The sequence below is a fragment of the Zingiber officinale genome, chromosome 2A, assembly GCF_018446385.1.
Source record: "Zingiber officinale cultivar Zhangliang chromosome 2A, Zo_v1.1, whole genome shotgun sequence".
Lineage (NCBI taxonomy): Eukaryota > Viridiplantae > Streptophyta > Magnoliopsida > Zingiberales > Zingiberaceae > Zingiber > Zingiber officinale.
The window spans coordinates 102,321,968-102,394,056 of record NC_055988.1 but is presented as its reverse complement, the minus strand read 5'-3'; the positions used below and the strand labels follow the sequence as shown (position 1 = coordinate 102,394,056).

Here is a 72,089-nt window from a genome sequence, read left to right as displayed (position 1 = left end):
TTGATTCGACATTCGGACAGGATCAATTTGGCGCCGTCTGTGGGAACGCTCCTGCATCCGATCGGAAGCAATGGACGAGGCTGGACGACCGCACACGGTGATGCTCTCCACGAAGGAGCTCGACGCTCTAATCAAGGCAAGAGCAGCTAAGCTCGTGGAGCAACAGAGAGAGAATGTGCAAGCCGAGCGGCTGAAGCAACAAACAACGTCAGCATCAGGTGGCCGAGCGGAGGCAATGATCCCCGAGCGGACGCCTCCCCCAAGACAATGATCCAACCGGCATTCAAAGGGGAGCACCACCGAGCGGATGAAGATGGATTGGGACTTGGATCAACCATGAAGCGTAAATTATCTCCAGCCTTTCCGGGGCAAGGTGAAAGGTGCACCAATATAATGTGTGCTGTATATTTTCCGTTTGGTTGTATATTTGAAATGCAGGAAGCAAAATGTCAAACGCAATTGGCATTATCTACCGAGCAGCCTATCTCCATGATGTATAAGATCCGAGGCACCGACTCAATGTCGAAGACCCCGGACCGATCGGCCGGGCGTAAAATTTATCCGAGCCAAGTCATCGAAGACGAAGACCCCTCGCCGCTCGGTAGGGCGTATGTCATTAGTGTTAAAATTAGCCTTAAAGGCCGTCAAGCTCCGACGTTAAATATCGAGAGACGAGCCGGCGTCTATAAACCTTCCGAGCGGAAGACCGTCGAGCTCCGACGTTAAATATCGAGAGACAAGCCGGCGTCTATAAACGTCCGAGCGGAAGACCGTCGAGCTCCGACGTTAAATATCGAGAGACGAGCCGGCGTCTATAAACGTCCGAGCGGAAGACCGTCGAGCTCCGACGTTAAATATCGAGAGACGAGCCGACGTCTATAAACGTCCGAGCGGAAGACCGTCGAGCTCCGACGTTAAATATCGAGAGACGAGCCGGCATCTATAAACGTCCGAGCGGAAGACCGTCGAGCTCCGACGTTAAATATCGAGAGACGAGCCGACGTCTATAAACGTCCGAGCGGAAGACCGTCAAGCTCCGACGTTAAATATCGAGAGACGAGCCAGCGTCTATAAACGTCCGAGCGACAGACCGTCGAGCTCCGACGTTAAATATCGAGAGACGAGCCGGCGTCTATAAACGTTCGAGTGGAAGTCTGTCGAGCTTCGACGTTAAATATCGAGAGACGAGCCGGCATCTATAAATGTCCGAGCGGAAGACCGTCGAGCTCCGACGTTAAATATCGAGAGACGAGCCGACGTCTATAAACCTTCCGAGCGGAAGACCGTCGAGCTCCGACGTTAAATATCGAGAGACAAGCCAGCGTCTATAAACGTCCGAGCGGATAGCCATCCACGTGATACATTCCGACGGTGAGAGCCGACCGACGACGGAGCCTGTTCTTTAAGGCCAACATACGGCCGAACGACTCACTTAGCAAAATTATATAGAAACCCCCTTTAAGGTAAGGTGCAAAGTAAAAGATAGTTAATAAGAATTAAAGATGTGAGCACGTGAACGAATGACGTTCGCGCGTCGAGCGACCATGCAGTCGAATGGTGAAAGACGTTTTTTGAAGACAATCGGCTTGAGCTCATATTAGAGTATGAAGCCGAGCAGAGGAGTTTTAAAGAACACTTTAAACATGACGAAAGAAAAATTTCTTGCCAAAACAAAAGTTGCAGGAACGGAAAGATTATCTATTTACGTCAAACGCTGGGCAAACAAAAGAAATTACAACAAAAATAAGTTTTGCCGAACGGTGATACAAAAAGGTTGATAAAAAACACGCCTCACGCGTCAAAATCAAAAAAGAGCATCAGGAATGGCGCCCATCAAGGTAGCCAGATCCTCTGGGGGGATGGTCAGCTCGGCGGAAAGATGACCTTTAGTCTTCAAGTAATCCACCGCCGCCTTAATCGCCTCTTCGAAAGTGAGGGAAATCTTGTCGGTGAATTTCTCTCCGAAGTCGTCCGAGCGGACAAATGCCCTCCTCACTTCGTCTGAGCGAGCCGACTCCCCATCCTGATACTCTTTGAGCGCGACTCGGGAAGCATCGTTGGCAGTCTCGAGATCCTTTAAATCACCTTCAAATTTAAGCCGATCGGCCGAACGGCTCTCCTTCTCGGTGGCAGAAGGGCATCCAGATCCTTGACGCGTTGCTCTAGCCCTCTGATCTCCACCTTCATTAGGTCCATGTCGTCGATGGCCTTGCGCTTCCGAGTGGTCGCCGTCTTGATTTCTTTATCCCGTTGTTTGACCACAGCTTCAAGCCGAGCGACCTCGCTCGCCAGATCGGAAGCACGTCTCCGTTCGGCTTCCAAAAGCTTTTTGCTCTTCTCCAAAGCAGCCGTGGATTGCCCTTGGTTTGCCTCCGAAAGTTTAAGTTTTTTCATTTCTTCCTCCAGCTCAGCCAGTCGATTGCTGACTGCGATATGCTCTACCCAACTCTGCGAATGAAGGCAGTTAAGTTAAAAACTCAAATAAAAAATATCAGTAAAGCAGAAAGGCATACCCCGGTCGCCTGCTGCAGGTTACTATCCCCTAGCTGACTGGGGGATATAAGCGCGACGCGTACGCGCGCGTCCTCCCAAACTTTGGCGAGCGGACCGGTGAGGGTGATCTGCTATTCGGGAATCGATGGCCGATCGGTGACCAGTAAGTATTCCTCCGAGGGAAATCTGAGGACAGTTTTAATCACCCTCGGGCCGCTCGAGTTATCTTGAGACACAGCAGCATGGCCAGAGGACTCGCCGATCGGGACCGGGCGGTCGCCCAGTCGCCTGAGATGATGTAGAGTCTGAGAGGTGGAAGGTTGCGCCTCAGTGATGGTCGGCGGCAAGTCAAGCTGAGTCGGAGTGTGCTCCGAGGAGACCGCCTCAAAAACCACATGAGCATCATCGCTCCGCTCGGAAAGCTGCTCTCCTGGTGGAGGTTGTTGAGCGGCTTGCTCTAGCCGACGGCGTTTACGAGTCACCAAAGGTGCCTCGTCAGCCGATTAGCCTTCCTCCTCGGCTGGGGCAGATGTTGTGATATTGGCCGCGACCTCATTAGTGGAGATGCGGGCGGCCGAAGCGTCGGGAGCAACTTGAGTTCCCTCGCTCCCTTCAGTTGTTGAGCCGGCCAGAACCAAACCCCGTTCGGCTGCCTCTTTGTCCTTCACCGCCTCAATATTGGCGGCTTTCAGCTTGAGCTTTTCGGTTGCCTTAACACGCCACATAACTTCAGCTGCAGAAACAAAGAATAAATCAGTTAGAACAAAAGAAAATGGGGAGATAAGAATCGCTTACTCATGCTAAAAGGCAGATCAGCTTGGATGGGAGACAAGCCGAATATATACATCACTCCAGGAAGGAGCAACTTGTCGATATCGTAACGTTGGCCGACCAGCTGGTTGGCCGCATGAAGATACGCCGGATGGCTCTTGAATTTTCCAAGACCTGGTTGATTCGGCACCGCCGTCTGCCATTTCGTTCGGAAGGCCGGCCGTTCGGGAAGACGCATAAAAAAGAAATGCTCCTTCCAATGCTTATTGGAGCTCGACATGTTGGTAAATAGGATGAAACCCGACCTAGATTGAAATATGAAGGTCCCCCACTCGGATTGTTTTGGGTAGAAAAAATAGTGGAAGATTTGGGGGTCCAAGGGGATATCATTCAACTTGAAAAGGACTATCACCCCGCTCAGCAACCTAATCGAGTTCGGGACTAATTGGCCGAGCGGGAGGCGAAAGTGGTTGCATATGTTGATGATGAACGGATGTGGAGGAAAACGCAGCCCGACCAAAAATTGATCACGGAAGAAGCAAATGGTGCCGGGCGGCGGGTCATTAGGCCGATCGGAAGGACTAGCCACAACTATCTCATGGTCAGCCAGAACTTCATACGTTTGAATAAGACGTAGTGCGTCTTCTTCATCGAATTGGCTCTCCATAGTCGTATACCAGAGACCAGGAGCGCCGACTGTAGGTGTAGAAGTACTCGCCATGGTCGAAACAGAAGAGATATTGACAGAAAAACTAGAAGAAAATGCCGACAGAATGGAAAAAAAAGAAATACCAGAGGAGGGGAGTTGAAAAGGAAGGCTTACGGGTACGAAAAAGATTGAGGAAATGAAGAAGATGGCAAGCGCACCAAACAGGTGGGGAATAAGGATCGCCGGAGCAGAAACAACAGCGGGGGGTCGGAGGTCGATGAAGAAGAAGGCGGCGGAGAGAGGGGGCCGCGAGATTTATATCGCCGCCCGAGAGCAGCCTCCATCGTCCGATCCAGGTCGTGAAGAACGAGGCCATCATCCAGCCGTTCATTTCAAACGACGGCCGTCCCATCAGAAGTGATGCCACCGCCATACACTGAAAAAAGCATGATCGCCACGTGTCAGCAGAACATAGGTCGCATTTAATGATCGCCCCTTACCGTGCGCAGCACACGTGATGGACAGTAGAGGAGAGGATGGGGCATGGATTCCAAGGGAATACAAGGCATGGGCAAAGTACCGTCGAACGGATGAGCATCCCTAAGCATGGCCGAGCGGATTAATGTATCAGTCGTTACTCTGTCAGATCGGCAGTCTAATCAGTCAGACTTCACCTCCTTCGACTATACTTGAGGGGGAGGCAAGTGATCCGGCGATTAGAACAGGGGACCCCCATTCTGAGGGGTCAATGCCATGCGGGAATCAAAAGGCCAGGTGGCCGACCGGGGAAGGATGGCCCGACCTCCCGGCCGGCCGACCGGTGAATAGCCGATGGCAAAAGTCGCCCCGACAGAAGTCGGGGTTCCGACGCTCGATTGAACAGTAACGAAGGGCCGAGCGGACGTCATGATCGTCCGAAGGCAATATAACACACTGCTAGTAGTCCCTACATAACATCTTACCGAAGATCTCCCCAGCATGACGATGGAGAGAGAAGGCCGGACGTGAAGTAAGTGCTAGCCGGACGGACGCCCTGTCTCGCCGGCCGGCCGGACGCCCCGGCCTGTGGTCTGTAAAGAAGGACAAACATCTTATGACAGCTGTCAAGTCCTATGGCTAGGCCATATTCCAAGTCTGACAACGAGGTGTTCTGTTGTCCCATCGAAGACGTGCTTGGACTGTAGCAGTATGGCGTCAGGTAAGCTTTCTGACAGACACATACCGAGGTATGGGCTACGGACACGTATGCGCCTCGGTGGACGTGCATGAGCTCTTTCACCGCTCTATATAAAGAGCCTCATCCTTCGGCGGAGGTACGGGGTGAGACATCTTTGGAGCAACTTTTTTCACTACTTGCTTGCCTGACTTGAGCGTCGGAGGGTCACCGCCGGGAACCCCTTCCCGACCCGACTTCTGTGCAGGTTCACCGGAGGTTCGTGCAACCAGTCGAAGATCCACGTCAGCAGCCGGGGAGTGCCACGTGCCCAGCGTCCGTTGATTCGGCATTCGGACAGGATCATCAACATCTTGAGTTTTGTTCATCATCTCACTTGTATCTAATATGCACTAAAACACATACAAGTTACCTTATGCATCTTTGTGAGATGTAAAGTTTGGTTTTGCCCTAATCTAGGGATCATGCATATCTATCGAGGCATTTTTGAATTATAGACATCCACCAAGAATGTTACTTGTTAATTAATGCCATTAGTCCTTAATAAATAAGGAATTAAAATGATGCATGATGATGTTATGGCATACATAAAAAAGAAATAATTTTCAAAAAAATTTCCTATAACTATATGATGTATGGATGACATGACATAGTATTTTTGTGTTTTTCATAATAAGGCATGAGTGCAAACACAAATAAATAAATATGATGTCATGGCGTTTGATGGGTAAGCAAAGCATGTCAAGTTAGCATAGATAAAATACCTAGATTACCTACCTAAGTATCCTTAACCCTTAGCTAACTTAAAAATTTAAACCCTAGATTGCCCACTATTTCCCAAGAAAATGTCAAAAACTAAATTTGACATTTCTTTTGCTTTTCCTAATTTGTGCCAATTTAAATTAAGCATATTCCTCAAATTTTGGCACAATTTACTCTTTTAAAGAGTGATCAATTGAGTTAAGGCATAAATTGCCTTTAATTTCCTAAGAACATACCAATATCCCAAGTTGGTAGTTCTTATGATTTTCTCAAATTGTGTCATTTAAAATTTCATCCAATTTCTCAAAATATGACACATTTTACTCTTTCCACGAGTAAACCCTTTATCCTTTTCATTTTCAAAGATTAATAATAATCTTGAAAATGCTCCTTGAGTGTCAACTTCATTATGATTGGGTTAACTACCCTTCCACTTAGAGTTGACACTCTCTAACCCATCTATAGGGTAGAGAAGATGCTCCTAGGAACCCAAAACCTATTGGTGCTTCTTGGATGCTCTAGGTACTCACTAGGGATAACTTCCCTAGATACCTTCCTAGTGACCTTGTTTGGCTTCTTAGAAGCCTTGGTCACATTTTCTAGGTCAACCCTAGGGATTGCTTCCCTTGTGACCTTCTTTGTGACTTTCTTGTACTCCTTAGAAGTCTTAGTCACATTTGTTACAAAAATACTCTTAGGAATAACCTCCCTAGTATTCTTGACTTGACCACTAGACCTAGGGTTTGTTTCATAACTATATGGAACTCTATGGTAAGTAGGTACATCCTTTTTGGTTTTAAGTTTGTATTCCAAACCTCTATGGCCCTTGGATGACCCTTGTTGTCTTAAACCTAGATTTTGCTCATTTTGCCCTTTAAGGATATTTTCCATCATTTTTAGAGTCTTTTCTAGTTTGTCAAGTCTTGACCTCAAGACTTGATTTTCCATCACTAAGTCCTTAGTTTTTGGTTTTCCATTAAGTCCATGAGCATTTTTGTTTCTAGGCTTGTAGCTAAAATCCTTAGAGTTCTTGTCTAAAATTTCATCTACCTTCCTAACCCTACGTGTGGTAGTTTTAGCATGGAGAGCCATGTGTTTTTCCTTAATGTTATCATGCTCTCTATTCTTATGGTAAATAGCATTAAAATGATAAAGACTTGACTTAGCATGCTTTTTACCATTGTTCAAGGGAGTAGGCTCAATAAATGATACCTTTCTTTTTACCTTGGAGACTCCCCCTTTAGGTGTGCTTCCTCCTTGAGCCTTGACCGCCTTCTTCCCCTTGGGACATTGACTTCGGTAATGTCCCTTTTGATTGCACAAAAAGTACACAATGTGCTCCTTGCTCCTTTTTGTTCCGGGAGCGGTCTCCTTGGGCTTCTCCTTGCCATTTTGTGCCACTTGACCCTTCTTCTTGGCCAATTTAGGGCATTTACTTTTGTAATGCCCTTTTTCCCTACACTCAAAGCAAATGATATAATTTTTGTTATTTTCTATTGAAATTGTTATACCTTTGCTTGTAGGGGTGACATCTTCTCCTTTTGATCCGGAGGTAGAAGCTTCCCCTTGATTCGAACTTGATACTCCTCCAATAGATTTGTCTTGACTTGTGGAGGTGGAAGCTTCTTTATCCTCTTCTTCTTTTGACCAGGATGTGGAGGATTCTTCTTGCTCTTGATTCGGTGTCAATGAAAATTGCTCCCCCTCAATCCTAGAGGTGGAGGCTTCCTCATTCTCATCTTGTACATGGAACAAGGAGTATGCTCCCTCCTTGCCTTCTTCATTGCATTCCTTTGAATATGAAGCTTCTTGGACTTCCTCTTCTTCGAAAGTTGAGCATCTTTCAACTTCAGAGTACTCTTGCTCTTTATTGTGATCTAATGAGTTGCCCTCTTTGGATTTTTTTTGGTCTGGTACAGTGGAGGAGATCATATTAATTGATGCCAATTTGCTCCAAAGCTCCTTGGCATCCTTGAACTCTCCAATTTTTCCAAGAATGTGGCTAGGTAATAGATTGACCAAAAGCTTGGTCACTTTATCATTGGCCTCACATCTTTGAATTTGTTCTTGGCTCCATTTGCTTTTCTTGAGAACTTTGCCCTTGGAATTTGTTGGAGCCTCGAAACCTTCCATGAGAGCAAACCATTGCTCTATCTCCACCATCAAGAAATTCTCGATCCTTGATCTCCAAAGATCGAAGCTTATCATGGTGAATGGTGGAGGAACCCTTGTGTCGAATCCGAGTCCATCTCGGAATTCTATTTGAAGTTGAGCTTCTTGTGATGAAGTCTTCGACTTGTAAAATTGCTCCAACTTCTTCACCCTCTAGATTTGCCCCTTCTGGCTATGATTCCGGTGAAGAGCGGCCTTGCTCTGATACCACTTGTTGGGACAAAAAATGTAGCTAGAGGGGGGGGGGGGGTGAATAGCTCGTCGCGTGCTAGGTGCTCGTCGTTGCTTGTTTCTTTAGAAATATGCAGCGGAAAATACAAAAACAAACTACCCAATACTAACAAGGAGGGTTTACTTGGTATCCACCTCACAAGAGGTGACTAGTCCAAGGATCCACACCCACTCACGCACCCTCCACTAAGAAATCACTCCTTTTCGGTAACTATCGAAGGCGGAGAAGCCCTACAAGCTCACAGTACAAGAAGAAAGAAAGGAAAACAAATACAAACAATAGCTTATAGGTTTTGCAACTGAAAACCTAACTCTAGCTTTCTTCTTTAGCTATAGATTCGCCTCTTGACTTGGAAGACCTCCAAGAACCTTCAAGAACTGGCGATCTAAACTTTGTGAAGAAGCTCTGGGAGCACAGAGAAGATCTGAGATGAATCAGTGCAAGTTCTGCTGAAGGAAACGCTCACCTGCAGCTAAATACGACGCCAACGGTCGGATCCCGATCGATTGGATTGCTCCCAATCGATCGGGGAGGCTTTGGATCGATCGATCCAGAGCGCCTCTGTGCTCTAGGGAATTGCCTGGATCAATTGGCTGATCTGTAACGACCCGCCTTCTACTGACTAGGCTGTGAGGCCAATCGCTACATTATGCTGTGCTAAATTACTATTGCGGAAATCTGGATTGATTAAAATTTTACTAAACTGATTACTGTAAAACCTGAACTTAATATTCTAGGTGTACCTAGGAGTTGTACACATGCTAGGGGAGATAATCTATGCCTCTCGGATGTCCTTCTAGCTGTAATCAAGCATTTTAATCGATCCATGAATCGATTGGGCTGTCGGATCGATCCAGTGATCGATCCAGCTTGATACTGGCACGGAGAAAAACTCTGGATCGGTCGGCTGACCGATCCATAAGTTTATGTTGCTTTTGTATGCGGCTGGATCGGTCTACCGACCGATCCAGGAGTACACTGATCGGTCGGTAGACCGATCCAGTGGCTCACTGATCGGTCGGCTGACCGATCAGTGAGCTTCTGTACTCTCTGTTCGCATCTGGATCGGTCAGCTGACCGATCCAATGGCACAACTCAATTCTGATCGATCTGTAGATCGATCTGGGTTTCTGATTTCGAATCAGAGCCCCTGATTTCAGCACTATTTCGTGCCCAACTCATACACGTCAAGTCTATAACAGCTAGAAACATTTTTAACATGTATTAGCTAACATTTTAAACATGATATCACGCATGGTTCACTAATTCATGGCATGCAAATGTACTATGTGTAGAATAATAAAGTTCTAACAGTTAACTAATTTTGCTGAAAGTTCTAATGCATAAATAAAGCTTGTTAGATCCCTAAGATCTTTTATTCTAAGTTCCTTCCACACACATCTTCATCGCATTGTCCTCCAGCCTCCGCTATTCCATTTTCCCTTTACCTTTACCTGCAGTATAAGGAAAAAGTATCTGTAAGCTTAAAGCTTAGTAACAAACCATCTACCTCACTAAAACATGCATTCGATGCAATATGCTTTTAAAACATGCTGTTTGAAAGTGCACTGATTAGACTGAAATATGGCATGTTATCATACATAGAAATCAAAGCTAGTCATGGCATTATCATCTAAACATGTGTAATAAAAGCTGAACATGAACACCAAAACATGGCATACAAAACTAACCATAACTATCATGTGTAACAACAAGGAAAACTGAGCTGAACATGAATTAAACTAGTCTGGAACTGAATTCAAACTCAACTAACATAACTGATCTTTGTGAGTTTTGAAAAAAACTATAATATAATAGATTAAAATACATAATCATACTGCTAATGGGCCCGGTAACTGTACATGCTATGCGCGCATCCTCAACTAAACCCGGGGTTGCAAATCCCGAATTTAACAGGGTTTACTAGGTTATCTAAACCTAGGGACCGACTATGGGTGCCCAGCCCAATGGATATCTAATCCTGTACAGTGCCACTACTGAAAATAAAATACTGAATCATAGCTAATTAATTTACCTTGCTTCTACTAGGTTATCTGAACCTAGAGGCGACTGTGGGTGCCCACCCATTGGACCATAGTCCCATATATGCTGTGGCAAGGCTAACTAAACTATTTAAATGCTTCTATTACATTTACTGAGCTATTAAAATGCCTAAGTTGCATTTTTCTGTGCTAAATAATTTAATCGAACACTTAGTATGCACTAATTGGCATCCTTGTGCCGAAAGTCTACATATTACTAAACTAAAACATGAAATTCACACGGAAGCTACTTATACTGTAGGTGAGGGGTTTCTTACCTCCTGTTCGTAATTTCTTACGATTCTAATCGCTAGGTTTCACGGAGGAGAGATCTCTTCGACGATCTTCTCGCGTCTATACGTTCCTCTCGCGGAGGGGAGCGTCCTCGTGCCCTTGGTGTTGCCGGGAGGTACTCCTAGAACCCATGGCTTGGTGCGCCGAGAGAGGGAGGGGAAGGAGGAGTGGGCGGCGGTGAGGGTTGAGGAGAAGAGAATCACGATTGAAAATAAAACCCTCACTTAATAATTTCTTATTTATATTAAGTGGTAATTCCGGCCCAACCTGAATATAAACTTAATTGTTTCCCTTTCTTTTCAGCACAACCCTGCTGGGTTCACCTGGTTACTAAGGTTCACCATAAGTCATAGAACCCAATAGGTCTCGGGTTCAATTCCCGCGTAGGCCGTTTTCGTTTTCTATTTATTTTTGCTACTTCCGCTACTCTAAAAATTCTGTAAAAATATCCTAAAATTCCAGAAAAATCATAGAATATTTCCAAAATAATTTTGAGAATTTTCGGGCGTTACAATCCCCCATACCTTATAAAAAGTTCATCCTCGAACTTAGAATAATTCTGGGTACTTTTGTCTCATGCTGGCTTCTGTCTCCCATGTTGCCTCTTCTGCTGTGTGACTGTGCCAAATGACTTTGACTAATGGTACTTCCTTGTTCCGCAATTTCTTAACTGCTCGGTCTATTTTCTGAATAGGCCGACTGTCATTGCTGAGGTCCTCGCGGATCTGTACCGACTGGGGCTCAATCACCTGGGTGGCATCTGGGATATGCTTCTTCAGCATAGAGACATGAAATACATTGTGGACAGCTGACATTTCCTGGGGTAGCTCTAGCTCATATGCTACCTTGCCCACTCTTCTGCTAATAAGGTATGGTCCCACATATCGGGGACTTAGCTTGCCCTTCATCCCAAAACGCATTACTCCCTTCATGGGAGTTACTCTGAGGAACACTGAATCCCCAACTGAAAACTCTAAAGGTCTGCGCTGTCTCTATCCTCTGGCGGATCTGCTGTATAGCTGCTGTGGTATCTGCCACTAGATCTGTCTGAAGTTCTAGTTCTTTCTGTTCACCACTCTCATACCAGCAGATTGGAGATCTACACCTCCGCCCATAGAGAGCCTCATAAGGTGCCATACCGATAGTGGCCTGATAGCTGTTGTTGTATGCAAATTCTGCTAGACTCAGATATTTGCACCAACTTCCTTTGAAATCTAGGGCACATGCTCAGAGCATATCTTCGAGTACCTGATTTACTCGCTCCGTCCGTCCGAAGGTTGTGCTAAACTTTAACTTCGTGCCCAAAGCTGACTGTACACACTCCCAGAAGTGTGATGTGAACCTACTGTCCCTGTCTGAGATAATGGTTTGTGGGACTCCATGTAATCTAACGATCTCCTTGAGATACAACTGAGCTAGCTGTTCCATGGAGTAGGATATCCTGATAGCTAAGAAGTGGGCTGATTTAGTCAATCTGTCGACTATTACCCAGATGGTATCAAAACCACTCGTGGTTCTGGGTAATCCCACTATGAAGTCCATAGAAATGTCTTTCCACTTCCATTCCGGAATCTGAATAGGCTGCAAGACTCCTCCTGGTCGCTGATGTTCTTCCTTAACCCTCTGACAGGTTAGGCAGGTGCTGACATATCGAGCAACGTCTCTCTTCATCCCAGGCCACCAAAAATGTTTCTTCAAGTCCTGATACATTTTGGTGGAACCTGGATGCATCGCATAAGGAGTCTTGTGAGCCTCATCTAGAATCTTCCTGCGTAGTTCCTCTTGATCCGGAACACATAATCTGTCACCGAAGTATAATACCCCGCTATCTGATATTCTGAACTCTCCACCTTCTGATTCTGCTATCCCTTGCTTGATTTTCTGAATTTCAGGATCCTGTTCCTGAGCTGTCTAAATGTCACCAAGCAAGGTAGACTCTAATGTCATGGTAGAGAGCTGTCCAACTATGAGTTCGAGACCGAAATCGGTGACCTCTTTCTGTAGGGGCGGTGACATGGCTGCTAGAGATAATAGGGTAGCGCTGGACTTTCTGCTGAGGGCGTCTGCTACCCTATTCGCTTTTCCTGGGTAGTAGAGGATATATATGTCATAGTTTTTGACCAGTTCTAGCCATCTGCGCTGTCACATGAAGTACTTCAGACTCTGATGATATGTATACACTCTGCACTGAGCTCCATACAAGTAATGTCTCCAAATCTTGAGAGCGAACACCACTGCTGCAATCTCAAGGTCATGAGTAGGATAGTTCTTCTCATAATCCTTAAGTTGTCTGGAGGCATAGGCGATCACCTTGCCATCTTACATCAGCACTGCTCCTAGTCCCAACTTCGAGGCATCACTATATATGTCAAAGCAATCTGCGTTCTCTGGTAGAGTTAGAATAGGTGCACTGGTCAATCTCCTTTTCAGCTCGCTGAAACTGTTCTCACATTTTCTTCTTTCCGGTAAGAGTCTGGGAGGCTATCTGGAGAAGTCCTCTACGAATTTCTGTAGTAACCTGCTAATCCAAAGCTTCGATCTCACCGGCGTTCTTGGGTCTTTTCTAGTTGCTCACATCTACTCGGGTCTACCATGATACCATCCTTTGAGATGATGTGACCCAGAAGGACACATGATCTAGCCAAAATTCACATTTGGTGAACTTGGCGTACAGCTGTGTCTGCAGTACTATCTTCAGTTGCTCTGCGTGTTCTTCCCGAGTTCGAATAGATAAGGATGTCATCAATGAACACGATAACGAACCTATCTAAATATTCTCTGAATACCCTGTTCATAAGGTCCATGAAAGTGGTGGAGCATTTGTCACGCCAAAGGGCATGACTACGAACTCGTAATGTCCGTATCTAGCCCTGAATCTTGTCTTGGGTATGTCCCCTTCTTTAACCTTTGATAACTGATCTCAGGTCTATTTTAGAGAACTCTATTACCCTTTTTAGCTGATCAAATCATCTATTCCGGGAAGAGGATACTGTTCTTGATTGTGACTTGGTTCGGTGCGGTAATCTACACAGGCGCATGCTCCGTCCTTCTTCTTCACGAACAATACAGTGCTCCCCATGGTGAGTAACTAGGACGGATGAAGCCCTTGTAATTGCTCATGAAGTTCTTTCAGTTCTGCTGGGGCCATGTGATAAGGCGCTTTGGAAATAGGATTTGTCGGAATGAGCTCTATCTCAAATTCTATCTCCATGCTGGTGCTAATCCTGGTAACTCTTCAGGGAAGACTGCTGGGTACTCAGACCTCTAGCTGTTGGTCCTTGTCCTGCCTAGTATTGACTACGTGTGCTAAGAATCCGTACATCCCGAATCCATCAATTTACGTGCCTTCATAGCTGAGAGAAAATTCTTGACTTTTCTCCCGGGTTCTCCGACGAATTCGAATCAGGTTGGAATATGACTTTTCATTTACGACACTCGATGGAGGCACTGTATTAGTTCATCCCCAAGATGACATCGTAGTCGGTCATATTAAGCACTATCGGATCGCAAAGAGCTCTCATGCTATAATGGACCATGGACGCCATGATTTCTCTGACGGTGGCGTTGTTAGAAACCGACTCATGGTACCTCCGGGGTATCGCTAATTTCTTTGCAAATGCCCTGGATATATAATGGGTTGCCTCGTATCGAATAAGACAGTTGTACTTTCTGTAAAATACTAATCGACCTGTAACAACTGTTGAGGCATTCTCTGCGTCTCTGGTGAGTGCGTAGATCCTCGCATTGGTCGTGGCTGGAGGGGCTTATGCCCTGGCTGATATGTGGACCTTCTAAAGCGGCTGCATCGATGTAATGGTGGCCTCCATCTTGAATTGGTGTGGTGAGGAAGGCGGTCTTGTTTAGAACCTTTGGCCATATGCCCTTCCATGCGCATTCAAAGCATCCTCGTGTGCCCTTACGACAAACTCGAGGATGGAATTTCCCACAAGTAGCACACTTTGGATAACTTCTGGTGGCCCTCCTTTGGGTAACTCACGGCTTGCGCTTGTTCGGAGTTCCCTTTCGATTAAACCATGGGGCGTGGCCTGCTTTCGAGTGCAGAGCCTCCTTGACCTTTAGCTTACGAGAGGACTTGCCGCTTGATGCTATTCGTAATGCTCGGTGATTGAAACCTGCTCACTAGCTCTTACGTGGTTTGTGGCCTATAGGCATACGGCTACATTCATTGCTATTTCGGCCTCGGCATCTTGAGCATCAACCGGATTCGTTCCCTGACTAGTTCAGGGCATAGACGAGCCAATCTATTGAATTTCTTCACGGCTTCCTCAACTGATAGGTTGCCGACGAAACTCAGTGAACTCGTCGTAGTGGCGGTTGGTGACCTGCATGTGAAAGAACTCCTCAAAGAATTCCTTCTCAAGTCAACCCATGTCATCTAGTTCAGGGCGTTTCGCTCGATTCTCTCCCACCACATGCGTGCATCTCCGGAAGGAGGCGACTTCACCTTCTCATGTTACGGCGGTCCGAGCTCCATCGTACTTTCAATGTTTTGAACCATGCACGAGCATCCCATGGTTCCCGAAATTCTCGGCTTGACTCTCATCCTTTGGATCGGATAGGCTTCTCTCTCTGCCTCTTCTGGCTGGTGGTGGAACCTCTAAGACCACTGGCGCTAAGTTAGGCTCGGGGTGACAGTGGGAGTGTTCTGCCGACTAGCCTTTAAGGTGGCTATTTCATTGTGCTGCAGCGAGCCACTAGTCTTTGTAAGGTGGGAGGCCTTGCACCTCGCCTTTGGGCTCGATGGTGGTGCCCTTCTGGGCGTCCTCGTTCCATTCTAGAGACATAGAGGACATACATGACTAACACAAGTATAATAGAGTAACTATTGTTATCATGTTAACTACTATCATAAACAAGCATGCTTTAGTTATATCTGAACATGAAAACAAGAAACATAACGAAAGTGAGAGATGTTCTTACTTGGAAGCTGTAGGTACAATGCTGATGTGTGTGTAGGAAGTATGGAACTTGGCTCTGATACCACTCTGTAATGACCCGCCTTCTACTGACTAGGCTGTGAGGCCAATCGCTACATTATGCTGTGCTAAATTACTATTGCGGAAATCTGGATTGATTAAAATTTTACTAAACTGATTACTGTGAAACCTGAACTTAATATTCTAGGTGTACCTAGGAGTTGTACACATGCTAGGGAAGATATTCTATGCCTCTCGGATGTCCTTCTAGCTGTAATCAGGCATTTCAATCGATCCATGAATCGATTGGGCTGTCGGATCGATCCAATTGATACCGGCACGGAGAAAAACTCCGGATCGGTCGGTGACCGATCTATAAGTTAGTACACTGATCGGTCGGTAGACCGATCCAGTGGCTCACTGATCGGTCGGTAGACCGATCCAGTGGCTCACTGATCGGTCGGCTGACCGATCAGTGAGATTCTGTACTCTCTATTTGCATCTGGATCGGTCAGCTGACCGATCCAATGATACAACTCAATTCTGATCGATCTGTAGATCGATCTGGGTTTCTGATTTCGAATCAGAGCCCTTGATTTCAGCACTATTTCGTGCCCAACTCATACACGACAAGTGTATAACAGCTAGATACATTTTTAACATGTATTAGCTAACATTTTAAACATGATATCACGCATGGTTCACTAATTCATGGCATGCAAATGTACTATGTGTAGAATAATAAAGTTCTAACAGTTAACTAATTTTGCTGAAAGTTCTAATGCATAAATAAAGCTTGTTAGATCCCTAAGATCTTTCATTCCAAGTTCCTTCCACACACATCTTCATCGCATTGTCCTCCAGCCTCCGCTAGTCCATTTTCCCTTTACCTTTACCTGCAGTATAAGGAAAAAGTATCTGTAAGCTTAAAGCTTAGTAAGAAACCATCTACCTCACTAAAATATGCATTCGATGCAATATTCTTTTAAAACATGCTGTTTGAAAGTGCACTGATTAGACTGAAATATGGCATGTTATCATACATAGAAATCAAAGCTAGTCATGGCATTATCATCTAAACATGTGTAATAAAAGCTAAACATGAACACCAAAACATGGCATACAAAACTAACCATAACTATCATGTGTAACAACAAGGAAAACTGAGCTGAACATGAATTAAACTAGTCTAGAACTGAATTCAAACTCAACTAACATAACTGATCTTTGTGAGTTTTGAAAAAAATTATAATATAATAGATTAAAATACATAATCATACTGCTAATGGGCCCGACAACTGTACATGCTATGCGCGCATCCTCAACTAAACCCGGGGTTGCAAATCCCGAATTTAGCAAGGTTTACTAGGTTATCTAAACCTAGGGACCGACTATGGGAGCCCAGCCCAATGGATATCTAATCCTGTACAGTGCCACTACTGAAAATAAAATACTGAATCATAGCTAATTAATTTAACTAAGTTATCTAAACCTAGAGGCGACTGTGGGTGCCCACCCATTGGACCGTAGTCCCATATATGCTGTGGCAAGGCTAACTAAACTATTTAAATGCTTCTATTGCATTTACTGAGTTATTAAAATGCCTAAGTTGTATTTTTCTGTGCTAAATAATTTAATCGAACACTTAGTATGCACTAATTCGCATCCTTGTGCCGAAAGTCTACACATTACTAAACTAAAACATGAAATTCACACGGAAGCTACTTATACTGCAGGTGAGGGGTTTCTTACCTCCTGTTCCTAATTTCTTACGATTCTAATCGCTAGGTTTCACGGAGGAGAGATCTCTTCGACGATCTTCTCGCGTCTATGCGTTCCTCTCGCGGAGGGGAGCGTCCTCGTGCCCTTGGTGTTGCCGGGAGGTGCTCCTAGAACCCGTGGCTTGGTGCGCCGAGAGAGGGAGGGGAAGGAGGAGTGGGCGGCGGTGAGGGTTGAGGAGAAGAGAATCACGATTAAAATAAAACCCTCACTTAATAATTTCTTATTTATATTAAGTGGTAATTTCGGCCCAACCTGAATATAAACTTAATTGTTTCCCTTTCCTTTCAGCACGATCCTGCTGGGTTCACCTGGTTACTAAGGTTCACCATAAGTCATAGAACCCAATAGGTCTCGGGTTCAATTTCCGCATAAGCCGTTTTCGTTTTCTATTTGTTTTTGCTACTTCCGCTACTCTAAAAATTTTGTAAAAATATCCTAAAATTCCAGAAAAATCATAGAATATTTCTAAAATAATTTTGAGAATTTTTGGGCGTTACAATCCACCATACCTTATAAAAAGTTCATCCTCGAACTTAGAATAATTCTGGGTACTTTTGTCTCATGCTGGCTTCTGTCTCCCATGTTGCCTCTTCTGCTGTGTGACTGTGCCAAATGACTTTGACTAATGATACTTCCTTGTTCCTCAATTTCTTAACTGCTCGGTCTATTATCTGAATAGGCCGACTATCATAGCTGAGGTCCTCGCGGATCTGTACCGACTGGGGCTCAATCACCTGGGTGGCATCTGGGATATGCTTCTTCAGCATAGAGACATGAAATACATTGTGGACAGCTGACATTTCCTGGGGTAGCTCTAGCTCATATGCTACCTTGCCCACTCTTCTGCTAATAAGGTATGGTCCCACATATCGGGGACTTAGCTTGCCCTTCATCCCAAAACGCATTACTCCCTTCATGGGAGTTACTCTGAGGAACACTGAATCCCCAACTGAAAACTCTAAAGGTCTGCGCCATGTATCAGCATAGCTTTTTTGGCGGCTCTGAGCTGTCTCTATCCTCTGGCGGATCTGCTATATAGCTGCTGTGGTATCTGCCACTAGATCTGTCTGAAGTTCTAGTTCTTTCTGTTCACCACTCTCATACCAGCAGATTGGAGATCTACACCTCCGCCCATAGAGAGCCTCATAAGGTGCCATACCGATAGTGGCCTGATAGCTGTTGTTGTATGCAAATTCTGCTAGACTCAGATATTTGCACCAACTTCCTTTGAAATCTAGGGTACATGCTCAGAGCATATCTTCGAGTACCTGATTTACTCGCTCCGTCTGACCATCCGTCTGAGGATGGAAGGCTGTGCTGAACTTTAGCTTCATGCCCAAAGCTGACTGTACACACTCCCAGAAGTGTGATGTGAATCTGCTGTCTCTGTCTGAGATAATGGTTCGTGGGACTCCATGTAATCTAACGATCTCCTTGAGATACAACTGAGCTAGCTGTTCCATGGAGTAGGATATCCTGATAGCTAAGAAGTGGGCTGATTTAGTCAATCTGTCGACTATTACCCAGATGGTATCAAAACCACTCATGGTTCTGGGTAATCCCACTATGAAGTCCATAGAAATGTCTTCCCACTTCCATTCCGGAATTTGAATAGGCTGCAAGACTCCTCCTGGTCGCTGATGTTCTGCCTTAACCCTCTGACAGGTTAGGCAGGTGCTGACATATCGAGCAACGTCTCTCTTCATCCCAGGCCACCAAAAACGTTTCTTCAAGTCCTGATACATTTTGGTGGAACCTGGATACATCGCATAAGGAGTCTTGTGAGCCTCATCTAGAATCTTCTTGCGTAGTTCCTCTTGATCCGGAACACATAATCTGTCACAGAAGTATAATACCCCGCTATCTGATATTCTGAACTCTCCACCTTCTGATTCTGCTATCCCTTGCTTGATTTTCTGAATTTCAGGATCCTGTTCCTGAGCTGTCTAAATGTCACCAAGCAAGGTAGACTCTAATGTCATAGTAGAGAGCTGTCCAACTATGAGTTCGAGACCGAAATCGGTGACCTCTTTCTGTAGGGGCGGTGACATGGCTGCTAGAGATAATAGGGTAGCGCTGGACTTTCTGCTGAGGGCGTCTGCTACCCTATTCGTTTTTCCTGGGTGGTAGAGGATATATATGTCATAGTCTTTGACCAGTTCTAGCCATTTGCGCTGTCGCATATTCAAATCCTTCTGAGTGAAGAAGTACTTCAGACTCTGATGATCTGTATACACTCTGCACTGAGCTCCATACAAGTAATGTCTCCAAATCTTGAGAGCGAACACCACTGCTGCAAGCTCAAGGTCATGAGTAGGATAGTTCTTCTCATAATCCTTAGGTTGTCTGGAGGCATAGGCGATCACCTTGCCATCTTGCATCAGCACTGCTCCTAGTCCCAACTTCGAGGCATCACTATATATGTCAAAGCTATCTGCGTTCTCTGGTAGAGTCAGAATAGGTGCACTGGTCAATCTCCTTTTCAGCTCGTTGAAACTGTTCTCACGATCCTCACCGAAATTTTACATTCTTTACGGTAAGATCGGTGGGGAGGCTATCTGGAGAAGTCCTCTAATTTCCTGTAGTAACTTGCTAATCCCGAAAATCTCACAGGCGTTCTTGGGTCTTTTCTAGTTGCTCACGGCTTCTATCTTCTGGGTCTACCATGATACCATCCTTTGAGATGATGTGACCCGGGAAGGACACACTGATCTAGCTAAAATTCACATTTGGTGAACTTGGCGTCGGTGATTCTGTTGAAGGGTGCAATCGCTTTTCGTGCTGCGTGTTCTTCACGAGTTTTGGAATAGATAAGGATGTCATCAATGAACACGATAACGAACCTATCTAAATATTCTCTGAATACCCTGTTCATAAGGTCCATGAAAGTGGTGGAGCATTTGTCACGCCAAAGGGCATGACTACGAACTCGTAATGTCCGTATCTAGCCCGAATCTTGTCTTGGGTATGTCCTTCTTTAACCTTCACCGATGATAACTGATCGAGGTCTATTTTGGGAACCTTTGCTCCCTTTAGGCGATCAAGCAGGTCATCTATTCCGGGAAGAGGATACATTCTTGATTGTGACTTGGTTCAGTGCTCGGTTATACACAGGTGCATGCTCCGTCCTTCTTCTTCACGAACAATACAGTGCTCCCATGGTGAGTGACTAGGACGGATGAAGCCCTTGTCAGCGTCTGTAATTGCTCATGAAGTTCTTTCGATTCTGCTGGGGCCATGCGATAAGGCGCTTTGGAAATAGGATTTGTGGGAATGAGCTCTATCTCAAATTCTATCTCACATTGCTAAAACTTCTCTTGATTATTTGGGTAGTCACATACGACTCGGACCTCTGCTAGTTGTTGTTGTCCTGTCTGGTATTGACTACGTGTGCTAAGAATCCCATACATCCGAATCCATCAATTTGTGCCTTCATAGCTGAGAGAAAATTCTTGGCTTTTCTCACAGGTTCTCTAAATCCTTTCAGGTTGGAATATGACTTTTTGCTTACGACTCGATGGAGGCACCGTATTTGATCAAGAAGTCCATCCAGAAGATGACATCGTTGTCGGTCATATTAAGCACTATCGGATCGCAAAAGAGCTCTCATGCGCTATAATGGCTCGATCGTTGCGCCATTATTTCTCTGACGGTAGCGTTGTTAAGCCCGACTCGAGTACCTGGGGTATCGCTAATTTCTTTGCAAATGCCACGGATATATATGAATGGGTTGCCCTAATCGAATAAGACGGTTGTACTTTCTGTAAAATACTAATCGACCTGTAACAACTGTCGAGGCATTTGCTGCGTCCTCTTTGGTGAGTCGTAGATCCTCCCATTGGTCGTAGTGGAGGGGCTTCTAATATGCCTGGCTGATATGTGGACCTTCTAAAGCGGCTGCATCGATGTAACTTGGTGGCCTCCATCTTGAATTGGCGTGGCCGAGGAAGACCGGTCTTGTTTGGACCTGCTTGGCCATATGCCCTTCCTGTGCGCATTCAAAGCATCCTCGTGTGCCCTTCCGACAAACTCGGGATGGAATTTCCCACAAGTAGCACACTTTGGATAAGCTTGGTGGCCCTCCTTTGGGTAACTCACGGCTTGCGCTTGTTCGGAGTTCCCTTTCGATTAAGAGCCATGGGAGCTGTGGCCTGTTGTTTCCGAGTGCACGAGCCTCCTTGACCTTTAGCTTCCGAGAGGACTTGCTTCTGCTGCTTATTGGTAATGCTCAGTGATTAGAGCACTGCTCACTAGCTCTTCTGTGGTTTGTGGCCTATGAACGCCACCAGCCACATTCATTGCTATTTCCGGCCTCAGCATCTTGAGCATCAACCGGATTCGTTCCCTTTCTGTGCTGACTAGTTCAGGGCATAGACGAGCCAATCTATTGAATTTCTTCACGGCTTCCTCAACTGATAGGTTGCCCTGACGAAACTCAGTGAACTCATCGTAGTGGCGGTTGGTGACCCGCATGTGAAAGAACTCCTCAAAGAATTCCTTCTCGAAGTCAGCCCATGTCATCTGGTTCACTGGGCGCTTCGCTCTGATTCTCTCCCACCACATGCGTGCATCTCCTGTCAGACAGAAGGAGGCGCACTTCACCTTCTCATGTTCTGGCCAGTCCAGAAGCTCCATCGTACTTTCCAGTGTTTTGAACCATGCCTGAGCATCCCATGGTTCACTGCTGCCTGAGAAATTCTCTGGCTTGACTCTCTGCCACTGGATCAGATAGGCTTCTCTCTGCGCTCCTGCTGCTGGGGCTACTGGTGCCGTAGGCTGGACTGGTGGAACCTCTAAGACCACTGGTGTCGCTAAGTTAGGCTCCGGGGTGACAGTGGGAGTGTTCTGCTGACTAGCCTTTAAGGTGGCTATTTCCTGTTGCTGTTCAGCTAGCTGCTGCTGTAACTGAGCCACTAGTGCTGTAAGGTCTGGGGGAGGCACTGAACTGCCTGCCTCATGCTGGGGCTCAGTAGCTGGTGCCCTTCTAGCTGGGCGTCCTCGTTCCATTCTAGAGACATAGAGGACATACATGACTAACACAAGCATAATAGAGTAACTATTGTTATCATGTTAACTACTATCATAAACAAGCATGCTTTAGTTATATCTGAACATGAAAACAAGAAACATAACGAAAGTGAGAGATGTTCTTACTTGGAAGCTGTAGGTACAATGCTGATGTGTGTGTAGGAAGTATGGAACTTGGCTCTGATACCACTCTGTAACGACCCGCCTTCTACTGACTAGGCTGTGAGGCCAATCGCTACATTATGCTGTGCTAAATTACTATTGCGGAAATCTGGATTGATTAAAATTTTACTAAACTGATTACTGTAAAACCTGAACTTAATATTCTAGGTGTACCTAGGAGTTGTACACATGCTAGGGAAGATATTCTATGCCTCTCGGATGTCCTTCTAGTTGTAACCAGGCATCGTAGAGGTTATCGGAGTCGGATGCAGAAGCAAAGGATTGATCTGAGATCATTGTTCTGAAGTGCTGGGTCAAGACCATCCATTTATATCCAAGTCCAGCTTGATCTAGATCGATTGATTTCGAGATCAGGTTTTACACGACTTTGGTCGATTGATCGATCCATCGGATCGGTCGACCGATCCAGCCTGAATTCGATTGTCTTCGATCTGGGTTTCTGATTTCGAATCAGAGCCCCTGATTTCAGCACTATTTCGTGCCCAACTCATACACGTCAAGTCTATAACAGCTAGAAACATTTTTAACATGTATTATTTAACATTTTAGACATGATATCACGCATGGTTCACTAATTCATGGCATGCAAATGTACTATGTGTAGAATAATAAAGTTCTAACAGTTAACTAATTTTGCTGAAAGTTCTAATGCATAAATAAAGCTTGTTAGATCCCTAAGATCTTTTATTCTAAGTTCCTTCCACACACACCTTCATCGCATTGTCCTCCAGCCTCCGCTAGTCCATTTTCCCTTTACCTTTACCTGCAGTATAAGGAAAAAGTATCTGTAAGCTTAAAGCTTAGTAACAAACCATCTACCTCACTAAAACATGCATTCGATGCAATATTCTTTTAAAACATGCTGTTTGAAAGTGCACTGATTAGACTGAAATATGACATGTTATCATATATAGAAATCAAAGCTAGTCATGGCATTATCATCTAAACATGTGTAATAAAAGCTGAATATGAACACCAAAACATGGCATACAAAACTAACCATAACTATCATGTGTAACAACAAGGAAAACTGAGCTGAACATGAATTAAACTAGTCTGGAACTGAATTCAAACTCAACTAACATAACTGATCTTTGTGAGTTTTGAAAAAAACTATAATATAATAGATTAAAATACATAATCATACTGCTAATGGGCCCGGCAACTGTACATGCTATGCGCGCATCCTCAACTAAACCCGGGGTTGCAAATCCCGAATTTAACAGGGTTTACTAGGTTATCTAAACCTAGGGACCGACTATGGGTGCCCAGCCCAATGGATATCTAATCCTGTACAGTGCCACTACTGAAAATAAAATACTGAATCATAGCTAATTAATTTACCTTGCTTCTACTAGGTTATCTGAACCTAGAGGCGACTGTGGGTGCCCACCCATTGGACCGTAGTCCCATATATGCTGTGGCAAGGCTAACTAAACTATTTAAATGCTTCTATTGCATTTACTGAGTTATTAAAATGCCTAAGTTGCATTTTTCTGTGCTAAATAATTTAATCGAACACTTAGTATGCACTAATTCGCATCCTTGTGCCGAAAGTCTACATATTACTAAACTAAAACATGAAATTCACACGGAAGCTACTTATACTGCAGGTGAGGGGTTTCTTACCTCCTGTTCGTAATTTCTTACGATTCTAATCGCTAGGTTTCATGGAGGAGAGATCTCTTTGACGATCTTCTCGCGTCTATGCGTTCCTCTCGCGGAGGGGAGCGTCCTCGTGCCCTTGGTGTTGCCGGGAGGTGCTCCTAGAACCCGTGGCTTGGTGCGCCGAGAGAGGGAGGGGAAGGAGGAGTGGGCGGCGGTGAGGGTTGAGGAGAAGAGAATCACGATTAAAATAAAACCCTCACTTAATAATTTCTTATTTATATTAAGTGGTAATTTCGGCCCAACCTGAATATAAACTTAATTGTTTCCCTTTCTTTTCAGCACGACCCTGCTGGGTTCACCTGGTTACTAAGGTTCACCATAAGTCATAGAACCCAATAGGTCTCGGGTTCAATTCCCGCGTAGGTCGTTTTCGTTTTCTATTTGTTTTTGCTACTTCCGCTACTCTAAAAATTCTGTAAAAATTTCCTAAAATTCCAGAAAAATCATAGAATATTTCTAAAATAATTTTGAGAATTTTCGGGCGTTACATGATCGATCCAGCCTTTATCACGTGAAATCGTAGCTCCCAATCAATCCATTGATCGATTGGGGGATCTGGATCGAACGACTGATCGATCCAGCGCTGTTCTGTGCGATTACGCACTTGTCCCAATCGATTCACTGATCGATTGGGAGGAGGCTTGCCATGAAGACTTGTCCAATCGATCGGCTGAATGATCCAGCTCATGATTTCTCCCTAAAATCAAGTCTAAAGCCTCCTAAACCAATATCCGGTCACCTATGACCTGTTGGTACATTATGCCTAGTATCCGATCACTCTTGACCTGCTAGAACTCTCTCACCAAGTGTCCGGTCAACCTTGACCCACTTGGATTCATCTTCACCAGATGTCCGATCAACCTTGATCTACCTGGATTTCCTGTGCCAAGTATCCGGTCAATTCCTTTGACTTACTTGAGCTTTCTAACACCAGATGTCCGATCATCCTTGATCCATCTGAATTTTCCTTGCCTGACTTCACTCACCAGGACTTCCCTTCTGCCTAGATTCACTCACTAGGTCTTTCACCTGGCTTCACTCACCAGGATTTCCCCTTCTGCCTAGCTTCACTCACTAGGACTTCATTTCTGCCTAGCTTCACTCACCAGGTCTTCCTTTGCCTAACCTCCAAGTTAGGACTTTCGCCTGACTTTACTCACCAGGACTTCCCTTCTGCCTAGCTTCACTCACTAGGTCTTTCACCTGGCTTCACTCACCAGGATTTTCCTTCTGCCTAGCTTCACTCACTAGGACTTCATTTCTGCCTAGCTTCACTCACTAGGTCTTTCTTTGCCTAACCTCCAAGTTAGGACTTTCACCTGACTTCACTCACCAGGATTTTCCAGTCAAGTATCCGGTCAACCTTGACCTACTTGACTCTCCATCACAATCTCCACACATGAACAATTGCACCTGCAGTCTCCATGTGTTGTCTACATGTATTGACAAACATGTATTGTCAACATGTATTGTCAAACCATCAAAACATAAACATTAAGACTCGAGCTTGACCCAATTCAAGCTCAGTCAAGCTCAGTCAAACTAGGTCAACCTTGACCTGGGGAATATTGCACCAACAATCTCCCAATATAAAAGAGTATGCTAAGTATGAAGAAAGCAAGATTCATCTCTGTTCCTATTATTTTTAATTCCTCTTCTTCTGTTTCTGACTTGAGCGTCGGAGGGCCAATGCCAGAGACCCCTTGCCTGGTTTAATTTGTTTTACAGAGAGAAGAGAGCTCTTTATCTAGTCAGTAGAGCCGTCACATCCTCGGCGATCCAACAAGTGGTATTTGAGTTAAGTTACGCTCTAAATTAGTGCAAGCACTAATCGAGCAAAGGAGGGGTTCTCTTGTTTTCTTTCTTTTTAAATCTCATTCAGTTTTAATATTTTTGACCTAGTTTAAATGGTGAAATCACCTCTTTTAGACAAGCTTTTCACATTGCAAAAATACTCTGAATTGGTGTAACACCAATCGAGTTTCTTTTTATACTTATCATCTCCCACACTACTAATCCAAGATCTAGTCTTGAGATTTCTCTGTTAGTTTAGTTTTCATGTGAAAGGTTCCATCTTTAATGGTCCAAAATGAATGTTACTGTAGGATCAAAAAGAATTTAGATATCTCCATAATTGCATAATATTGTCCACTTTGGGCCTCATGATTTTGCTCTTGGGCTCTCCCCAAAAGGCCTCATGCCAAATGGAGATATCTTTCTCTTATAAACCTATGATCTTTCCCATGTGTTTTAAATGTGGGACTATATTTGCAACCTTGCAACCCCAACAATCCCTCCCCACAAACAAAGGACCACAGACTTCCCACGTCTAATCCTCGACCCACCAGGTCTTCTTGCCCCTCGGTCCACCCGACCTACTAGGACTTCCTTGCCTAGTCGCAACTAGGACTTCCTGCCTGGTGTCTAGTCTTCTTGATCCGAATATAGGAGCCCCCATTTTTTTTTGTTCGAGGTCAATATTGTACCCACATGGCTCAATCAGATCATAGCTCTTGTGCACAGTCGGCGGTTAAACCTTCTAGCAGTCCAGGCTCTGATACCAATTGTAGGAATGAAGAAAATTTAGATATCTCCACAATTGCATGATATTGTCCACTTTGGGCCTAAGCCCTCATGATTTTTCTCTTGGGTTCTCCCCAAAATGCCAAATAGAGATATCTTTCTCTTATACACCCATGATATTTCCCATGTGTTTTCAATATGAGACTATGTTTGCAACCTTGCAACCCCAATAGTTACAACACTACTCACCCTTTACTCTTCAGCGGGGATGACTTCCCCTACTAGAAGAGAAGAATGACGGTATACTTGAAGACGGATATCGATCAATGGTTCACCATCCGACGTGGATATAAGGCGCCAATAGACGAAGCAACTAAAGTACTCATCGATCTAGAAAGATGGAATCTGGAAGATAAGAAAAAGGCCCAGTTCGACTCAAAGGCAATGAACACAATCTAGTGCGGACTTACAAAGGAAGAACTGAATCGCGTCGGCCTGCATGAGAATGTGAAGGAGTTGTGGGACAAGCTGGTCAAATTACACGAGGGCACGATCGATTCAAAGATAACCAAGAGAGACTTACTTTTGAACAATTTAATTAATATTAAAATGCAGGATAGTGAGACCGCAAGTCAGCTTCACGCTAGAATAAAGAATATCGTAAACAATCTTCACCTAATTGAGCATCAACTTGAGAACCGCGATATGATAAGGTATGCTCTCAACTCCTTTCCTTGAAATGCACTATGACCATCTATAGTAGATGCCTATAAAGTTTCGAGGAATCTCTCTAAGTTAAAGCTAGATGAATTATTCTGTGAACTAGAATTATATGAACAAACTAACGCCAAATAGGTTGAGAAGGGTATAGCTTTTCTTGTAGGTCCATCAAAAGAAACGAAGACTAGAACTCGAGTCAAGCCTATGTCAAAAGATGAATCTAACTCAGAAGCTGATGAAGAAGAACAATTAGTGAACATGGTCAGAAAAATATTCACTAGAAGGAAGAATAACTTCGCAAAGAAAGACTTACAAGAAGTAATCAAATCTACACCCAACGACGCAAAGGAGAGGATTACGTGCTTCAGATGTAACAAAAAGGGGCATTTCAAGCATGAGTGTCCAAATTAGAAGGAAGACAAGTTTAAGAAAATGAAGAAAAAGAAGGCACTCTACGCCACTTGAGATGAATCCTCCTCAGAAGAATCAGACATAGAAGATCGGAAGCAAACCAGCTACCTCGCGCTCATGACAATCGGACCTGAATCAGAAAGTGACTCATATCAAGAAGAGTAGTTCTAATACAAATCAAGTCACGAGTCTTCACTCGTTTTCGAAGGTTCGAACGAGTATCATCTATCTTAACTGCAAAATTTTTTAAAATAATTACATGTCTTAATAAAAAATTAATTAAATATGAAAAACAAGCTAAAATACTCCTTGAGGAAAATTAACACCTCAAGAAACAAATTAATAATCAAATTGAAAATGGAAATCCAAATCAAGCTATAAAACTTGAGGAGGAAAATATCATTTTGAAAGGTGAAATCGATAAACTTAAAGGATTTAAGAAACTTTCACCACAAGATCAAATAATTTAGACTTAATCCTTAAATCACAAAAAGCTCTATACAATAAGTCGAGGCTCGGATATAAGTTTAACTCAACAAATAAAATATTATCTCATTAATAAGTCCAAACCAATGCTTGGGTTCCAAAAGCTTATCTAATCAAGATAGTAGGACTCAATCAATACTATGTACCTAAAAATGGAATACACTACCTAAAACCAAATCAAAATAAACCAAGTAACTCAACCTTTAAACCTACTAAGCTAAAATCAAACTCAAAAACTAAACTTAAAATAATTAACTACAAATTTAAGTTAAACTCAAGTTACAATCAAGTTTATTACAACTATAAAATCAATCGACATAAACCTAAAACTTAAACTAAAGTTCAATAATTCAGGGGGAGACACCAAATTAGTTGACACCTTAAAATAATAGTTTACCCGGATGGGTAATTATGATTAGTTTAATTAGGGACAAAGTTTAACTTACTAAATAGTACTATAAAAGTTTTGAATGATAGTAAGTTAGGGAAGCTCTATCTATGCATATCTAGGAAGATATGATTTCAACTTAGTGCATTTGGCTTAGTGGAACTAACTGAAGTTACCCCTTACTAATCCTAGCAAGTTAAACCAAAGTTTTGTACTAAGTTCATTAGGCAGGACTATTTAAAATTTTTTGAAGGTGTGGTTACTTTAATAATGTCTAGGTGACTCACCACAGCTTAGACATTTATCTAAAGAATGTCTTCTTATTGAATCTAAACCTAAACTTGAATTTAACACAAGTTAAACTAAATCTTGAAATTTAACTTAACTCATCTCACAAAACCATAGGATTCCATTGTCCGTAAATTTAGACTGGGTGAGATCAATAAAGATAAATAAAATAAAATAAAATTACATTCAATTACAAATAAATTCAATTAAAATAAATTAACTTAAAATAAATTTAAATCAACTTAAATTAAAATAATTTAACTTAACTTAAGTTAAATTATAATTAATTCTAATCAATCCATTTGAAATTCAATAATTAATCAATTAAACCTACTTTTCTATCATAATTCAATTAATACCAATTTAATAACTAAAAATTAATAATAAATCCAAGATTTAATTAATCAACTAATAATCCAAAAATAATAACTTAATTAATTAATTAATTAATAATTGATTAATTCGAAATGACTTTTAACTGAATTAATACCAATATAATAATTAAATTTAATTAAAAAATTAGAATTAACTAATAATTTATCTAATAATACTAATGAATATTGAGTAATCAATCATTATCTCAATAATTAATTTCTTTAAACTTAATAATTTATCATATTTACAAATAATCATAAGTATATTGTTTTTACTTAAAAACTAAGACCTTAGGTTAAGGGGGAGAATAATTCTTTAAATAATTTTCAAATTTTAAGCTAATTTTTACTAAAAATTTTTATTTTCTTAGTGTTTAAAAATTTACTTTGACCTTAGTCTAAGTCAAACTCTTAGAAAACATGATCGCATAGATCTAGGTAATGAACATCTCATAAGCATACTAGATCTACCTTGATTGTGTATTTAAAAATTTAGAATTGTGTGAGATGAGTAGACTTTTTGTCTGGATTTCAGATACTTATATCAGTACATCAAAACAAGTATGAGCTATAAATATAATAGTATATTAATTAAGTTAAGTAGTCTTTTTTCAGAAATATCTAACTAGACAATATTACTTAATTTGACCAACAAAGTGAACATTACTATCTATTATATAGCTAGTTAGTAAATAAAGGTTAGACATTTAAGGACTAATTTTAAATGAGTATTTTTAAAATAAATTTTTTTATTCTTTTTAACAACTTAATTAAATTTTTAACAACTTAATTACTTTTTTAACTTAAATTAATTTTTAACAACTTAATTAAAATTTTTTTAACTTAATTTTTTTAACAACTTAATTAATTTTTTAACTTAATTTTTAACAACTTAATTAATTTTTTTAACAACTTAGTTTTTTTAACACCTTACTTAAATTTTTAACAACTTCATTATTTTTTTAAAAAAAATCTTATTTTTTACACAACTTAATTAAATTTCTACACAACTTAATTTTTGTTACATTTTAATTAAAATTTTAAACTTAATTAAATTTTAAAAAATAACTTAGTAACTCAACGTAAAAAAAAATGTTGCTGTAGGCACTTGGACTGAGTCCAGGTGCCCCGCCTCCACCTTCACAAAATTTGCCCATAGTTTTGTAGAGGAGCCCCGGATTTTAATGGTCTGGGCGCTCGGAGTTAATTCCAAGCGCCCGAACAACAACTATAAAAGAGGGCTAGTGGGTGCCCCTTCCATGCGCCCCTCTCTACTTTTCTTTGCAAAGAGTTCTTCACCGAATTGTTAAAAGAAAAAAAAAGTGGAAAATATTTTTTTTAAAGTTTTTTTTTCCATAAAGCCTTAAACTTTTTCCTCGCCGGTTCTCAAGCTACGTTGTTAGGCTTTTTATAAATATTCAGAATACCTCAATAACACTCAGAACTTAAACTTTTTTGTTTTAATATTTTAATAATAGTTTAGTTTTTCATTTTTTATTATATCGTTGAGTAGGAAGAAAACAATAGATGTTGGTGTTAGCTCCTCTAGGACTCCTACCATTGACCCTAGGTTTTCCACCGAAGAACATGGGGTTAGATTTTCATCCATTTCTTATGTGCCCTTACTTAGTCAGTACTTATGTAGGACCTTCTTTCAGTGTTCATGAATTCCTAGTATAGAAGTTATTGAGTATTATCAGTTACATAGACTAGTTTATTGTTCTAGTTCGGTTAACTCAAGTTTGTATGCCGAGTTGTACAATAATTTAGTCAAAGTAGACAATTTTACATACACCTCTAGGGTCACCACTACGGAAGTCACATTATCTCCTACTATCCTTCAAGACTTCCTAGGTCTGCGACCCTCAACTATTCCATTTGTCTATAATCCTCCTAGGGATTTACCATTTGGTGATCCCTACTATCACATCACTTTGGATACGATATATTTGTATTTTTTTTTGAAGGTGAGAGGATATCGACGGTCACCCAATATAGACCAGTCACACTTAGTGTTCAGCCACTCACCATTAGAGATGTCGCTATGATGCGACCTTTTCACTCTTTCCTCCTATATGCATTCTATCAGAGGTTAGATATAGATATTAACCTTCACATGTTCTGCACCATTATCTGGTTAGCCAGTATCTGCACTAGCTGATGAGTCCACATGCCCTATTGTCATATATTGACCACCTACTTACACTCTTTAGGTATTGATGTCATCATAGATGATGTCACACCCCAAAATGAGTTCTTCATGATAGGTGCTAGGAATCTGTCATTAGCCTCCATACATATAGATGCTCAAGGTATAGTATCTTGCAGCCCAACACCAGCCAGAGCAGCCTCAGCTTACCCAGTATCCTCCTGTCCCTGAGGAGCAGCCTTATGATGATCTAGAGGCAGATTTGATGCTTGAGTATTTACCGATACCTCCACCTCTAGTCACTACTACTCTTTTGGAGAGAGTCACCCGCCTAGAGATGCCTGTCACTATCTTATGACAGGAGGTACATGATCTTCGGGAGGAGATGAGGACTAGCCATCAGGAGACGCAGGGTAGACAACACCAGATTCTAGAGATACTCCGATCATGGGGTCTAGCCCACCATCCGTAATCCTCCTCTGAGTAGCCATTTTGAGTTGTACTTTTTGCTACTACTTTATATTCATAGCTTCTGGATTCGTACTCATGCACTGCTATTTTGACTTTTATTTTGCTACTTACTTCCTTTCCATTCTATTCTTATGCATTATTTTTTTTTGCTTTTTGATGAATACCAAAGGGGGAGGGAAGGGTTAGGTAGAAAAATAAACTAACTCAACATTCTTAACTTAACATACTTTTGTCATATTTTTTATACATTATTATTTTACTTATTTTTTTAACTTTAACTCAGGTTGTCATTTCATCAAAAAGAGAGAGATTGTTGATATAAATATGAGTTTTGATGAATGACAAATGAATTAAAGTTAGATGTTATGTTTGTCTAATCTGTCTACCAAGTGTGCGGGATATGGACTTGATGGGTCTAGAGGACTGAAACACCAGACTGAAGTCTAGCTAGGTTGATAGTTGACACGAAGTCTAGATTGGTTGAGATTTGGTAGAAGGAAGTCTAGTTAGGTTGACAATTGGCTAAAGTCTAGATTAGTTGAGATTTAACAAAAGGAAGTCTGGTTTGGTTGACAACTGGCTAAAGTCCAGATTGGTTGAGATCTGGCAAGAAGTCCTAATGGGTCAAGAGGCATGACATCGAGGAAGTATGTGATTGGTAAGTAGGTAAGCACTGGAGGATAGTGATTTGGTAAGGATGAGTCCCATTTAGGGATGTTAGACGCAGGTCCAATTTAGGTCCATTTCAGAAACTTAAATTGAGATCATGACTAGATCTTGGTCTCAAGGAGATATGATCTAATTAATACTACTATCTTATTATGCTAACTTTATTTTATAGGTTAAACATATTATATTTGCTCAGACTAACTCTTTTTTGTAGGAAATAACAAGTTGAAAAAAGGGTGGTCCGAGTGCTCGGAAGGGATTCGGGTGCTAGAAGTTGCTCCAGGTGCCCGAAGTTACTCCAGGTGCCCAGGCAAGGTTCGGAGAGGGAGCACCCCCGGGCAGGTGCTTGGCTAGACATCCAGGCAGTCTAGGCACCTGGAGTTGCTCTAGGCACCGAGATAAGTAAAATTTCATCTTCACATTGAGTTAGAGAGCGATGACTGGCTGACCCACGTCAACGATCCAGGTGCCCGGAGGGGGCTCGGGCGCCCGGAGGTTTATAAACTTTGAGGATGAAGTTTTGACGAGAGCTCACTACGTCAGCATAGTCCAAGCATCCAGGAAGGGATCTAGGCACCCAGATGGAGCTATAAAAGGAGACTTCAACCATCAACTTCAATATAACATTCTCTATGACTTTTATACTCGTATGTTGCTCCAAAAAGGCCTCCGAGATACTGAAAAGCCATTTCGACAAACTACGTTTGCTTCTTCTACTTTATATTATTGGTATACTTTTATTTCCTGCAATCTGTATGTAATCTTTGTATTCATTATTCATGATTATAGTGATTTCCCAACGAAAGCACTCAACGAGTGTGAACCTTGGAGTAGGAGTCGTTGAAGGCTTTGAACCAAGTAAAATCTATTGTGTTAGCGTTTTAAGTTTATTTATTTTTTGCTGCGTATTTTCAACTTTTGAAAAAGAGAGGAATGCTATTCACCCCCTCTCTAGCATCTTTACGATCCAACACCTTACTCAGCTCAGACTCCTGAACTCGAGATGTCGTGTTGCCCCCATATATAGTTCAACATCCTAAGCACACCTATATGATTCGTATCTCAAGTCACGTTAGGCATCCTAAACATCTCCTATATGACTCAACATCTCGAGTCACCCCCAGAGCATGACATTCTGAGCATCCTTATACAACTTTGCATCCCAAATCAACCCTATGACTTGATTTCCTGAGTTCCTTGGATGACTCAACCTCCCGAGTCCCTCCCATAACTCTATCCCTAAAACACTCCATTTAATTTGACGTCTGAGAACCATAATCCTTCCTTCCCCTCCCTCGAGCATTCTGAACTCTCTAGAGTCCCTCGTGATGGGTCCTACCCCTTGCAAGTGTTAAGCTGTGGTTCTTGTCAGTATGGATCGTAACTAGGTCTGAACCTTACATGTATGAGTCATAATTAAGAATGGTCTTTACATATTCAGATCATAACTGGTCATGATTTATATTATACAATTTATTAGAGATATTTAAAAATTTTAGTCAAATTGAAATTGTATAAAATCAATTTCACACTACAACAAAAACTGCAAACGACAACGGATATTATCCGTTGTCGTAGGGTCAAAAAACCGTTGTAACTGAGGGTGTTGTAGAATGTATTGCCCTACGACAACGGTTTTGAATCCGTTGTCTTTGTAGACATTTGACAACGGTTTTTATCGGTTGTTGTTTATATGCCCAAAATTTGGTTATGAAGGATACGACAACGTTTTAAAACCGTTGTGGTAGATAATTTCAACAACAGAAATAAACTGTTGTTGTAGACATTTTTTACAACAGATATAAACTATTGTGGTAGATAATATTTGACACGTTTTATTTTTTTTTATAACAGTTTTAATATATTTTACAACGAATAAAACCGTTGTCTTTTATCACTTTTTATAAACAAAATTTCGTTGTGGTTTACCTAGTTTTTACAACAATTTTAATTGGTGTCTTTAATGTTCATTAATACCAAACAACCAATCTTATTTTACTATAAGCAAACCACCAATACAAAACTAAATATTTACTACATTAAATCCAAAATAAACATCCATATATAATTCATCTTGTAGCCATATATACAAAAATATACAAAATGAGTTGTTACTCATCAAAATACACATGTTTTCCATTACTCTCCATATACATTAAATCACATGTTTTCCATTTGCTGTTCTCCACATAAGGTGATACTTACTCTCCTCAAATACAGGCAATATTTCTATTCATGTACAAAAAGGACACGGTTTAGATAAGCAGCATAGAGAGAAAATGATAAAAACATCAAGCAAATAATAAAATAAACTAGAAAGTGCAATAATCATCAGATTATTTCATCTCTGAAAAACTTATCTGTATAAAAAAGTTGAACTCAAGAAAAAATTGCCACAGAACTATAACTTCAGAATCTATTCTTGCATGCACAGCCCCCTTTTAATTCACTCTGAATTGTCTACCTATATTTGTTTGGTATAGAAGAAGAACTCTGAATTATTTGATGCAATGGAAAAGAGTATACTACAGCTTTAAAATGATGCTTAATTAAGCAAAGTCTTGATGGAGTTAACAACAGATGTAGCATGAGTTTGCATCTTATGAATACCAAATTCATACGACAAAAGAGTTGTCTAATGATTCAGAGTTCCTCCTCTCAAAAGCTCGGTTCAAGAGCATCCAATTACTATTAGATTGTAAAAACAAGGCAGAAGGATGTCACTTGGTGACATACAATTGAGATGACCAATTTTTGTTTTAATTTAAGTAATATATTCCTTAATTCTAGTTATGTAGCAAATAAATCAAGAATATGTGACTAGTTAGCTTTCTTGGATTCAAGAAACTATGGTGGTCTTCTAGGAAAAGTCTAAGCTGTTGGCTTTAATTAACCCTGAAAATTAAGATAACTTTTAGATTTCAACGAGTAAGTCAATCATTTACTCAATCGACTCCATTTCTTCCTACAATTTGCAACACCTAATGATAAGAAGAGTTGCTATTCATGGTAATGGTAACAATAAGAGAGTTTAAAAGCAACTGGATAAAGTTCAAAACGATGCGCAGAGATACCTGCAAGTGACTTGCAACATTTTCCCTAGTAAGTCTGACCACACTCATCAACTCAAGGATTTTCTTCGGCACAGCTTCTGCAGGGAGAGAAAGCATACACAGTAGTGAGACAATAAGTAAATGGAGATTCCAGCGGTAGTATCACATGATATCGCCTGTTATCATTAAATCACATGTTTTCCATCTCTGCATAAGGGTCGATGACAGTCAAAATCCAATGACAACTATGCACAAAACAGAGTGACTGCATAAATTCAACAGAATTGTTGAAATAAATCTATTAAAAATGAAATTGTAATATTTATTTACCCAACATTGTGAGGTGTCAAAACTAGCTGATTTTTTGTTGCACCACTCAGCCTATCAGTCAAAACACTTGCCTAGCTATTCAAGTATTCAGTCTTTTCATTTTTGTCAAGTTTGGATACATATGACATTACTGGAAGGGTTTGTGGATCCACAAATCTGAACTTATCCCTAATGAACAGAATAGGGATAAGTTAACTAATAGAATATTAATAAGTTAATTAGTAAAACGTAAGAACAGTGTAATAAATATTAATAAGTAAGAGAATTACTCGATATAAGGATCAACGTCAACATCATTTTTCAAGACATAACGATGTGCTTGATGCAATGGACGATGCACCAGAGCAGTGTAACCGCTGATGAAGTGATACATTGTTTGGGGTAAAGCAAGTTTGCTAACTAGTGGAAGCACGCCAAAAGCATCACATGCCAAGAGGATGACATTCTTAGGGTGCGGACCAACACACGGTATCTTCGCATTAGGAATATACTCAATTGGATATGAAGCTCGAGTGTTCTCTGCAACATCAACAATTCCATTGAACTAGATTCCCTTTCACACAATAACAATTCACTCAAGAAGTTTGTTTCATCTTGTTAATCACCTGTAATAGAGTTATCAAAGTAGTCTACTTCCCTAGTGTGTTCATCGAAAACGATGTTTTCCAACACTGCAAGAAATTTGCAAACATTAGGACAAAAAAATATGAATGGTTCCAGTTCAAAGTGCATGTCGAGTTTGATAGGGCACTTGCCGGTTCCAAATTTGATGGCATTCCAAATGTCAGGTTCCTTCTCCTTTGTTAGGCCGATACATTTTGCATAGCACCTCCTTCAATGTTTGAAATACCATTTTCACTCCAGCAATGCTCATCATCGCCAATAAGAAGCCTGTTGTGGTCTGTAGACAAAGTAGTTTTCCCTGTGCCTAAAACAACAAAGCAAAAGTCATAAGAACAAAGAAGCCATATGGCGAAAATACTACAGTGTAACATAATTCTACACATTTACACATGGAATGCTTCTAGTTAAGTTGCAAAGGGCAGTATAGTAACCATTCAATGGGCAGGTGATGCGCCAGAATCTCGTCCGACAAACACTTACATGATAGTCCAAAGAAGAGGGCAACATCACCATCTTTGCCCATATTGTTGCTAGAGTGCAGGGAGAGAATGTTTCTTTTAGGCATTAGATAGTGCTTCACACCGAACAAACCCTTCTTCATCTCCCCGACATACTGTGTGCCAAGGATGACCATTTCTTTCCTATCAAGATTAAGATCAATGCTGGTGGAGGTAGTCATGTAGTGTGTGTATCGATTACATGGAAACTGGCCAACATTGTAAATTGTGAAGTCCGGAGTACTGAAATCCTCCAGTTCTTCAGGCATAGTACGGATGCACCTGCGATCCTTCCAATTATTTCATGCAAAAGAGAGTTTTTCTTCTTCTAGTTTACATGTTTTGGATATTTGAATCCTCTAGATATGCAGAATTATGCCAAGTGCAGAAGTTGATCTATGAATTGTATTTACATATGAAATTTAACCGTCATTTGGGTTCATAGAAGCCAATACTCTTGCATGGATGATTAGATATTTCAACTTATTTGGATATCTTTTTTCCCTAGACCAGAAAATTAAGGAAACTTTATTTACATCTAAAATTCTAGCGTTTCCAACCTACTTGATTATAAATTATTAATGAAGCCTAAATAACTAAATAAAAGCATTTTGAAAAGCAAAAAAAGAACTCTTCACAAACAGTAGACTTATACAAGCATTTGATACAATCAGAGAATTTATAGTGTAAAACAATTGTAATAAACAAAAGAGTATAAAGTCGGAATTCAACATATCTAAATTAAATACCTAAAATAGAATGATCTTACCAGGTAAATCTTTCTCTAGAAGCTTCCACTCAAGCAGAATCCTTTTTGCCCAATTTTTTGAAGGCTGTCAATAAAAAGAGATTAGGAAATTATCATCATTCGTTGCCACATCCCTGCCCTACTGCCAGGCTATACTTCTGTATCAATCTCATCTCCATTATTTACGCAATCGATCATATAACACCGACCGTGGTGGGTAGATTCAGATAACCATATCAATGGAAATTATCATCCCTAAGAGTGATGGCACTTACCTTAATTTCCTGACAAGACGGAACACCATCGAGATGCTCTGGGATGTTGAAATAGTGATCCGAGTGTTCTTTAACAGTATCAAATTTCTTAAATGATTTATACTTCACATCGATCTCATCTTCAACAATGATCTTCTTGTTCTTTTTTGGCTCTTCGGCAGCAAGAGGATTCTTCAACCGAGATTCTTTAGAGAATATCTCGGTCAACTTTAGATAAATTTCCATTTTATGAAATGCTAACTGAAATATTTTGAACTCTGATGGAATGATTGTCTTATATTTGCCACATGAACATTTTCATGAAAGAATAGTTTATCAGAGGTAATCGATATGAAGGACAATCCCCTTGCTACCGTGGTGCCCTCCTACGCAGTGACCGCTGTCGAGGGGCCAATGTGAGGCAAGAGGAATGCACTAGCATAATCACTAGCCATAAACAGCCCAAAGAACCTCATCCGCTGCATAAAGGCCACACCGCCGAAGTTTTGGTAGTCGCAAGATCAGGCGAAGGGGCAAACAACTCGAATGTTAGGAATGCAAACATTGAATAACTAATGCTGAGCAGACGACATTTCAAGAAATAATAATAGCATGGAATGCACATTTCATCTCATCCATGTGCCACAACACCACAGGAAGAAGCCAGAAACTGCACTCGTTGTGGTTCAAGATGTTTATATAATTAGACCACATGTAACACACTGCCATAAGATCATTAAGTACGATTTTTTAACATGCTGATACAAACTTCAAACTGTTCATTTGGCATGGAAACAGCTGCTGACTCTGATTCTATTCTTCTTTTTTATCAGATTGTGTAGCAGAATTTTTATGAGGTTCCACAAGAGACTCTGTACCTGCATTTAAACCCTGAAACCCAAAACGGGATGAATTAAAACCACTGGATACAGAAATTAAGTAGAGAAATATTAGGTATCAAAAAGTCTCCCCAAAACCATAAATGTTACATCAATGTTCATGATTTAAGGAGAATCAGTAATGGCTAAACCCATATGAATGCAACTCAGCAAAACTAAACGGGGAATCTTCCAACCAGTCTCAGATGCCAGCCATTATTCACAGTTCTAACATTATGAAACTTATTATTACGTTGTAGATTGCATTTTACTAAAAAAAAAAACTCTCAGTGACAAACTTGAAACAGGAATCTGATCTCAGGTAATAATAAGATTCAGATTCGATGTAATGAAAAAAGAATTTGCTAACATACATCAACATTTTTTGAAGCAGGCTTGTATGGACAAGCAGCTGGCACCCTTGCAGGCTTTCTGTATTCCCAGCCGAAAAGCCTGTAGATCTTACCCTGCAATAATATTATGAATCTACAAATTAGCAAAACAAATTATCTTGGAAGAACGTATAGAAGAATATCAAGGTAGAAGATTATCAAGATATTAACTAAGTAGGGGTCCAGAAGACTAGCATATCCAACTTTGACCGGAAACTGAACCAAACCCATCTGAAAATTAAGGGTTTCTTTTTCCAGCTTTCAGGTTGGATTTTGGAGATGCGAAATACTCTCTTTCAGCTCAGGTCGGGTTTCAGATTGCAGTCCTAATTACCATGTCTGTCTATTGTGTTTGTCTAACCTCTAGCATTAAGTATATCAGTATCTTCTGCAATTCAGGTTCAAGGTTTCAGGTCGGACTTTAGAGATGTGAAATACTCTCTTTTGAGTATTTCATTGTTGAAATACTCAACAATGATTGAAATACTCTCTTTTGAGGATTCTTCACTTGATGGGGGTGGTTGGCGCCGACCTCTTCTTCTGCAGGGAGTGCAGTTCGTCGATGGTCTTCGCCTTCACCGGCGGCGCGCTGTTGTCGTGGCAGATCCCGTTCTCCGGTTTCTCCCTCCCGTGCGTCTGGATCTTCGGCAGTCCATTGGAGAATGCCGCCGCTCACCAGGAAATGAGAAGGAGCACAACGTCGTATGAGGAGAGGGAAAGATAAATGGCTTAGGTTTGGGGACGCGAAAACACGGCGCCGAAAAGAAAACAGCGAGGGAAAGGAAAACAGCGAAGGGGGGAAATGACCAAATTCAATTACAACGGTTTTTTCAAAACTGTTGTCGTAGCCGCTAAAAACGCGGATAAAGACAACGGTTTATAAAACCGTTGTAAAAAATGTTGTCGTTTTAAAAAAAAGTCACTCAATGACAACAGTTTTACTAAAACTGTTATCTTTTATATTTAATGGGGAGTTCAAAGACAACGGTTTTGGCAAAAACCGTTGTCTTTGAGCAAATATGCAACGCTTTCTCTTAAAACCGTTGTCGTAGGGGTGTTGTCGTTTGCAATTTTTGTTGTAGTGTCAACTTATTTGTCAAGATGACCTGAGTAGATAATCTCAGGTTATTGACCTTGAAAGTTAGATCGAGCTACTAAGTTGTCTTGAAGATGACTACTTTATATCGCTAAGTTCGAGTCCCAACCGATTTTGAGTGGCAAGTCAAGTCAGGAAAGGAAGCCATTGAGTGGTTCCTTTAGTTGAGAAGTAAGTCGCTCGAGAAGTTGTTGAGTGTAGCCGAGTCGGGATGTGTTCTCCTGAGTGGATTTAGAGGGCTCTCGAGCGAATGTCGAGTGGAAGCCGAATGGTCCCGTGTAGACGCTGAGCAGAATCTATTCCCAAGTGGATGCTGAGTGTTCTTGAGTGGACGTCGAGTCGGGAAGAAGCGTCCAAATCACCAAGTCAGGAAATGAAGATGACGAGGTCTGCTTGGGAGGGCCCTCAGTCAAGAATGACTCAGATTGAGTATGGTCAAATAGAAAAGTATCTTGTGTTGCCACTTCTTAAAGTTCAAACCAGAGAACTTCTCTGGCCTTTCCTCACGATTGATTGGAATATTTCCAATCAGGGCAGAGATGATTTTCACACGTTGAACCTGTTACATCTCAACTGTTTCCGTGACCATCTTAATAGAACAATCTTTTTCAAGATTATTGTACAATCTACCAGAGATATTGAAGAATTTTAGCTGAATTAAAATTAAAAAAAAAATTTAACTTATTTATGACCTGAATTGATAATCTTAGGTTGTCAACCTTGAAATTTAGGCTGAGCTGCTAAGTTATCTGGAAGATGGCCACTTTGTGTCGTCAAGTCTGAGTTCCAGTTAAGTCCAAGTGGTTGTTTCAGTCGGGAAGTGATGTATGCCTGCAAGTATACGAGTATCGTCAAGTAATAAAATATAGATTCCATAGGGACTGTTGATTAAGCACTAGTTAACTTTATACAATGAATCATCTAGACAATCGAAAGGTGATTCATAAACGCTAGAAGAGAAATTGAAAAGAGGGAGAGAAGATTGAGAGAAAGAGACAGAAGAATTGATCTTGAGAGGGGTTAAGCTTAAGAGTATATAAGAAATGATTTGGGAGGCAATTATAGGATTTCAGTTTCACTATGATGCTAGTTAATATTCCTATGCATTATTCATCTCCTTACCTTCATTCTTATGCATATGTAGAAAGTCTAATTGAATACTGACACTACCCCACGATGGTCATGTCAGAGTTCTACTCCTATTGGTGCCCGATGCCACTAAGTAGAAGAGGTAACCTAGCGAGTTCAGTTAAAGAGATACTCTTATCACTAGGGCCCCAGGTCATACAATCACTAGATTACTCAAGATATTTATTAACATAGGATTAGAGATAACCCATTAAACCTAATTAGATGCTTCCTTGTGGAGAATTATCCTCCCTTTCAAGGCAATGCCCTAGATATCCGGAAACGGGATACCCTTATCACTAGGACCCCTCGGTCATATGATCTAGGGCATTCCTCCATGGGGTGAATAATCAATACACATCTACATGCTTGAACTATTCATACATTTTATGAAACACATAGAAGGTACAATATACATAAAATATGACATAAACACTTTATTGAATAAGAAAATGTCCAAATATATAGTTTATGTTGGTGCAACATCCTTCAGGTCAAGGTTGACCTGGTTGACCAAGCTTGAGCCTTGGTTTGGGTTTCAATGTTTGACGATGCAAGGCTGATTGAAGAAGAGCCAGATAGGTCAAGGATGACCGGATACTTAACTGGGAAGTCCTAACTGGGATGTTAGGCAGAAGGAAAGACCTGGTGAGTGAAGCCAGGTGAAAATCCTAGTGAGTGAAGCTAGGTGAAAGTCCTGGTGAGTGAAGCCAGGCAGAAGGAAGTCCTAGTGAGTGAAGCTAGGCATGAGGAAAATCCTGGTGAGTGAAGCCAGGTGAAAGCCCTAGTGAGTGAAGCTAGGCAGATTGGAAGTCCTGGTGAGTGAAGCCAGGCATGGGGAAATCCAGATGGGTCAAGATTGACCAGACATCTGGTGAAAGTCCAAGTAGGTCAAGGGAGTGACCGGATACTTGGCATGACGAAGAAGAAGTCCAAGTAGGTCAAAGGATTTGACAAGATACTTGGCAAGAGGAGAAAAGTCCAAGTGGGTCAAAGGGATTGACCGGACACTTGGTGAGGGAGTCCTAGCAGGTCAAGGGAGTGACCAGATGCTAGGCATGATGTACCAACAGGTCAAGGTTGACCGAATGTTGGTTTGAGAGGCTTGGGACTTGGTTTTGGGCAAAAACCAAGAGCTGGATCGATCAGTGGATCGATCCAGGCTTTTCCCCAGCGAACAGAAAGCCTCTGGATCGATCAGTGGATCGATCCAGGCCTTTCCCAGCGAACAGAGAGCCTCTGGATCGATCAGTGGATCGATCCAGAGGTCCCAATCGATCAGCCGATCGATTGGGACGCTGCTGGTTCGCGCGATAAGCGCTGGATCGATCCGTGGATCGAATCAGAGGCGCTCTGGATCGATCCGTGGATCGATCCAAAGCCTCCCCGATCGATTGGGAGTTTTCGAATCGATCGGGATCCGACCGTTGCGTCGTATTTGAGCTGCAGGCGTGCGATGTCTGCGGAAAGAACTTCACCGATTCATTCCAGATCTTCACCAGCTTCTCCACAGCTCTTCCCAAGCTCGAGATCGCCAGTTCTTGAAGGCTCTTGGAGGTTCTTCCAAGTCAAGAGGCGGATCAAAGCAAGAAGAAGAAACTAGGGTTAGAGTTTTTGCTCTCATTGTAAGCTTGTATTTCATTACCTTTCCCTTTCTTCTTGTATTGAGTCTTGTAGGGCTTCTCCGCCCTTGGTAGTTACCATAAAGGAGAGTTTCATTAGTGGAGGGTGTGTGTGTAGGTGTGGATCCTTGGACTAGTCACCTCTTGTGAGGTGGATACCAAGTAAAATCCTATTAATAGCATTGTTGTAGTTTGTTTCTTTGTATTCCGCTGTGCATCACTTTGAAGAAACAAGCAACGAAGCACGATGAGCACACGCGGAGCTATTCACCCCCCCCTCTAGCTACTTTTCGGTCCTAACAAGTGGTATCAGAGCGAGGCCGCTCTTCACCGGAATCATCGCCGGAAGGGTCAAGCATAACAAGAAGAGCTAGAGGGTGAAGAAGTTGAAGCAAAATTGTCAAAGTCAAAGAAATTCAAAAGCTCAACTTCTACAATGGAATTCCTAGATGGGCTCGGATTCGACACGAGGGTGGCTCCACCATACACTTCCACGAGCTTCGATTCTTGGAAATCAAGAATCGAAAATTTTATTATGATGGAGATAGAGCAATGGTTTGCTCTAATGGAAGGTTTTAAGGCTCCAAGGAATTCAAAGGGCAAAGTTCTCAAAAGGAGCAAATGGAGCCAAGAACAAATCCAAAGATGTGAGGCCAATGACAAAGTGACCAAGCTTTTGGTCAATCTATTGCCGAGCAACATCTTGGAGAAAATTGGAGAAGTTGAAGATGCCAAAGAGCTATGGAGCAAATTGGAAAAGGCTCATGAGATCCCCTCCACTGAACCTAACCAAGAAGAATCCAAAGAGGGTGACTCATTGGAGCAAGATCAAGAGGAGGACTCCGAAGTTGAGAGATGCTCAACTTCCGAAGAAGAGGAAATCCAAGAAGCTTCATTCTCAAGGGAGTGTAATCAAAAGAGAAAGGAAGGAGCATATTCCTTGTTTCATGTACAAGAGGATGAAGAAGAAGGTGAAGCCTCCACCTCTAGGATTGAGGGGGAGCAACTCTTGGTGACACCGGATCAAGAAGAAGGAGAATCCTCCACATCCGGGTCAAGAGAAGAAGAGGATGAAGAAGCTTCCACCTCCACAAGTCAAGATAAATCAATTGGAGGGAAATCGATTTCGGATCAAGAGGAAGCCTCTACATTCATATCAAATGGAGGAGCAAGTGCCACCCCTACACAAGAAGGTATAAATAGTTCAATTAATAATAAGAATCATATTATATGTTTTGAATGTAGGGAACATGGGCACTACAAAAGCAAGTGCCCTAAATTGGCCAAGAAGAAGGGCCAAGTGGCACCTAAGGGCAAGGAGAAGCCAAAGGAGATCATCCCCGGAATAAAGAAGAGCAAGGAGCACATTGTGTGCTTTTCTTGCAATCAAAAGGGGCATTACCGGAGTCAATGCCCTAAGGGGAAGAAGATGGTCAAGGCTCAAGGAGGAAGCTCAAGTCAAGGGGGAGCCTCTAAGGTAAAAAGGAAGGTAACTTTTATTGAGCCTACCCCTTTACATTATGGTAAAAAGGATGCTAGTTCTAACTTATATCATTTTAATGCTATTTACCATAAGAATAGAGAGCATGGTAAAATTAAGGAAAATAATGTAGCTTACCATGCTAAAACTACCACACCTAGGATTAGGAAGGTAGATAAAAATCTAGGCAATCACACTAAGGACCTTAGCTACAAGCCTAGAAATAAAAATGCTCATAAATTTAATGAAAAACCAAAAACTAAGGACTTAGTGATAGAAAATCAAGTCTTGAGGTCAAGGCTTGATAAAATGGAAAAGACCCTAAAAAGGATGGAAAATATCCTAAAAGGGCAAAATGAGCATAGCCTAGGTCTAGGAGCACAAAGGTCATCTAATGGCCATAGGGGTTTGGGATACAAACCAAAGGCTAAGAAGGATGTAATCTCTTACCATAGGGTTCCATATAGTTATGGAACCAACCCTAGGTCTAGTGGTCAAGCCAAAAATACAAGGGAAGTTATCCCTAAGAGTATTCTTGCAACAAATGTGACTAAGACTTCTAAGAAGTCTAAGAAAGTCACAAAGAAGGTTACAAGGGAAGCAATCCCTAGAGTTGACCTAGAAAAAGTGACCAAGACTTCTAAGAAGCCAAACAAGGTCACTAGGAAGGTATCTAGGGAAGTTATCCCTAGTGAATACCTAGAGCATCCAAGGAGCATCAATAGGTTTTGGGTTCCTAGGAGCATTTTCTCTATCCCATAGATGGGTTAGAGAGTGTCAACTCTGAGAAGAAGGGTAGTTAACCCAACTTTGAAGAAATTGGCACTCAAGGAGCATTTTCAAGGTTTTTGTTAACCTTTGAAAATGAAATGGATTTATTATTTACTCCTTGAAAGAGTAAAATGTGCCTAAATGGTTGAAAATTGATCTTATCTTAAAATGGCATATATTGGGAAAACCTAGAGAAATACCAAGTTGGGATTTTGGTATTCTCTTAGAAATTTAAGGCAATCCGGGCCTTGATTTATGTGATTACTCTTGAGGAAAAATGGAATATGCCAACATTTGAGGGTATGCTAAATTTTTAATTGGCATAAACAAATCAAGAGAAATAGAAATGTCAATTTAGGTTTTGGCATCTCTTTGAAGCATTTAGGGCAATCTAGGTTTCATCATATTTAGGTTTGTATTTTGCATTCATTCTTTTATTATGAAAAATACAAAAATACCATGTCATGTCATACATACATCATGTAGTTATAGGAATCTTTCTTTTGAAAGCTATTTCTTTTTGATGTATGCCATAACATTATCATGCATTATGTTTATTTCCTTAAAATTAAGGACAAGTGTTTTTACCAACAAGTGGTATAAACAAATAGTATTTATAAACAAGTGGAATCAACAAGTAACATCCTTGTTGGATGTTTACCACTCAAAATGCCGAGAAAGATATGCATGATCCCTAGATTAGGGCAAAACCAAAATTTACATCTCACAAAGACCTATAAGATGACTTGTATGTGTTTTGTGCACATTAGATACAAGTGATATGTTAGGATGATGAACAAAACTCAATATGTTGATTTAGTGCATTCTTTTGAGTTTTAAATTCATCAAAACACATAGTTATGTGTGTTTCCCATCATTGGGAAAGCTAATGTACAAGTCATGTGCATTAAGCCCAAGGAACATGGTGGGATATTGGTTTTGAAAATATTTTTAAAAATAATTTTGGAAAACCTTGGTGAAGGCTATCTTTTGATAGTAATCACCATTGAATAGTTATACACAAACTTAAAGAAAACACTAAAGTTTTTGCAAGTTCTCAAGTTTGTGTCAATCTTTGAAAATATGATGTATTTTCATAGAAAACTATTTTTTCATGATAAAGTATGCCCTAAATAATGTCTACACGAAATTTCATGATTTTTAGATTTTTGTAGAATTTTCTAGGGGTTTCTGAAGTTGGCTGAATTTGAAATTCAGCAACTATCAGAGCGCGGATCGATCCATGGATCGATTGGAGTGTCTGAATCGATCAGTGGATCGATTCAGAAGGCAATTCTAGCGAACAGAAGCTCGCTGGATCGATCAGCCGATCGATCCAAAAAGACTGAATCGATCAGTGAATCGATTCAGCAGGGTTCAATCGATTGGAACCCAACTCCAATCGATCGAAGATGCTAATTTTGGCTGGGAAAGCTTATTTTCAGCATTTTGAACCTATTTTAGTCTAGGTAACCATTCCAAACCCCTGAAAATACATTTGTATACATAAAAAGGGTGTTTTCGTGTGGAAAACAAGGATGGATTGGTTAAGGAAGGCTAAGTTGAAGTTTAGGTTGAGGTTTGTTTCAAATTTTAAATATTTGAACCTCAAAACTTCTAAAATTGGGTTTCCTAAAGTATTAGGGATTCCAAGTCATTGTTGGTGCAATGACAGAAGTTACCACCCTGTCTTTAGGGGGAGGGACTCTTTAAAGACATGAAAATTATTTTTCATGAACCTTGGAAGGTGGTTAACCTTCCGTTAAGAACATGCTCAAGGTTGAGCGTTTGAATTTTAATGGGGAGTGGATATCCTCATTATTCAAGTGGCTTCAAGTGGATAATGCTCAAGGATGGACATTTGCCTACATTGGGGGAAAATGTAGGGTTAAGGATAATGAAGGGTATGAGATCGTCATTATCGTGTTGATCACAACGAGTGAAGTTGTGAACAACGATGAGCAACTCTTCAGGGGGAGAGTTTTCAACAAGTGAATTTGTTGATGTGTGCCCAAAGATGGGGCATAGTTTGATGTGTGCCAATAGGGGGAGAATGAAAGGGAGTAAGTTAGGATTTCATTACCTAGAGGGAGTTTGCCCTCTTAGGGGGAGAATGAAGAGCTTAACTTATGTATTCATTGCCAGTGGCATGAAGCAGGTTTAGGCTATGAGATTAGCCTAACTTACATGTGGTATTGTAAGTGATAGTGTTGGTATTGTCAAACATCAAAAAGGGGGAGATTGTTGGTGCAACATCCTTCAGGTCAAGGTTGACCTGGTTGACCAAGCTTGAGCCTTGGTTTGGGTTTCGATGTTTGACGATGCAAGGCTGATTGAAGAAGAGCCAGATAGGTCAAGGATGACCGGATAGTTAACTAGGAAGTCCTAACTGGGATGTTAGGCAGAAGGAAAGACCTGGTGAGTGAAGCCAGGTGAAAATCCTAGTGAGTGAAGCTAGGTGAAAGTCCTGGTGAGTGAAGCCAGGCAGAAGGAAGTCCTAGTGAGTGAAGCTAGGCATGAGGAAAATCCTGGTGAGTGAAGCCAGGTGAAAACCCTAGTGAGTGAAGCTAGGCAGATTGGAAGTCCTGGTGAGTGAAGCCAGGCATGGGGAAATCCAGATGGGTCAAGATTGACCAGACATCTGGTGAAAGTCCAAATAGGTCAAGGGAGTTACCGGATACTTGGCATGACGAAGAAGAAGTCCAAGTAGGTCAAAGGATTTGACAAGATACTTGGCAAGAGGAGAAAAGTCCAAGTGGGTCAAAGGGATTGACCGGACACTTGGTGAGGGAGTCCTAGCAGGTCAAGGGAGTGACTAGATGCTAGGCATGATGTGCCAACAGGTCAAGGTTGACCGAATGTTGGTTTGAGAGGCTTGGGACTTGGTTTTGGGCAAAAACCAAGAGCTGGATCGATCAGTGGATCGATCCAGGCTTTTCCCCAGCGAACAGAAAGCCTCTGGATCGATCAGTGGATCGATCCAGGCCTTTCCCAGCGAACAGAGAGCCTCTGGATCGATCAGTGGATCGATCCAGAGGTCCCAATCGATCAGCCGATCGATTGGGACGCTGCTGGTTCGTGCGATAAGCGCTGGATCGATCCGTGGATCGATCCAGGCATTTTCCCAGAGCACAGAGGCGCTCTGGATTGATCCGTGGATCGATCCAAAGCCTCCCCGATCGATTGGGAGTTTTCGAATCGATCGGGATCCGACCGTTGCATCGTATTTGAGCTGCAGGCGTGCGATGTCTGCGGAAAGAACTTCACCGATTCATTCCAGATCTTCACCAGCTTCTCCACAGCTCTTCCCAAGCTCGAGATCGCCAGTTCTTGAAGGCTCTTGGAGGTTCTTCCAAGTCAAGAGGCGGATCAAAGCAAGAAGAAGAAACTAGGGTTAGGGTTTTTGCTCTCATTGTAAGCTTGTAAGCTTGTATTTCATTACCTTTCCCTTTCTTCTTGTATTGAGTCTTGTAGGGCTTCTCCGCCCTTGGTAGTTACCATAAAGGAGAGTTTCATTAGTGGAGGGTGTGTGTGTAGGTGTGGATCCTTGGACTAGTCACCTCTTGTGAGGTGGATACCAAGTAAAATCCTATTGTTAGCATTGTTGTAGTTTGTTTCTTTGTATTCCGCTGCGCATCACTTTGAAGAAACAAGCAACGAAGCACGACGAGCACACGCGGAGCTATTCACCCCCTCTAGCTACTTTTCGGTCCTAACAGTTTATATATCACATCACATCATAGTTACTTCCTATATCTTAGATCGAGAGAATCTACTCCATTTCAAGGAAGATACAACCAAGAGATAGTAAAAACAGCATCTACAACTCTAAACATGGATTGAGGCAGAAGAGAATGCTTATCGGTGTGCCGCCGGTCTTCTAGGTTGACTTCTTACTCTGGAGGTGGACAGATCATTGAAGATGATGAAGATGACCTCTCTAGAGTTTCTCCCTAAGGGGAGAACTATTCCCCAAGGAGGGGGACAAATTCCCAACCCCAAGATGAGTTAAAGAATGAGGTTCTTGACCCTTTTATACCTCCTCTAAACTGCCCAGGAAAATCAAGATTAAAGGGGTCTGGTAAACCGAGTTTTTTGCCACTTAAAACCAATTTTTCCATAATTCACCTTGAACTAAAGTTGTATCTCTTGAAATTATCTACAATTTTATTTTCGTTTGGATTGACTTCTTCCTCTAACCGAGTCGAAAGTTATGATAGTTTAAAGTTTGGTCTGCAATCCAAGCGGAGGACCCAATGAAGCCGTGGTTGGGAGGCACAACCGTGCCTTTTAGTATAGCTACACCCTGCTTTCTCTCTGTTACCTAAAGCAAAGTTGTAAATCTTAAAGTTAGTTATGTTTTAGTATAAAGAATATCCCATAATTTCAATCGAGTGCAAAGTTATAGTCATTTCAAAATAAGTCTGCAGTCTGCCCAGGATTTAACATAGCCTTGTTTTCACCTGGCACGACCCATGCCACGGCTGTGTGAGATCTACACGGCCAAGGTCAGCCTGGGATATGGTCCAGCCACACTTGGCTTCAGCTCTAGAAAATTTACACGGCCGTGTGGATCCACGCAACCGAGGTATGCTCCTTTTCTGTTTTGTTGACACAGTCGTGTGGAATCAACATGGCCGGGTCTTGTTTTATCTCTACCTTGTGGCACGACTGTGTGGGTTCACACAGCCGGTGCCTTCTCCTCCTCTGGCATGTGACATGACCGTGTTGATTCCACATGGCCGGACCCTTTTTCTTCGTTTGCTCTTTGAGTTGTTTACAAAGCACCGTTTTCGCTCCAAATCGCTTCCTGTCAATAAAAACAAACAAAAAGTATATCTCTGAACAAAATAAGTAGAAATATGATATTATAATAAAATATGATACAATAAACATAGATTATACTCATGAAATATAAGTAGATGTACATCAAAATATGTATAAAAGTGTATATAATCTAGGCACATCACACTCCGAGACTTAAACCTTTGCTTACCCTCAAGAAAAACTCACAATCTAGATTTATGTGCGTAGATGGAATGTAATAATCCCTAGTGAATCAATATAAACCTATCATATAGTTTCATTGATGAGCATGATATAAAAATTATTTGAGTGTGACCTAAGTAGAAGTTCTCTGTGCTCAGTGTGATGAGTGGCTTAACTTTCTTAAATGTCAATCTCTAAGCCTAGTCAATTTTTCATTTAACCGTGTTCCTTATACTTCCGGTGATAGACACTTACCTGTCACACGCAAGGTTTGCCCTCTACAAAAAATGTTATGTACCGTCTATACAAGGTTTCAAAAGAATACTTAGTATCAAGAGAAACATAGCATTTATTTTCTCAGTAACCTAACTTGGTCTCAAAGGGGTGAATTACTAGTTTTCACTCACGATAACTATTTTTTTATCCCTTATTATATATTTTGTTCTCTGAATGTTTGCAAAGTATCAAACTTGAACAAACTTTCATTTTTTAGGGATTAATTTTTTCAAATGAGCTTGCATGATCCAAGTTTATCTAGTAATCGAAATATAGTTGAGAGGTCACAATAGAAGCAAGAGTACTAGTTTAGTTCTATGAATTATGACTATTTTTAAAAATATCTACCATCAAAGTAAGACATAATGTGAAGAGATCCTAAAACTATGCCAACATTCAAATTCTTCTAGTAATAATAATACTCACTTCATGCGACTATGGATTAGGAAAATATAGATCAATAGACATATTAGCATACCAATCACACAACATAAATATCTAGATGAAACGTGCTAGCATTCTACTATGATGAACAAACAACAATGACATGATGAGTGATGCAACTAGAATAAACTAAACTCAACCCATCATATCCCACATACTTAAACTTTTCATTATCCGAATGAAAACTATAAATGAAATATGGAGGATATTTTTGAAGTTAGAGAAGTTACCAAGTGATAAGTTCCAAATGGTTGAGACATTCATGTTCTGAAGATACTTCCCTATATGTGAATTACACTCCTCCACAACTTAGAATCCTACAAAAATAAATAGACAAGAAAAATTAAGTAGAGGGATCAGAGTTATTATGAATAAAGAAAAGTAAACTAAAAAGAAACTAGAACTTTAATGCAAACAAGAAAGAAGAACTTGGGTTAACTCCCAAGAAGCGCTTGTTTAATGTCATTAGCTCGACCACCTCATTAGATTCATCTAAGTTGCGCTCTTGGAGGGGTAAGATATTTCAACACCCTATCACTAAGGGCTCTTATTATGGAGGGTGTTTCATCAAAGGAGATATAAAGTGAAGTATCGCTTTCTCCATCTTAGTCTTCTTGGAAGTTCTTTCAGGTGGTCAAAGACGGTTTACATTGAGTTTCTAATTATAGGCCCCATGAAAATCTGCACACCTAGCACACCTCCCATACAAGAGAAAGATAAGAAAGAACTATAAAAATATTAGATTTAACAAAGCATGTATTAAAAGATGAATCATATCCAATAAAATTAATGACGGGTATCTGTGTGAAGTTTTCTAAAAGATCACTAGTGATACTTACTTTACATTACTGAGAGGTACCTAAAAGTTCTAAACAAGTGGATGTGACTCCTTCTGGATCTTGTAGTATCTCTAGCTCTTGCTTAAGTGGTGGTGCCTATAAAGAAAGTGATTCTTGGGACTTTGCCTCTACTACAAAAGTCCATACACATATATCATTAACTAATTCCATTCTTACAAATTCCATAGTATCAATTGGTTGTGTGATCAAAGGAGGTGATTCTTGGGATGTTACTTCTATAGTAAAAATCCCTACACTTTCATCCATAACATCAACAGCTTTAGACACGGTGAAGAGTGCACTAATATCAATACCATCAATAGAAGGATCAACAACATTATCATAAATTTGTTGTAATATCCGTGGAACTAGGATCCCTCATTGCACCATTAGCTCTTCAGAATATTGTGTTGTGGTCTTCATCTAACTAGGAGCAGGGGTATTTAGGTCTTAGGAGTTTTCCTAGTCAGTCGACTCATCTAGTTGAGAATGATATGGTCCATTTAATGATGAATCATCCTAAAACTCTAAAAGACTCTGATTTACTTGGGGAATATGCTCAACATTTTGTATGTAGGTGTAGGCCAAGTTTTGTTGATCCATCTAAAATTGATTGTAATGTTGAGGTAGCTTCGGGATCTGTTGATGGGATAATGACTGCTCACTCTACTCTATAATTAGCTAGGGTTGAAGGTTCTGAATTTGATACTCTCTCCAGTCATATTCATAAGTATTAGGAACTTTCTCATATGTATCTTGATATTGATGTTGAAATAAGTACTAAAGTTCCGGAGTATTGGCAGTTTTTTGGAACAAGTGACAAATAACAGATGGATGAGATGTACTACCACCCACTTTACAAAGGAACTCAAATTGAACATCTTTTGAATCATAATTTTCATCAATGGGAGATCTTTCTCTTACGCTCATGGGTGTGACAAATTCTCTCAAAGACCTGCTTGATATGTTAATGCTCATGGTATTTAAAAAAAATTATAAGGAAAACCAAAAATGCAGAATTAAGAACAAGAAAGAAAATACAGAATGAAAACAAGAAAAAAAATAAAGAAATAAAAGAAAACAAATAAATGAAAAATATATTAACAAGTCTAGAGTAACTCATATGCTTATAAACTAATATTAATCAGAAATAGTCCCCGACAACGGTACCAAAAATTTGATGTGTGCCCACAAGCATACGAGTGTCGTCAAGTAATAAAATATCTATTCCATAGAGACTGCTGATTAAGTATTAGTTAACTTCATAAAATAAATTATCTAGACAATCAAAAGGTGGTTCACAAATGATAAAAGAGAGATTGAAGAGAGGGAGAGAAAGTTGAGAGAAAGAGAGAGAATAATTGATCTTGAGAGAGGTTGAGCTTAAGAAGATGTGAGAAATGGTTTGGGAGGCGATTCTAGAATTTTTAGTTTCATTACGATGCTATTTAATGTTTCTATGCATTATTCATCTCCTTATCTCCATCCTTATGCACATGTAGGAAGTCTAACTAAATACTAACACTACCCCGTGGTGGCCGATGCCATGTAGGAATACTACCCCTATTGGTGTCCGATGCCACAAAGTAGAAGAGGTAATCTAGCGAGTCTGGTTAAAGAGATACCCTTATCACTAGGCCCCCCGGTCATATAATCACTAGATTACACAGGATAATTATTAACATAGGATTATAGATAACCCATCAAACCTAATTAGATGCTTCCTTGTGGAGAATTGTCCTCCCTTTCAAAGCAATGTCCTAAATGTCCAAAAATGGGATACCCTTGTCACTAGGACCCCTCGGTCATACGATCTAGGGCATTCCCTCTATGGGGTGAACAATCAATACACATCTACATGTTTACACCATTCACATATTTCATCAAATACATAAAGGACACAACATACATAGAACATGACATAAACACTTCATTTATAAGAAAATATCCAAATACATAATTCATATATCACATTACATCACATCATAGTTACGTCTTACATCCTAGATCGAGAGAATATACTCTATTGCAAGGAAGATACAACTAAGAGACAATAAAAATGACATCTACAATTGAAAACATGGATTGAGAGAGAAGAGAATGTTTATCAGTGTGTCACCGGTCTTATAGGTTGGACTTCTTGTTCCAGTGGTGGACAGATCATCAAAGATAATGAAGATGTCCTCTCTAGGGGAGAACCCTTCTATAAGGAGTGGGACAAAGTCCCAAAACCAAGATGAGTCAAACAATGAGGTTCTTGACCCTTTAATACCTCCTCTAAACTACCCAAGAAAACTAGGATTAAAGGGGTTCGGTAAACTGAGTTTTTTACCACTTAAACCTAGTTTTCTCATAATTTACCCTGAATCAAAGTTGCATCCTTTGAAATTATCTACAATCTAATATTTAGATTGAGCTCTAGTTCTAACTAAGTCGAAAGTTATGATAGTTCAAAGTTTGGTCTGTAATCTAAGTGGAAGACCCAATGAAGCCGCGGTTGGGAGGTACGATCGTGCCTTTTAGCACCGCTAGACCCTGATTTCTCTCTGTTAAACCTGTAGAAAATTTATAGATCTTGAAGTAGATATGTTTCAATATAAAGAACAGTCCATAACTCCAACCGAGCATAAAATTATGGCCATTTTAAAATAAGTCTGCAGTCTACCCAAGATTCAACACAACCTTGTTTTTACCTAGCACGACCCATGCCATAGTCGTGTGAGATCCACACGGCCAAGGTTTGCTTGGGCTCTGGTCCAACGACACAACTGCGTGGATTCCGAGGGCCATAGTTGGCTTTGGCTTTGGAAAATCCTCACGGTGATGTGGATACATGGTATAGGCGAATCTGTCACATCCGCTAATCAAATTGTACAAATGTATATCCATTGAACCCCTTAATTAAACAATAATGTTGTAGTAACGAGCCCAGGATCGATCCGAGGAACCAACAGTATGATGTAATCTAGGATTGTCTTTTTATTCCTATTTTTGGGGTTTTCGATATAAAAATGGAGTTGGGGGAATTTAAACTTTGAATCTAAATCTAACAAAAATAAAGCACAGCGAATAAGAAATTAATCTAAAGCAAGAGTGAAACCTAACTATGTGCCAATGAACAAATCATTACGCATTGTCACTCTACGTTGTGATAAATCCATTAACACACATCAAACTAAGATATAAAATAGCAAGACATAATTAAATCTGATCTAAAGCAAGATGTAAACCCTAGCTTAGAAATTAAACACTAAACAAGTAACCAAGCATCAACTAAAACTTAAACTAAGCTTCAACAAGGAAAGAAATGCTAACTACTTGCATAAAAATATAACAAAACATAAAAGTAATCTGTGCTAAGTTACAAAACAATAATAAAAGTGAACTAAACCCTAACCAATCCAACTCGCAACCAATCTCACCAAACTTCACACTCAAGCCATCACTCAAGAGTGCCAAAGTCGAGACCACCCAACTCTGGACCTCAGTGGAGACTCTCTACAGCGTATCAGTTCCAGGATTGCTCAAGAACGCCGACGGACCACCCCCGACGAGCTAGAACAAGCCAAAACCCAAGAAAATGCCGAAAATCTGGAAATCTGCCTCTGGATCTGATGGAAGGCTGTGGAACGCGGATGAACGTCGAGTGAAGCTCAGGAACACCGGAAGACCACCTCCGAATATTGCTGATGGGAATCGGAGCTTGGATTTGGAGGACCACCGCCAAATCGAGCTGGAAAAGGAAGATGCCGCGAGCCAAATTCCACCGGAGAAAACACTCTCCAATGGCTCCAGATGATCGGGATGACACCGTCGAGAAGTACTCCACCGAGATTGAAGCTCGGGAGAATGATCGGAGAAGAGAAAGGGGTTGAAATCCGGAGAAAACCGCGCCGGGCGAAGCTACTATGCGTGGAGGAATCGACGAAGAAGCTGTAGCACTGTAGCTTCCCTTTTAAATCAGATCTGGGATTTGAACCGACGGCTGAGATTTATTCCGGGCTAAATCAACGGTGAAAAGTCATCCAAAATCCGATCCGAAGGTACTAATGTTGATCTAGGGTCTGGATCTACCCTCCCGTAGGTAGGATTGATCAGATCATCACTGGATGGACCAGATCTGCCCTGTCTTCAATGAACGGGCCAGATTGTTTCGGCCTGGCTCAATGGCTAGATGAACTCAGATCTGGATCAAAACCTCTGGATCTTCATCAATGGCTCATATCTGCTCCCCATTAGGTTGGATCGGCCAGATCTTCAACGGATGGTCCAGATCTCTCCTATTCTTGATGAATGGCCCAAATCGACCCAAACCTTGATCTTGTCGTTTAAACTCCGATTCGAGCCCAATTTCAGTCCAAATAGATCCAAATCTAAGATCCTTTGATGCCTACAAAATAAGAATCAAATATTAGCATCAAATAATATAAAAATAAAGTAATTTGTAATTAAGTCCAAAAATACACACAATGTACAAAATGTGATGTAACCATGATTTTAACCTATGAAATCAACATCAAATCATGCATATATGAATCAAAATAATGCAATGAAATCATGGTTATCAAATCCCCCACACTTAGTCTTGAACGTCCCGTGAAAGTAAAGAAAACTCAAAATCATCTCCATAGAAAATTCCCTAGCAATATCTAAAAGATAGTAAAAAGGAATTTAAGTAAGATCATCTAAAGATCACAAACAATCATGAATACAATCCAAACAATAATCAGTAGGTATGGTAGTTTCAATCCAATCGAAAAAATTAAGCAAGTTGCAATCTCACAAGGGATTTACCTAATCTATCTCTCACACTCAAGCATGTGTATAAGTGGAGCTCACTCAATGTAACTCACAACATTTCACTACCATAAGCTTGCTTATATTCTACTTCTCCACCACTATAAAACATAGCATACATGAATCAAAAGGAATTTATCATGAAGAATTGAAATGGAAGCAAGAAGAGCAATTGAAGTGAATGACATGCCAAAAGAAAAGGCATTAATGAAGAAAATGAGAAGATGAGAATATTGGAGGAATATACTTGATGAGTTGATCCATTTTTGATGTGTAAAAGATTTGTATACCATTTGTTTTAACCAATTCAAAGTATCAAGCAACCCTCCCATTCAATTTGAATGCCAACATAGAATCTTGATACATTGTCTCCCTTTTGATACTCTCTTGAATGTGCCAATTTTCAAAAAAAATTCTTTCACTATTTTTTCCACTTCAATTTCAGCAATTTGAAACAAAAACAAACTCACATTAGCTAATGGAAAATAGCTCCCTCCCCCACACTTAAAACATTGGCCGTCTCGGCAATACAAAACATCAAGCTTTCCAATAAACTTGATACTCATCAACACACATTTCTTGTATACATGCTGCATATTTTTTTTTCTTTCTTTTTCTCTGTTTCTGCCTTTGGTAGATTCAAACATCAGACTTCCGTATCCTGACCCACAACAATTCATTAAAACTAGTCTGAGAGCTGGTGATAAAAGATTGATACAATTCGATACAACTCTAAAACTGAATCTGTTTTGGTTCTTGCTGTCACTACTGCATTCTGCATTTTACAGCAACTATATTCCGAGATTTTTTAGCCACTATATTCTTTTCTGCAGAATTACATTTTACTTCCTTCCACTGTTTCTGAGTTTTCAGATCCGAATTCATTATAAACAGAAGCCATTGGTGGAGTGGTTATTGCATGACTCGAAGGATTCAAGTGATGTAAACTTCTTCCAAGCATTACTGATCAATGAATCAGAAACAACAACAATAAGAAATTCAATCCACTGCAGCAACAATAGTTCGGATTTTCTTAGAATTGCTGCTAATATCTATGAATTGTTGCTTTAATCTACAACTTCAAAACAAAGTTCGTTGACTCCAACAGCAGCCATTTTCTATATCAAATTCCTATCTAAAATTCCACAGCCAACATTCAATTCCTTCTCACTACTTGCAGCTTTCAGCTTTCGAAAACTCAGTTTCAGAAACTCAAATCTATGCAGTTTATTACTGTCCAGATTGTGAACCAGTGCAGATTGGTTACAGCATTTCTTTTCAGCAAGCCAAACTGCACTTTTCAAAATTTTCACAAATAAAAATTCTCTATTCAATTTCCAGCAATCTCTGAAATCAGCAACTTTGAGAAATTCAGTTCCAGAATTTTTTAATAATGCAATCGAATTCAAATTAGAAGGCACAATTTCAGCCACCCAGCAACTTTGTCTCATAAATTTTGCATCCTGCAGGTTCAGTTTCTAGAATTCCTGTGCTCGCTGCTTCAAAATTAGAAATCCATTCCCAGAATACAGCTTCTATCAAACAGAATTTCTATTTCAGAATTCAAATCATGCATTTCACAGCTCTTGAATACTAGGCCGGATCATTTAGCACTGAACACAAATGTTAAAGCTGATACATTCAGAACTGTCAGTGAGCAGTTTCAGAGATAAAATTCGAGAAGTAAACAAGTTTGGTGTCAAATCAATAGCCACAGATTTATACAAATTTGCACCTCCGAACTTTGCAACGTACTGATTTCAGATGGTATAGTTTGGGTTCTGAAAATTTCAGAAGAAATTGACGTTCAGTTTCTGAAAATTCAGAACTGTACTTAGTTTTCAGATTCGTGAACTCTATTTCAGAACAGATTTATCACCCAATTCTGCTTGATACTTCCTTTAAATTGAAAGATTTGCAAAGAACTTGGCACAATCTCTATTTCTTACAAAATAACAAAACTTCTATGCCAAATCTCCACTTTGATTTCTCACTAATTAGAGGTCTGCAACAAAATTGAGTGCTAACTTAAGCATTTCTGCAGATTTTGCAGAATTCCATACCTAAAGAATTCAGCTACATGTCAACTTCTTTTCCAAACATAGCCTCTCCAATATGATTTCCTGGTGATTCTAGACAGTTGAAATAAATCTGTTAAATTGGATTTTGTAGAAACTCAATGAAGTTACTTTGAAATCCAAGAATGCTAGTTCATGAATTCCTGAAATCAGCACTTCAGATTGTCATTTGGCACTAAGATAATAGGAGGTTAATTGAACATACTGCTAGGGTCTGATTTCTTAACCGCAGATTAGTGTCAATTTAGCAATCTAACTCAGCAACTTCCTGGACTAAGTTTCAGAATCTACAAATTACAGTAATTTCAATTTGTAACGTAGAAAATTCAGATTCACAAACAGTTTCATAATGTAGTTTCGTTTCTGATTTCTGGATTTGATCTGCAATCAAGTTACCTCTTTCTTCCAGCAGCTCAAAAATCAGTACTGAGAACAGAACTAATGCTGATTTTGAAATCTGGTTCCCTTTACAGCATGCACTAGTAATCTTGCTTGCTGTCCTGAATTGTTATGATGTCTCCAACAACTACAAGAAAGCTTCTAAACTTGAATTCATCCTTGCAAGTTTCAAATTCAAAACAGAAATCTATTCTGGTACTGTATTCTGTTGCAACCTCTGCTGCACTTCCTAACAACCTGCTCTTTCAAATCCTGATTCTGAAATCAACCAACTTTAAATCATAGCTCATCTGCTTCTTGAAACCAGAAATTTTAATCAGTAACTTAGGTTCCAATTCCTAATTTGTTTCAAAATCTATCTTGCTTCAGTTTCTTTGTTTATGACTGTCATCTTTTGAATACTCTTCAAGACTCAATGATAGCAGGAAAGAAAATCCAGTTCGAAATTGATTTCCTGCTAACTACAATTTCAGTAATCAGAAATCAGTTTCAGAACAGATCCAGCTCTGTATCCCAGCAGCCACAACAACTCCCTGTCCTGGCATTTCTTTGTGTCCAGGATGAATTCTGTGCTGAAATCATCCTTCCTTGTTTTGCAGATTGCATGAAAGACAGCATACCATTTGTTTTCAGCACCTTCTTAATATTCAATTAAGCCTCCACTCATTTAGATATTGCTTCCAAATCTTGATACAAAACTGATATAGATTTTTCAACTCTGCACTACAATTCTGCAGATTTCCACAGCCTTTTCTTTGTGTTATAGTTTCAGTTTCTTGCTCCTGATCAGAGAAAATTTTACACCATTGCATTCCTGCACTTCAACTTCAACTTCTACTTCCTGAACTCTTCAATGCCTACAATTCCTGCATTTCTATAATTTCAACTCAAAGTACTGATTTATCTTTTGCCATTCTCAGCCACCAAGTTAAAATTCTATCTCTGCAATTCCCAGCATTAGACTGATTCTGAAACTGTGAACTCAGTTTCTAGATTCCAAGTTTCAGAATTTGAATTGATCCAAATTCCAAGCTGTAGAACACTTGGACAATTTGAAACACCATTTGTTTGCTCCCTCTTCCTTCTCAAGATGTTTAGAAATCCACTTAGTTCTTCAATGATCAGAACTTGCAACAAGTTGTTTAAATACAGAAACACTGATTTCCAGATTCCAGGTTTCATTTCTGCCACAAAATCTAAAACCCAATTTTTTTTCTTTTTCTACGGATCTTGAATAACTGAGGAGTGTATTCATGCTACATGAGAATAGAATCAACCAATATTGGTGCAGCAACAATTTAGAGATAAACTACTCCATTTCTGAATTTTATAGCACAGTTCACAGCTTTCCACATATTCCAGAATTTCAGAAATCAGATTTAAAGTTTCAGGTTCTACAACTTAAAGAATTTCTGCATTGTTGTGACTCATTCTTTTACATGTCTACCAATTCCACTATAGCTTCATCACAAGAACAAAAATTGCTGGAAAATAGAAGCTCATCAATCTCTGGAATAACATTAAACTCTTCACTGATTAAGAACCTGAACTTTGTATCAATTTTCCCCTGTTTAGCCTCAAAAATTTTCAATACTTCTTCTTCTTGTCTCTTAAAACCTTTTACAATATATAACTAAGAGCTTTCCAGTTTCTAACAACTCTAGCTCATTGCAATTCTCTTCCAAAATTGGCACAAATAGGCCCAATTCATTCTGCAAAATCTGCATTCTTGAATTTCTGCACTCTGCACAGATATGTATTCATTTTTTTTTGTTTTTGTTTGTGCTCCAAAATAGCTCACTGATGTCTACACATTTCCAAGTTCTATTTTTTTAAAAAAAAATTTCAGATCTCATGCCATTCAGATTTAAAGAACTGAAATTAGAACAAAATCAGAACTGATTTTGGCACAAACAATCCACAAAATGGCACACTCGCAACCTTGATTCAACCCTTGTATCTGATCTTCAAGTGCAGAATTTTCAGTTTCATTCTCATCTCTGCAGGATTTAGCATACCAACATCTTCTTCCCACAAATGTCTCCAAAAGCTTTAAATGTATCAACATAGTATCAAGTCTCTAAATCTAAAACAATTGTAGCTTGCTCTTGACATGATAAGACTCAAGAAATGGACACATTTAACATAGAACATTAGAGCCATTCATTCACAACCAAATTTTCAGAATTTTGCACCATAAACACCTCCTAAAATCAGCCCTTGCTCAAACATTTTCCAAAGCTAGATCCATTTCTGCCATTTCAAATTCAGTGATGTTCCTTCTTCCATACTTAAAATCTTGGACATCCTTACTCATCAAGCAATTCATCCAAACTCTTAATGAAATAAAAGAAATATGACAAGCAAAGAGAATTAAGATTTAGGATTCTAAATGAGAATGTTTCAAGAAAATTGTGGAGAAAGAAATGGGATTTGAAATAGACAAAAGAAAAGAGTTCAATGAAAATTATCCTTCCTTTTCATGCATCCATATGCTATTGTGACTTTGAAAAGAAATTAAGCAAGTTATAGAGTTTCAATTGCTATGAGTGCATACCACACAAAAGAATATAATCGTGTATAGGCTTAAAATGGACCTCTCTAGGTATTTTATTATGCAATCAAGCTCAATTAATCAATATGGAATCCACCACCATTTTAACCAATATCATGTAAGAAAAGCATCCACTCATGTACAATGACCTAAAATTGATGATCAAATTTAAGAAGCTTTTACCATCTTAGAAATATTACTTAAGCAAATTCATGGAGAATTTTATTAAAAATGGCATGCTATGTACTAAACCAAATGCAAGGTATGAAAACAAAATGCAAATGCAAAGTATGAAACCAAAGATCGTATAAAGAATTTATTAGAGAAAAACTAAACATAAAGCATGAATTTAAATGCAAGAGTAAGCCAAATTTGAACTAACTCCCCTTTCATTCTCGGTGGTTGAAGAAGGTTTAGAAGTAGTAGCCACCTCGGAAGTAGAGTAATCATGGTTCCATTCAAATTCTTCTTATTAATCATTTTTCCTTTCACCATTCTTTCTGGAGGTCTAAGTCGGTTCAGTTTTAATACCCACTCCGGAAGCTCATGTTCTCCTACCACATCAATAAAAGAAAATACCTCCCACACGCATGTGGGGTAAAAATAAAATAGGAGAATATTAGTGTGGGTAAAATATATATCAAGAATTGAATCACAACTAATAAAATCAACAAATGGTACCTCTATAAAATTCTCTGAAAAATTACACAAAATTCTCACCTTGTCATCTTGAAAGGTACCTGGAGTGGTGTTTGTTACCTCTTCTTCCAACAGCTCATCAACATTGGAGAGTGTTTGTTACCTCTTCCTCATCAAGTAAATGTTCAGACTCCAGTTCTGGCGAATGTTCAACTTCATGTAGTGATTCTTGGGTGCTTGGCTCCATAGCACAAGTCCCTACACTTACATCCTCCATTCTTGGTGATTCTTGAGGTAATGCTTCCAGTAAGCATTCCCCTACACTTAAATTATCTTCAAAAACAATACCTGCATCATTCACAACATCTAGAACAACATCATTAGTAGAATCAGGAATTTTAACAACTACATCATCACAACAATAAGTACTTAAAGAATCTAGTGAAGAAGGAGATGCAGTGTCAGGCCTAACAAGAGCTCCACAATCTAACTCCTCACTGGCATTTTGTGTTTGTAATTGGTTGATGGATGATGCAATTTGATCTAACTGACTCTGAACATTGCATATTACAATATCCCCGGCAACGGCGCCAAAATTTGATATAAGAGAATCTGTCACATCCGCTAATCAAATTGTACAAATGTATATCCACTGAACCCCTTAATTAAACAATAATGTTGTAGTAACGAGCCCAGGATCGATCCGAGGAACCAACAGTATGATGTAATCTAGGATTGTCTTTTTATTCCTATTTTTGGGGTTTTCGATATAAAAATGGAGTTGGGGGAATTTAAACTTTGAATCTAAATCTAACAAAAATAAAGCACAGCGAATAAGAAATTAATCTAAAGCAAGAGTGAAACCTAACTATGTGCCAATGAACAAATCATTACGCATTGTCACTCTACGTTGTGATAAATCCATTAACACACATCAAACTAAGATATAAAATAGCAAGACACAATTAAATCTGATCTAAAGCAAGATGTAAACCCTAGCTTAGAATTTAAACACTAAACAAGTAACCAAGCATCAACTAAAACTTAAACTAAGCTTCAACAAGGAAAGAAATACTAACTACTTGCATAAAAATATAACAAAACATAAAAGTAATCTGTGCAAAGTTACAAAACAATAATAAAAGTGAACTAAACCCTAACCAATCCAACTCGCAACCAATCTCACCAAACTTCACACTCAAGCCGTCACTCAAGAGTGCCAAAGTCGAGACCACCCAACTCTGGACCTCAGTGGAGACTCTCTACAGCGTATCAGTTCCAGGATTGCTCAAGAACGCCGACGGACCACCCCCGACGAGCTAGAACAAGCCAAAACCCAAGAAAATGCCGAAATTCTGGAAATCTGCCTCTGGATCTGATGGAAGGCTGTGGAACGCGGATGAACGTCGAGTGAAGCTCAGGAACACCGGAAGACCACCTCCGAATATTGCTGATGGGAATCGGAGCTTGGATTTGGAGGACCACCGCCAAATCGAGCTGGAAAAGGAAGATGCCGCGAGCCAAATTCCACCGGAGAAAACACTCTCCAATGGCTCCAGATGATCGGGATGACACCGTCGAGAAGTACTCCACCGAGATTGAAGCTCGGGAGAATGATCGGAGAAGAGAAAGGGGTCGAAATCCGGAGAAAACCGACAGAGAAAGGGGTCGAAATCCGGAGGAATCGACGAAGAAGCTGTAGCATTGTAGCTTCCCTTTTAAATCAGATCTGGGATTTGAACCGACGGCTGAGATTTATTCCGGGCTAAATCAACGGTGAAAAGTCATCCAAAATCCGATCCGAAGGTACTGATGTTGATCTAGGGTCTGGATCTACCCTCCCGTAGGTCGGATCGATCAGATCATCACTGGATGGCCCAGATCTGCCCTGTCTTCAATGAACGACCCAGATTATTTCAGCCTGGCTCAATGGCTAGATGAACTCAGATCTGGATCAAAACTTCTGGATCTTCATCAATGGCTCATATCTGCTCCCCATTAGGTTGGATCGGCCAGATCTTCAACGGATGGTCCAGATCTCTCCTATTCTTGATGAATGGCCCAAATCGACCCAAAGCTTGATCTTATCGTTTAAACTCCGATTCGAGCCCAATTTCGGTCCAAATAGATCCAAATCTAAGATCCTTTGATGCCTACAAAATAAGAATCAAATATTAGCATCAAATAATATAAAAATAAAGTAATTTGCAATTAAGTCCAAAAATACACACAATGTACAAAATGTGATGTAACCATGATTTTAACCTATGAAATCAACATCAAACCATGCATATATGAATCAAAATAATGCAATGAAATCATGGTTATCAATACACATGGCCGAGGTCTGCTCCTCTGTTTTAATCCACACAGTCAAGTCTTGCTTTGTCTTACCTTGTGGCATGACCATGTGGGTTCACACGACCAGTGTCTTCTCCTCCTCTGACATGTGACATGGCCGTGTGGTTTCCACACGACCGGACACTTTTTTTTGTTTGTTCTTCGAGTCATCTACAAGCGTCGTTTTACTCCAAATCATCTCCTATCAATGAAAACAAGCAAAAAGTAGAACTTCGAACAAAAGAAGTAGAAATATGATATTATAATAAAATAGAATACAATAAACATAGATTATGCTCATAAAATATAAGTAGATGTGCATCAAAACATGTATAAAAGTGTATATAATCTATGCACATTAGGAAGTACGTCGACGAGAAGTTGTCAAGTACATCCGAGTCAGGATGTGTTGTTTTGAGTGGTTTCTGAGGGCTCCCAAGCAAACGCAGAGTGGAAGCTGAATGATCCCGAGGGATTGCTGAGCGGAATCTGAGTGTTCCCAAGTGGATGCTGAGTGTTCCCAAGTAGACGCTAAGTCAGCAAGAAGCGTTCGGATCACCGAGTCAAGAAATGAATATGTCAAGGCTTGCTTTAAAGTAGTTTTCTTGAAACATATTCATCCTACCTCTAGCTGTGTTTTGAGGTTCTCTCAGGTCATCTATTTTCTAGGTAACAATGGTAGACCATCATTGCCACTAAGTACTGGTGGATCACGGTGAACTGAGGGCGTACTCGACTGCTATCATGAGTGAATCTACCGAGTGGGTGCATGATAGAGAGAAAAATTAGGGAACGAATGTGGAAGGATTTTCTTTAGCGTATGCTCTAAGTTCTCTCTTTTTTCCTTACTCTACTAATGACCTCTTTATAAGGAGTTTAGCCTTTGGTGGTAGTAAATGACCATTAAATGTCATTACTCGCTAGCCATTACTACTCATCAGTTCCATTTCGATGGAATTAATCTCAATTAATTCATCCATTTTATATTTGAGCAAAAAAAAATTGGTTCATTTACTTGGGCAAATTTTGTCCCTGCTGGTCTGACATTTGGCACGTGTAGGTTGTACTTGTACACAATTCAATTTGATTTAGTACAATTCGGGCCCCATATGTGCACCCCTTACACATCCACGTGTGAGAAAGAATCTCTCCTTATGTATTTGTTCATATCATCATTGTGCAACAATTTAAACCAATAAACTTGCCAAGAGATTTCCAATGTGACACTAAATTCTTATTCAGAATGAAATCTCCTTCTTCCTTTCCACCTCTTTTCCATCCACATTTCTAACAACTTCTTCATAAGTTGTAATCCATTATTGCTTTCCACTACTTCATCAACGACCACAACTTGAGAGTAATTTAATCATCAGAGGGGTTTTGTAGGATGATTTTGATATCCTCTAATTATATATTTTGCGCAAAGTCATCTTCATCCCTAAAGGAGACTTCTATAGGATTGATGTGCACGTGAGAGGAGGATGAATCACGTATATTTTTAAAACTTATTTTTTTTCATCTTTTTAAAAATAAAGTGCACAGCGGAATAAAACAAACTAAGTAAGAAAATAACACACGTTCGATTTTACTTGATCTAGAACCTTCGACAACTTCTACTTCAAGACCTAGGTCATTCGGACCTTTCTGATGGATAATTCACTAATCAATCATTTCTAAAGTTGGTAACAAAACTACCAACTTTAGAATAAGAATTGTAGTAAAGAAATAAGACTAATAGTAAGCAACAACTACACATTACAAAGTCTAGGCTCGTTTGATCACATAGCGGCATTGTGTCATTCTTGCATCGTTGAGGCTTGAAATGCAGCAGAACAGTGAAGTCGGAGTAGAGAAATAGTCGTAGGAGTGCATATCAGGGGATGTGTTTAATGCACTATTCGACAGCTTCTTTTATAGATGATTCGAGGCGCCTCCTTCCCACTGGAGGCGCCTGGGTTTGTCGAGGCTCTATCCTTTACGGTCGTAATTTTTATCTACACAGGGAGGCACCTCCTTCCACTTGAGGTGCCTTCGCGCCCCCAGTGCAGAGCCTTCGACCAACTTCTCCGAGGCACCTCTAATCCAACCGAGGTGCCTTGGATGAATAATATCCGAGCCTTCATTTACCTCTAACTCCTGTAGAGACATATTAGTGCACATAACAATAATATAACATGCAAAATAGAGTTAACATATTTAATATAATATGATTAGTAATTAGATCTTGTCCTCTAGTCTCAGACCTAGTCTTGGTCTCAACTTAGACTTTCAAAATGGATATAAGATGAACCACGCCTAGCATCCCTAATTGAGACTCATTTTCATTGGATCACTCTTCTCTAGTTACTTACCTGACCTTACCTATCAAACATCTGATCCTCCAGACCTATTTAGACTTTCTCTAGTCTCCCTTTGTGTCTGATCAATCTGATCTACTAAGATTTATCTACAACACTGAGTTAATACAATAGATATAAAATAGTAAGGTAAAATAATGTTAACAGTATTAGAATTCACTGTTCTGGTTGACCGTGCTCAATTGACCGGAAACCAGTCGGTCACACATACTTGGAGTTTACTTCTCGAAGACTTCTCATTACCTAGGGTTACCTCCCCTAAAGTTGCTTAGCTTCACTCACTAAAACTTCCATTGTCTGACTTTACTCACCAGGACTTCCACCACCTGTCTTCACTCACTAGGGCCTAGATTCACTCATTAAGACTTCCATTGTCTGGCTTCACTCATTAGGACTTCCAATACCTAGTTTTACTCACTAGGGTCTGACTTCACTCACTAGTACTTCAACCACCTAGCATCACTTATTAGAGTTTGGATTCACTCACCAGGACTTTTCCTTGCCTAATCTCCAGTTAGGACTAGTCATTTAGTAGACTTCTCACCTGCCTAACCTTCGATTAGGACTTACCATTACTAGTCATCTAGTCTTAACTAGACTTCTCTCTTTCAAATATCAAGTCATGTTTGGATTAACCCTTAGTTAACTTAACTATACTTGGGTACATTATCAAATATCAAAACTCTAGAAGTCGATTACACTAACAACTTCTACTTTAACATCTAACATGGAGTTTCCTTTACTCAAGATCAATGGAATGCTATCAGACAATTCTCATCTCAACGGATATAACAATGTCTAATTAAGTGTCTTATATTTCTCATGTAAAGGATCGTTATGTTAAAGTAAAATATCTCTATAATTTATCTATTTGTATGGAATGAGCTTTATCACCTTCTGCTTTAATGGCATGCTATCAAATCTAAATTGTAAGAGAAAATAATATAATTTATCATGCCCAATGAAAATTAAAAATTCTATATAGTTCGTCATGCCTAGGCCACTATCATTATCCTAACATGAGAGAGGATAATGGCGACAAATCACCACTCAACCCTAAACACTTAATAAGTTTGTTTAACATTCCAAAGTATAGTAATGTACTTTTTGGATTGGCTTAATTATTACTAAACCCTAAACCAACATTTTTTTTTAAAACTATGATTATGTGATTTCACAAAGTGTAAGGGCTTATTTACTAGAAAGGAAAAATATGAGTAGATAGATAAATAGATGACTTGAAGCATCTAGCTCAATCAACCATGTCAAACTCACTTGGCTTGCATGGCTTGTTCAAATAGAATAATCTGTTGCTTTGTTTATTTTTTTTGGTCTGATTGATTTGCCTTGGTTGCTTAGATTAATCAACAATCTTAGCTTGCTCGAATTGCATGTTATCTCAAGTGGCTCAGTCAACTTAGTTTGCTTGAATTGATTGACTCACATAGCTTACATAGATCTACTAGCTTGCTTAATCTACCTAGATCAATTGATTTGCTCGAGTTGATTGTCTCCAAATTTGTATAGATTGATTGACCTGCCTAGCCTATATTGATCAATTAGTACAATTTGTGTGACCTGGCTAATTCATTTGACTTGACCAACACATCTCGATGGGCATGCTTCACATGTGCATACAGGTGAAATCATGTTCAACTCAAATCAATATTATTTAGCATATTATATATTGTATAGTTATCATTCAAACTACTACAATATTATAATCATTATGATTCATAATTACTATAATATATACATAAGTATTGGTTATTAATATGCTATAGCAATTATACATCATAACTATTATTATTAGTATTATATAGATATATATCAGTCAAATAAGGAGGATATTCATGAAATAAAAATAAGATAGGAATAAAAAAAGAATAGGCAAAAATTTAAAAGGCTTTTTTCCAAATCATCAGACGCTCCATTTTGATTTTTTTTATCAAAAGAACACCATACCCCACGTAAAATAATACAATTATCTTTTAGTACTATTTTTATTATTATCTTACCTATATATCTAGCCTAAATCTTAAATTGGTCAGGGTCGTTGAAGCAACTTCAAAATCGTAGATGTTATATATATTGTAACAGTTACGGTTTCGTAACTACTACAACTATAACAATTGTAGCAGTTACGATTTTGTAGCTATTACAATTACAATAGTTGTAGATTATAGTACAATTATCTTTTAGTACTATTTTTATTATTATATCACCTATATATCTAGCCTAAATCTTAAATCGGTCAGGGTCATTGAAGCAACTTCGAAATCGTAGATGTCATATATATTGTAATAGTTACGGTTTCGTAGCTACTACAACTATAACAATTGTAGCAGTTACGATTTTATAGCTATTACAATTACAATAGTTGTAGATTATAGTTGTAGCAACTACAATTTCGTAACTGGTATAATATGAAAAATAACCTTAAGTGGAGGATAGTTGAATAAATATACATGGGGTGGGGGTGCCCTTTTGATAAAAAATTAAAGTGGAGCATCATCTTGGTAATTCCAAAAAAGATGGGTACTCATTTTGTTGGTGCAATCGACCTCTAGAGTTTTGATTTTTTTTGATAATATGTTTAATGGAGCTTAGTCAAGATTAAACTAGTTGGGTGAGTAGTCTACTGAGTGATTACAAGGGTGAGAAGTCTACCGAGTGACTGCAAGGGTGAGTAGTTTACTGAGTGACTGCAAGGGTGAGTAGTCTACGGAGTGACTAGCAAGTCCAAGCTTGTTAAGGTGACCCGATGCTTGGCAAGAGGAAAACCTGAGAGAGAGATAACCCTAGGTAATGAAAAGTCTTAGAGGAGTGAACTTTAATCAAAGAGAAAAATCTAGGAGGAGGTAACTCTAGATCATGAGAAGTCTTAGAAAAGTAAATTCTAAGTAAAGGGGAAAACCCTAGGGGGAGGTAATAATAGGTAATAAGAAGTCTTGGAGGAGTGAACTTTAAACAAGTTTCACTGAAAGATTTCTAGTTGACCGGACCAATAGATTTTGGTAAACCTAAGAATAGTGTTACCAACACTATTTTGCATTACTATTATTGTTATTGTGCTAATTTAGTATTGTAGGAAAAATCTTAGTGGATCAGACAATAAAAAACTGAGTAAAGAAAGTTCAAACAGATCTAGAGCACTAGATATTTGGCAGGTGAGTTGAGGTAAGTTCTGGAGGGAGTGCAGTGAGGTCGTGTTCTGGTAGGGACAAACCTTAGGCACTAATCCAACTGAAAAAATCAGGAGGTTTCTAAGTTGAGATCAAGATAGTTTAAGTAGTCATACTATTCATGCATATTTATATCCATCTAACTTTGTTTAGCATGACTACTATTATTATTGTTTTGCTAACTTTATTTTTTAAATAAATAAAGTTCTGAGTTGACCGAGCATTAATCGGTCGATTGAATAAGTGATTTGTGGTTGAGCATCCGGCCAACATGGCACAGAATCAATTAGAGTTTGCAAAAATGATATTACAGCCTTATCAGTCGACAGATAACTTGGATCAGTCAACCGATCTAAATATGGTTATGGTAAAGATCAGATCGAATCAACCCAAGAAAGGAAATTTCAAGTTTTGTCAATGGATCAATAGGATGAGTTAATCGAACAACTTGATTTATGTGATCTAATGAAATGGATTAGATCAAAGAAGGAAAGGAGTGGAGGTTCAGTTGATGGATAGTTGGATCACTCGACCAAAAGGTTTAGTCGACTAAATGGTGGATTAGTCTATCGAGTAGTGCATATAAAAGACCTCGAGATCTGAGTCAAACAAGAATTCTATCATTCATACTGTGCTCATTCATGTCTCTACTACTACTCGTGCAAGCTCCAACTACGACGATGTTGGGAGGCTTCCGACAACCTACTCTTCATCTCATACACGTTGTTGTTGGTATCTTTATCATACTTTCATATTGTATTCAAACTTGTACGGATCCGCTTCTTTGGAAGAACTATATTAGATTGCCCATAGGAAGTAATTAAGGATCACAGCCTTAGAGTAGTAGTTGCTAACCTATGAACTAAGTAAAATTGACTGTGTCTCTATGTCTTTTGATTTTACTTTATTCCGCTGCAAATTAAGTTTTATGAGGAAGAAAAAGAAAAGGTTTTATTTTTTTCCCAAAAGAATATCATTTTGATAATTACAATAAAACAAAAGCAAAAATTAAAAGGGTGCCCTTTTTTTCCAAATCATCAAAGGGGCACCCACCTTGATTTTTTATGAAAAGAGTGTCTCATCCCTTCATAAAATGACACAACTATCTTGCAATACTATTCACCTCCCGCATAAATCCTGAACTAGTCAGGGATGTTGTAGTAGCTACAACATGGAATTTTTTTTTCCAAAACTAAAATTATTAAGAGCCTCTAAAAAGGTTTTAAACGACATTTTTTAAACTTAAAATTGGGTGCTTACGGATTCCACCCTATAATTAGTTGTATATCTCTAAACGAGCTTCGATTTCATATATTATGTGTCTCATAGATTAACCTAAGTCAAAAGTTATGACCTCTTAAAGGTTAGGATTTTGTAGTTGTTATAACTAAACTACCATATAGTTGTAGCAGTTACACTTTATAGTTGCTAAAATATAAATGTTAAACCCTAAACTTCGAGAAATTATAACTTTTGACTCAAGTTAAACCATAAGATGTACAATAATTAAATCGAAGCTTGTTTAGAGATCTACAATGAGTTACAGGATGGAACTTGTAACATCAAGGTTTTAAGCTAAAAATGTCATTTAAATCTTTTCGAAAGCTCCGAACAATTTTAGACTTAAAAAAAATTTCACGTTGTAGCATTAGC

The 72,089-nt window shown here is 40.0% G+C and overlaps 1 long non-coding RNA gene and 1 pseudogene across 1 annotated transcript; both read right to left on the bottom strand.

Annotated features, from left to right (window-relative positions):
* Positions 1-30,446: 30,446 nt before the first annotated feature.
* LOC122043856 lies at positions 30,447-37,439 on the bottom strand (annotated as a pseudogene).
* A 1,297-nt stretch (positions 37,440-38,736) lies between these two features.
* On the bottom strand, positions 38,737-39,606 carry LOC122039839. Its single transcript, XR_006128402.1, has 2 exons — positions 39,425-39,606; positions 38,737-39,063 (listed from the first exon to the last, which is right to left on the bottom strand). It is a non-coding gene; the product is annotated as an uncharacterized LOC122039839 (long non-coding RNA).
* Between the last annotated feature and the right edge of the window lie 32,483 nt (positions 39,607-72,089).